The following is a 69,946-nucleotide window of genomic DNA, read 5'->3' on the forward strand; positions in this document are numbered from 1 at the left end:
AATCAGGTCTGTGTTGCAGAATCACAGAATTGATTAGGTTGGAAAAGACTTTAGAGATTATCAAGTCCAACCTATGACCAAATATCGCCTTGTCTACTCAACCATGGCACTGAGTGCCGTGTCCAGTCTTTTCTTAAATACCTCCAGGGAAAGTGACTCCACCACTTCCCTGCACAGCACACTCCAATGCCCAGTCAGCCTTTCTATGAAGAAATTCCTCCTAATGTCCAACCTAAATGTCCCCTGGCACAGCTAAAGACTGTCATCTTGTCTTTCCTGAACTGAGGACTCCACAGCTGGATGCAGAAATCCAGGTGGGGTCTCACAAGCATGGAGTAGAAAAGGGCAGTCATGCCCCTTGACCAGCTGGACACACTGCTCTTTATGCTTAAGACCAGTTTTTCACAGAGTAGTATCCCAAATTTTATCTCCACTTAATTCATTTACCACCCAAACTGTACAGATGCTGCGGATTTCCCAGCCCCAGGTGCTAAGGCAAAAAATCAAACCCAGAAAAATGATGCATCTAAATCAAAAGACCACATCTGTGGAAACAAAGCCTAAGATTTTTTTTTAAAGGAAGCATGTTGAGAATTTTGTGGAAAATGTGGATCAAAATATGACAGCGGTTTAACAGCATTAGTTCACACATGCGATGCCCAAGATTTCTGAGATATGAGCAAAAATATCTAGAATATTCACAGTTCATGTGCAGATGAACCCCTCTGTCTTTTTAGAAAAGGTGAGTTTTGTCATGGACAGTTTTGTGGAATCAAAGAATTGTAGCTTTCTATGTGTAAGAAATTAGGTGCCAGTTGCACCTCTGATCTAGAATATAACAGAAAAGAGGGTGGGACTTGAGCAGTTGAAATTCTTTTCTGTTATGCACTGAGCAAAACTAAGAGAAAACTGAGTGTAAGGAAGGTAAAGAACATATGTATCTTCTCAGAGCTAATAAATCTATGTCCAAACTTCACAAAAATTCTTACAACTTTCTTGATAACTCAGTGGTTTGTTTTCCTGCTTACAAACAAATTCAGGCAAGTCTCTGCATAATTCCTTTGGATTTCAGAGTTTGGAGGTTATTTTGGAATTCCAGAGAAAACAGTGTTAAACTTCATGATCAATGGAGAAGAAGTCTAGCACTTACTGTTTCCTATTTTCAGGGAACAATTTTGTCTTCTTTAACTTCCTTCATTCACAAGCCTTTTAGACATAACTGCAGGGTAGTAGTTAAATAACAGTTTGCTGTGAGGCTGTGGATATGGGATGTGATAGAGGATGACTACTCCCACTGAAATCGAGGGTGTCTTCTTCTGTGAAGACAGCTGTGAAAAAGGCTTTCAGGTACTGCTGCTGGAACTATATTTTTCACTGCATTGTCTGAACTCTGTATCTTTCTTGCATTGAAAATGTCTAGTCAGCTGCATCTACTTTGAATGAAATCTCTGCTGTGGTTCATTTCTCTTCCTTTGTGTACTCCCCTGCTCTCCCACACATGTATTTTTAGTTCTGTCCATCCTGTCCTTCTTCCGTGACTTCCAATTATTTGCTATCATCTGTTAACAATTTGCAAGTATCTGCTTTATGTCAATGCATGGGAAAACAAAATTAGGAAAACAAAACTGGGAGAACAGTCTTCCCCAAAAATTATTCCACTGGCAGCCAGAATTTTCTCATGTTATTGAAATAAGATACTTCCGTAAAAAATCATTGGCAGACAGACTGAAGAACACTACTCTGCTGGTATAATCTAAGTATCCCTGTAATGAAAGCTCCATAAAAATACCCAGTGACAAAAAAGAGGGATTTTGTTTCCCTGGGAATGCTGGTAGCTTGTTATGCTAGAAGTTCAAGGATGTCTGGAGTCTAAAAAATTATTTTTACTAACTGCCTACAGGTGGCACAGAGAGACTGAGTGGCACCTCAGAGATATATACATGTCATGATCTGGGCAGCTGTTACAATTTAACCTCAAAATGTTAAGCTATTACTGGTTTACCTTTAATACTCAGGGAAATGTTAATTTCCAATTAATCAGTGGTTGGAGAACATGACAGTCTACTGATATTTTAATCACTGGAGATAAGTAATACAGAAAAGATCACTACAGAAATTTCCAAAAGAGATCTGCCTTTTGCTAATGTCTGAGGGCTCCAAGTATGCAAAAAGATAACACCCTTTTCTGAATTTCTTTTAGTTTCCGTATCTCCCAAGAGTTTTCACACAGTCTCAGAAACACAGCTATGCAACTTCTCTTCTACTGGAACTTAATCTCTTTTCCTATTTATGTGTATCTTGAGGGATGTTTACAAAATCTGTGATGAGTGCTTTTTATACTATTAAAATTACAAACTCCAAATGAAACATTACAAAGCTCAAACGAACCACTGGGACAACAGAAATATTTTTCAAATAGTTAAAGTTCTATATTTGAATATTATCAACTTGTGACTGCAACAAAGTATTGCCGTTGCTCGTAACAGGACATTAGCCTTTTACTGAGTTTCCAAGGCATCAGAACAGAAGCTTGTCAGATTTGCACTGTCTGAATGTTATTTCATTTGCTTGCAGCTTTGGTTTGTTTCTTTTAATTGTGAGAGCAGTTTTGACAGGCTTTCTATGGCTAATTTATTTTTCTTACATTAACTGTTTCTTTTCTTGGATACAGACCTGGAGGTGGACGCAACTGATTTAGCAGAAAATACAAAGAAACTATCTAATATATATGGAAGGTACTATATATAGTAAAGTCAGATGTAATATAGAGCTGCAGACTACTGAAGAAAAAGCAAGGTGTAAAATTGTGTTAGCAAGCATACAAAAATAACTCCTCGTGAACCCTAGAGGGATGTAGAAGAAGCTGTCAATAGAAGCATGGCATTCTTCCTGGTGAGAGACTCCAGATGCTGATGACTCACCATAACCCCACCCCCCTCACCTGAGTGAGACCATGACCTTGGGGCCTAGGCAAGGAGGGGAGAGGGGTAAACACAGCACTAGGAGAATGCGAAAAACTAAGAAGTGTGTGTGCAGCAATTAATTATTTAAATAATAAATAATAAAACTTAATAATGGTAATTTAGCATAACCTTTCTGTAACAATTACATTTGAATTAATAATTCTTGAATGAGACTGTTAGGATTTCAGCTATGTTAATAGATTTTTCTCTTTATAAATAAGGTGTGTTTCATCTTTGTCGTAAATAAGGTTTTGAGTGTAACAAGCTTGGTGTACAGGCAATAAATTTCTGTCTGAAGAATACACATTTCCTAGGAAACTTAGAGTTTTGGAGCAACCCATGCCATGTGGAAGTGTTAATTTGCTATACTCAGCCATCTGGGAGGAATAATTCATTAGGCTTTCTAATAAAGCCCAATGAGTGACACCACAAAAATGATAGTGTTATAGCCTTCTTTGCAATAAAACACTATTTAAATCTAAATAAAGAATCACAGCTCTATCTTTTTGGTTTGTAAAAAGTTTTGTCTTTGGTACTTTAAAGGAAATGAAACATTAATTTTGAAGAATTAAAGACTTTAGTTAAACTAGATATTGCTGAGGTAAGACAGACTTCCCTTTTGATAAGCAGAAGCTGGATTTAAGGAACTGATAGATCATGAGGCCTGTCAACTTATGTTTGTGTATTCTGACTAATCAATAGGCTTCAAGAAGTACAATGAATTCATAAATCAAATACTCCTGGGAAAACAGGATTCAGTTGTCACGCAACACTAAAAGGTTAAAAGGTCAAAGTGAAGAAGTCTCACTTACTTCATCATTTTGAGACCCCGCCCCATAAAAAGGACCACCGACCCATTTCAAAGAACAAACCACGCATGCTTAATAGCTTTTGGCTAATTACCATGCGAAGTGGAGAATGGGATGTACCAGAGTTATGAATATACATTTGTGTTTTGGGTATTCAATACTCCTGTACATAAAAAGACCCTGTGATCCTCTGTGGGCACGTGTGTGTGTTTGGGAGCTATCCCGCACGCTGCCCGGCGTCGTAATTAAACATACACTTTCTAACTTTAAACTGTTAGAGAGTCTTTGTCCGTCATAGTTGGATATTGGCATTAGATAGATATTCATATTTTTTTAATAATTCAGAAACAGTTCAACAGCAACATTTCATTCTACATACTTCAGCCTATATCTAATAAAAAAATAAAGATCTGCTCCTCAAGTGTTCTTGATGGTATATATATTTTTAATAGAGAATTTTCTGCTGTGTTGTGTATATATGTTAGTCTTTATTTGATAAGTATTTCATGCATTTTTTAAAAAACATGGTTAATGGGGTATCTTGTTTGACAAATACAGCATCACAGCCTTATCCAGGCTGGAATCCAGATCTGTAGCCCAATCTGTGGACCAAAGCAAGGTCAGACTGGGTTGCTCAGGGCTTTATCCAGTTGGGTCTTAAAAACCTCAGGGAGCTGAGTCTATTAATATTTAGATTCCACTGCCTTACTTACTGAGCCCTGCAACTCATCTTAGAAAGCAGCCTGTCCCTGCCTTCTCATTGGTGGTAGAAGGCTGCTGTTAGGTACTCCTGAACCCCTCTTCTCTCCAGCCTGAACAAGCATGGTTCCATCTATCTGTGGCAGTGTCTCTTCTCCATCCCCTGATCATCTTAGTCACTCCCTGCTAAACCTGCCCCATGTGATCAACTGAAGGACCCACTACTGGCCACAGTACACAGATGTGGCCTAAGAAGCGCCTAATACAAAGGGATGACTGTTTTCCCTGAGGTAGTGGCTACGTTCCTGTTAATATGGCTCAGGACGTTATTGGCCACATGCTAGATAGTGCTTAGCTAGCTGTAGACCAGTTCTTCCCAGTCTTCTTCAGCAGAGCTTTTGCCTTGCTGCTTAGTCCCTAGCTGGCACTGTTGGAAGCAGTTAGTGTGTCCTGGGTGCAGGACTTTGTACCTGCCTTTGCTAAATTTTGTACCTGCCTTTGCTGAATTTTGTCAGGGTCCTTCTTGGCCTCTCTCCCCATCTGTTCTTGCAGAACTCCACCTGCTGCCGCTAAGCCCCTGTGCTCGGGACACATGGTTTGGTGTTACTCACAAAATTGATGAGGGTGCACTCTCTCTTCTTCCAGGGTTATTCACAGACACTAGACAAACAAGGCACCAGGAAAAAACACACTCGTTAACAGCTTTTAGTCGGGCACAAGGCACTAAGCACTACACTTCGATTCCAGCCAGATTTTCACTCATCTAATTGTCCACGCCTCCACCAAATGAGGTACAAAAATTATGTGAGAGACTATGTCAGACAGTATACTATGACATAGTATACCTGCCAGTCACTATACTATGAGTTCTTCCTCATGTAAGTAAACACTTCATTTTTATACCAAGTTTTTTGATTCTCACTCTTTTCACAGTTTAAGGTTTAAAGAGCCTCTTCAAAGCATTTATGTTTGAAAAAATGCTGAGTAATATGAAAGATTATTTATTGGTATGAACATTTGGTTTTGTTTGAAACAAGATTTTGGTTACTGTTCAGTCACCATGAGGGTTACTTCTATAGTCACTAAGCAAGAGTTAAGTTTTTAATTTATAACTGTAGGCTACATATGTGGAAAAGATTAATCAGAATACAGTGCAAGTTGTGTTACATAAACATTGGCTACTTTGTTAAGATGTGAATAATTAAATCTGAATGAAGATGATAAAATGTCATTTTCTAAACATCATAATGAGGGCCGCCAAAAAAAACCACTTGCATGTCTTTAAATACAGAATAGCTATGTAAAGATTTGTGTACAAACTAGTGATCCATTGACTGATTTCTCCCATTATTTCTTTTTGCACTTCTGAGTATGTCACAACTAATCACAAAACTACTAGAGTGAGATTTGGACTTCAGGAAACATAGTGAAGGAAAGGGGAACAATAAATTCTTTTACTACCTATTTTCTGTAATCTAAGTTTGCATCTCTGTTCTGCAAAGGCCATAGGTTAGTAAGAACCTGTGCATGTAAGAGAACTGCCTTTCTATCCTTTTCCACCCCCTCCTCATGAATCTGTCATGAAGTTCAGAGAGGTTTCTAAATAGTCTTTAACAAAGGGATTGTCTTAGCATTCCCGTTTGGAGTTTGGAGCTGCTTAATAGGCCTGTAGAGGGGCTGAACCTCACGCTTCTTGTTTAACAGGCAGATAAATTATTGCTGCTTTTTATACATGGTGGCATTGGAGATTAGAGTTAATAACTTCTCTGACAAGTCTAGTTATTTTCTGGATATGTATTTCATGCAATACCTTCCATTTTCCCATACATTTGCTTTAGGAAGATTTATTAACACATTTTGTGGACTTCTGCCATTCAGAAGTCTCTGAAGTGTGAAGCTTAAAACAAACAGTGTAGCTTACAACATTTAAATGGCTTTTGTTGCCAAATTTTGTTTAAGACTGTGGTGCTTTGGCAGACTGAGGTGTTGCCCTGGGAATGCTGCTAAAGCCCTGAGTTTCACTCTTTCTGTCCTAGTACAATCTGGAATAGAGGTATTACTAATTTAGGAAGGTTCACATTTCTCAATGTGATGAGATTAATGCTTAAAGTAAGCTCTGAGCTAAGTCAGTGCCTTCCTCTTAATTGTTAAGGCAATTAATTTTGTTGATTGGAGAGCTTTGGGGCTACACTCCCATTTCCTTACTGTTCCAAAGTATCAAACATCCATTTGAATTTTTTTCTTGTGGCTTTATTTGTTTCAGTGTAAAACTATTGAAATGAAACAATGCTTTAAAACAGGAACCGAGTTTCATTAATGTTTTGACTCTAGCTCTGCTTTCTGCTCACTTTTTCACTGTGACCTTTCTGGTACAGTGGTTGAGATCCATCAGCACCTCCAGAACCTTCAGCAGGAAGACTGACTTCTCCTGCAGTGAACATGACTGTGAACACTCAGGAAATGGGACAATCTAATGTTTTGGCCAAAAACATTGTGTTCTGCTGTAGCTGAGAATCACCAAATCATATTTGTGGGAAAGGACATCTTGATGTTTGGAAGAACACTACTCAGAACACGGACAACCTGCAGCTGTTCACATTCCAGTATCATAAACAAAACTCAGGCATGGCTCATTAAAAACGTAGCTGCCTGCTGCTAGACAGTGCGAGCTTATTTGTGAGAGACCAGCAAGAGCAGGGCTGCTTCATGGGGGTGAATGAGCACAGGAAAGTCACCCACAGCCTCAGGGCACCTGGGCAGGGCAGTGACAGCAGTGGGATGTGTCAGCATCCAAGCAGTCATCAGGTGACAGCCAGGTAAAGGAGCCATGTCCCAGCTCAGTTTGGGAAATCCTCATGATAGTTCAGTGTTATAAATGCATATTATATAGCTGGCTTCTCGCATAACTATTATAATTGTACTGTATTATGTTTTAATTAACAAGAAATTAGAAGGGTAATGAATGTGTATTTTTTGATCATACCAGAGGGGTAAGACTGGGGGTTTTTTTGTTTGTTTGTTTGGGGTTTTTTGTTGGGGTTTTTTTGGGGTTTTTTTGGGGTTTTTTTGTAAAGCTTAAGCCACCAACCCCGAAGTTATGGGAAGGGGGTCACCTTGTGACCCTTTTAAGAAAAAAACCTGTTAACTTTCCGTTTTCTTATCCAACTGAAAAGAACCAGAAAAGCTCAAAAGAAAATTTATACCCATGTTACCAGACTACGTGGAGACACCCACAAAATAAATCCACTAGATAAGATTGTTATAAGTGTATATTATGTAGTTGGCTTTTCGCATAACTATTATAATTGTACTGTATTATGTTTTTATTAATAAGAATTTAGAAAGGTAATGAATGTGTATTTTTTTTTGATTATACCAAAGGGGTAAGAATTTTTTGTAACGCTTAAGCCACCAAGCCTGAAGCTATGGGAAGGGGGTCACCTTGTGACCCTTTTAAGAAAAAACCTGTTAACTTTCTGTTTTCTTATCCAACTGAAAAGAACCAGAAAACCTCAAAAGAAGATTTATAATCATGTTACCAAACTATGTGGAGTCACCCACAAAATAAATCTACTAGATAAGATTATTGGGGATACTTAAAACAGATCAAAAAGGAATGTTTGATTACCATCTATTGAATATTCAATACGGTGCTCCTTAAAAATACCAATCCTAAAAGGTGAGGGGGGCGACAGGCAGACCGGGTGTCAAGTCCCCCCTCGGCCGAGAAGCTTGGTTTATTCTGTCTCCTACTTTGTCTATTTTTTTTAATTTATTTATTTTAAACTTATAAAATTTTAAAAGAGAGTGGAACTTGTTTTTCACATTCAGGGAAGGGGTGGAGTCACCATTTCTGGGGATATTTAAAAGGTGGACTTGTGTCAGTTTGGGGCATGGCTTAGCGATGTACTGGCAAAGCTGGCTTACTTGTTGGGCTCCGTGACCCTTAAGGTCCTTTCCAAACCAAACGACTCTTCGATTCTATGACTGAGAGGGGGCAGGGGCTGACGGCTTAAGGAGCAGCCAGAATGGGCCTCCTGAGCAGAGGGGTGCGGGGAAGCTGCTCAAGGGCAAGTTTGAACAGTGATGCCTAAATACGGTCTGATGCGACGTTCTGAGATGCAATTTGCTTTAGTTATCTTTTTATTATGGTTATCCATTTATCCCTCCCTTCCCCCCATGCACTTACGTAAAGGATCTTTCCTTCCTGCCCCTGATTGACAGCCGGAGAAGCTGCCGCTGCCTTTCCCTGGGAGGACCGGCCCGGGCTGCCCGGGGAGGCGGCGCTCCCGCCGCGCCCCTGCGCGCCCGCGGAAGGCGGGGCAGGAGCGGCGGAGCGCCGGGAGCAGCATGGTGGTGCCGCCGCTGCTGCGCGCCGTCATCATGGGTCCGCCGGGCTCCGGGAAGGGCACTGTCTCCGCTCGGATTATCAAGCACTTCGGCGTGAAGCACCTCTCCAGCGGCGACCTGCTGAGGGACAACATGCAGAAGAAGACAGGTGAGAATGGGAGGGGGGTGGGAGTGTGTGCGCGGCGGCGACGATCCGTCTTCTTGTCTCCGTCCGGCGAGAACGGTCCCCACGCAACCCTGCGGGAGGTCCCGAGTGACACAGCTCCGCTCCGGGGAAGGGAGACACGCTGAGAACACACATTCCTGCCCCCAGCCCCGCTCCTTCCCTCCCTTTCTCTCCCAGCACGGAGGACGCTTCTTTAAGGGGGTTTTGCTGTTCCCCAGTCCCACCTCTGTGTGCCCCCACCCAGGCAGAGGTTGTGTGATTGATTCACTGAGCTCATCTGGAGGCTAGAGGCCACTGAAGTGGGCCTCGTATCTGCAGCCATGGCTCCTCCACACCCTGTCACTTGCCAGCCTCTTCATGAACCTGAACAGGGTTTTCTGGGGTTATCCCGTTTTCCTTCTTTTGTTACACCTCATTGTTTCTTTGTCTTGGGTGCTTTTTGTACGTGTTTCTAATAGCTCTGATAGTTTCTCATGGTTTCTCCAGCTGGAAGCATCTTAAAAGAGAAAAATATTCACATCTTTTAACAGGCAGGGTAAGAGGAGGGGTTTTGGGAAATCAGACTTTTTTGGAGGTTCATTTGATGGCTAGTAGAGGTAACTAGAATTGTTACACAGCTGTTCCAAAATTAGGCCTAGTTCTGAGCTGGCACACATAACATAGTGGTGCTTAAAAAAAAAAAGGCAAAAATTTCAAACTGCATAGCTTTTAAAATTATTATTGTCTTATGAGTTCATATCATGCTTAGGTTTCAGCATGGTCTGTGTTTACATACAATGGTGCTTATACTAAGATACTAAAGATACTAATTATTCTTGCTGTATAGTCCTAGCTTGACTTCTGCCTCAGTTGAGATACATCAGTCCCTGCCTCTGGTGGATTTTTGCAATGATGGAAGATTCCCTCCTGACTTCCACATCTGCTTTTCTGTATGATGGGGGGGGAAAACCTTGTAAGAACCATCTCAGACTGCATGTGATAAAGTGAGAATATTATTATTTCTAGCAAATTCAAGGTGTAGAGTATTGCATTCACTTGTGAGTGTTGCTGTATTATTATGCCTAGGTAATTGGCAGTCTGAGTTTTGGAATACTTAAAGCATGTTTGAAGATGAAGCAGTTGTGATGTGATTTCCATATCTTCACACAAATCTTGTTTACTCAGTAAGGATAATGACTTCAGTACAGTAACTGACTTTACTATAGTTGAAATTGTAGATATTCTAAGTTAAGAATTTGCTAGGAGCACACCTATGTAGACATACCTGATCATACTAATGCTATTTCTGTTTGGTTGCACAATCATAAGCTTATATTTAGAGGGTCACAAAACTGTTCTATTATGAATTTTCAGTGTAAGACCTGGTGGGTAGCCACTCCAAGAATACAAAGGAAATGCTATTTTACCGAGTGTTTTGAGGCTTACAATGTTTACTAAATACTTTAGGTTTTGTTTGAGACCATAGAGCACCAGAATCATGCTGAAGGTTGTGTGAGAAGAGGAAATTGCAAGTGGAAATATTATATTGAGGTGGGAGCCTGAAGTGATGCAGAGAGAAGTGATTACACAAATAATTCTAGGTGGGTTGGACAGATGAAAGACTGTGAAGGAGAGCAATCATGTGAAATGGAAGTTTAGCAGACACATTACAATCTAAAACATGAGTAAAGAAGTCAGTGGACAGGTTAAGAGGTGAAGTTTGCTCTAAATTAGCTACAGCAGAATATATCAGAATCTGCTACGGAGTTTCTCATTGACTAGTAAACACAAAGGAAACTCCATTGCAATTTCGTTGAAAGTCAGTCGCTAGTTGCAGAAATGGTTCCCAGATGGGTTTAGATGAAGTATGAGGTAGCAGGACTAGGTAGTACACTGAAAATAGGAGAACAACTGAGAGGCAACTCAGAGAGCCTTGACAAGTTTAGTCAAGGGCAAAGACCAATGAGTTTTGATTCTAATAGAAGACTCCTGCAATTTCCAGTTCTTCGGTAAATGAGTTACACTGAGATGGACAGTTAAAGCCCTTGAAAAATTAGCTATAGTTAACAGTAGTTATATGGTGCAGATTTTGCATTTGCTGTCTTGTGAAAATGGACGCTGTTGAAAAGTCTTGTTGAAGATGAGTGTCTTTATCATTCTGCAGTTATTATCCAGTTCTTCTGGTCAGTGGAGAGTCTGTGACCACCCCTCTAATGCTAAGGTAGTTATTGTCTGATTATGGCTAGAGCCTGATTGCTGTAATGTGGTTAGAACAAGCCATTCCTTTGTAAAACCATGGAACATGGATACCTGTCATCACCTACAAAGGAGAGAAACCTGTGTTACCTGTTATTCTGAAGATTGCCATGCCTGTAGTGGTTTCAGACCCAATCTGAAAAAAGACAGAACTAAACTCCACGACAGTGGGTGGGGGGAAGCTGTGAGCTAGTGCACTGACTTTTTGTCCTAATATAAGACTATTTGGGTATGGTTGTGCCTATTTTTTTCCTTCTGTAATAGTGACTTTCTAAATGACCTGAGCTCTGTAGGGAGGGGCAAAAGGCAACGTTTTTCAGACTCTATGGGTCTAATAATAGCTTGCCATATTCTAAATCTTTCTGGGCTCAAAATCTCACGAATCTTTCCAAAGTAAGTTAGAATTGTTCCCTGTGAACCTTGCCTTGTGCATATTTTTAGGTCATTGTGGTAAGAGCAATGCTGCAACACAAATCAGTAGCAGAGCCAAGCATCAAGTACACATTAAACTACCTAGACATGATTTATTCCTTCTTCCAACCTTTTTTTTGCAGGGTACATGGTTCAAAGCACACTAGAATAATAAAAGTGGTATGAAGAAGGGAGGTAGGGAAAAGAAGAGACACTTTGTACCGAGGCAGACAGTCACATTCTTTCTAGACTGTGATGTACTGGAGGACTCAGGCACCACAGTCTGACTCTTTTCCATATAGTGAGCATGTTTTGAAGTCTGGCCAAGGTGCACAGTGCCTATTTCTAAATGGTCTTTGTACTTTTCAAAGCCTGATTAAAGATGTGAGCAGGCAGTAAGGGGAAATGGTTCCTTTATTTTTTTTTTTTCCCTCATCACCAAAGCTACTATTTGCATTATTTTGGGGCATGTGCTGCTTTTCAGTTGCCTCATCTGAAGAAGGGCCTCTGTCCTGTTGCACATTCTATGCACTGAGTGATGGGACTGGTGTTTTTCATTGCTTTCTGCTGGAAGTGGTCATATCTTGTGTGGGTATGTCAGTCCATCCCATTTTCTCTTCTTTAGTTTTCTGTAACTAGATCTTAACTGGCTGCAAGTAAAGGCTTCTGCAGATCCACAATAAAACCAGTATATAGCTGCTATTCTGGGTTACTTAACATAATTGGGTAATTGTTTTATAAATGAAAGATGCAGAGGCTGTGCCTAGGACACAACCCAGGTGACTGAATTTCTTCCTGGCTATACCCATGATTTGGGTGAACTACAGCATGCTACTGCCTGCCATGTAGGAGCATGGTGTGATAGCTGTAACTCTGATGCATGGATGGAGTTTTAGTGAGCCTGTGGGATAAATGGTACTAAAGGTTAGTCAGTTCCATGGGAAAATACTAATGTCTGTGTACTCCCATAAATAGTGTACAATATCTATAAACATCCTCTTGCAACTCTAGTAATCAAAAAATAACATATCTGGCAAGCCTATCCCACTGCAGACTGCTTTCTGAAATGCCAGAGGCATTTATGTTTGTAATGAAGCCTAAGTGTAAGTTAGTAACTAACCACTAAGCTGAGAAAATAACTTTCTTTTCAGGAAGTCTGAGGGCTGTTACCTTAATAAACTTGTATCCTTTCTATTTCTTTTTTTTTTTTTTTTTTTTTTTTTGAAGACTCTTGGCAAATGGCCTCTCCTCATTTTAGTTTTTGGAACTTCGTATTTCAAATACATACTAGTAAATTTATTCAGAGGATGTGAGGATAGAGGTATGTTTTGCCCTACGGCTGTATCTAATTAATCTGATACATATTTGCATGGTCAGATCCTAGTTGATCATCTGGATGTTTTTTAATTTTGGCAAGCATGCTGTCTGTCTTGTTTACAATTTTCCTGTGTCATCCCGATCAAAACAATTTTTGGCAGGCCTGTGGGCTTTTTCTTTCACTTGCTGGAGGCCAGAGCTAGTGTAATGCAACTTTTGCTTTTGCAGAGGTGGGAATCCTTGCCAAGTCCTACATTGATCAAGGGCAGCTTATTCCAGATGATATAATGACACAACTAATGCTGAATGAGATAAAAGGTCTAGACCGGTACAACTGGCTATTGGATGGTAAGTTCTCATGTTGGATATCACTGTAAATGGAGAGAAAATCTGCTCTGGAAAACTTGGGACTGCTTTGGTTGCTGTTTGCCAGCTTGTTGTGAAACTTTCAGCAGATAGTCTGCCCCAGTTTCTTTGTCTGACAAATGCTTTGGGTGTATCCTGCCATCAGAACATTACAGGGATATTTAACTCATGTTGAAAAGCATAGTTCAGTATTGCAGCAAAATTGTGAAACTGGCAATTCTAGTATTTTTTAATGATAATTTATATGATATTTCCCTGTTAAAATAGGTATTGAGAAGTTTCTTTTTTAAAGTCTTTTTAAAATAAAATCCTTGGGGAATGGAAAACTTTTGAAGGATGGGGCCTTGGAATTATTTAAATAGGAAGGTAGGGATGTGATGCAGTAACAAGGTAAGTATGGAAAAGTACTGCAGCAGTGTGGAGTGTAATAAAAACCATTGCTCAATTGCCCTAAAAGGTCTCCTTCATTTGCTGTGTGGTTCTGTTCTCCAGAGTGAACTATTTTGCAGTTCTGCAGAGTAAGCTCATTGCTTCAGCATTCGCACTAGAGAGAAAATATTTTTGCTGCTCTCTTAATGAACTGGATGGCTCTTGTTATTCCAGCCCATGGGAGTACAGCTGGATGCCCAGCAGAAAAATAGCATCTAGCCTGGATGTGTGTTTTTTCAGACTGTAGTCACAACCCGTCTCAGTAGATAAAACAAAAAAGTAATTGGTGTAGCTTTCTATTTAGCGGAAGTGAAAAATCCACTGATCTCTGTCCCTGGGTGCTTTATTATAGTTTTTTATATATGTGTGTATATATCTATATATAGTTATATATTTACATATATAGTAGCTCCTACGTACAGTAGGATATGTTCTGGTGGCTTTAGTCACAGTTGGGTTCCTCCCTGAGATAAAGTCTTCATTCCCACAGTGAACAGTACAATGAAACCTAAACAATAAAGCAAAGAACAGATATTGGGTTTTTTCCTTTAGTTCCAGATCCCATGTACACGCAGTTCTAGTCTTGTGGATCTGGATGTGTACCAGTATAGCTGTGCCCACTGGCAGCTCTCAGCAGGAGGATTGTGTTGAGATCATAAGCCTTTAAACTTTCGGAGCAGAAATTTTGTCTGCATCAGCATTTGTAATGAGACTCAGTGAATTACACTAGGAATAGCTCTGCCATAATGGGCTTTGCAGGAACAACACTGTTCTGTTGAAATAAGTTAATCCAAAATCTCTAGTTTGGTAACTGCAATGCAGAACAAACAGACAGGGTCAGTTAGCTCAAACCAGAGTTGCTGAACTGCTTGTTACACTCACTTAGCCAAACACCCACTTGCTACCTTACAATAGGTTGGTGGCTTCTAGAGTCATAGCAGATGTAGCAGTCTGAGTTGTATGTGTCTGTGGGTATAATCAATTTAGATTTATGTGCTGTATAATCTGGAGCATTTTTCTCTGTGTTCCTGGAATCTTCCTAATTCATCACATGTTGCAGATCTTGTTCTGTATAGAGAAAACACTATGTAGAAAATGCCAGTTCAGTTTCAATTAAATGCTTTTGTAGAGGCACTTCAATTTGTTGAGGAATTTTCTCATTACTCAGTCCCAAGAAAACTCATTTTCCAGTTGCATAACTTAGAAGCATGGTGGCTGCTAATAGTAAGAAAGAACAGCAGTTTTTGAACAGTGTTCAACAGCAGTGTTGAAGACCTGGCTCTTCCTCTGCTCTTAACATTTAGAAGCACTTCCATGAGATAATGTGAGTGTGAAGAAATAGGATGAGGGCAGCTCATGACTGTGATACAAACTCGGTGCAGAGACTTAATGCACAAGCAAGCACTTGATCTGAGTTAATCTGCTCTGTCTATTTGTAATGTTTTTCCCTACTCGTGCAATGGACAGATCAACGTTATGCAAGAGTTTCTTAAGTTTGTACCTATCAGTACTTTATGGAGAAGTTTACTTGTACAGTATGATGCAAATTACAAGCTACTCAAGAACATGAGACTATGCTAGAGCTTTTTGAGGACAGGAATTTTTCCAGTGAATATAGGATGCAATAGCATGTTCTGCAGTAGCTTTGACCACTGAAGGTCTTGTGCTCAATTTTTCATTTCAAATTCTTTGTGGAGACCTTAGCTTTCTTGTTCTTCGTTCCCACTGCACCCCTCTTAAGTTCCACTTGATTTATCTAATAGTTTCAGGCATAGAGTAGGGAGCCACAGAGTTCATGGGGCAAAATGCAGCATCTTTGAAGTGAAGAGAGGTTCCTTCCTGATCAGTCTGAGTGTTCTCACAGTCATCACTAAAACTTTTAGGACCCTTCTAAATCTTGGACTGCCTCTGGTAAATATTTTTGGCTTACTGCAACTGATTAAAACAGGTTTGTAATGGCCACCACCTTAAGTCAGACTTACACAGCTGTGAAAGTAAGAGATGTCACAAATGTTTCTAGGTTGTCCTGACTTCTGAGAGAAACTTTTCACTGGAACTTTTATTATTCCAAATGTGTATACAGTGCTTTTATGGAGTGTAGTGGTATATATGAATATGGGGTCTTTTTGCACTTGTTTGTTGCACTTTTGGGAAGATGATTAGCTAAAATGAAGAAATTAAAGCTGGGAGGCATTTAAAAAGTTAAAATTATAGATATTGGAAAATCTGATGCCTCTTCCATCTTTATGGAATATGACAATGCTTTTTGGTTTTATTGCTATGTAACAATTATTTTCTCTAATGACTCAATCCATGTAATTTTTTGCTATAACTCTGCTTTTGGAATTTTATGAGGTTGTTTCCTTTAAAAAGGTTTCCCCAGAACAGTTGCTCAGGCAGAAGCCCTTGATAAAGAATGTGACATAGACACCGTGATTGACCTAGATGTGCCATTTGAGACCATAAAGTGTCGACTTACAGCACGCTGGATCCACCCTGCCAGTGGCAGAGTCTACAATCTTGAATTCAATCCTCCCAAAGTACAGGTAAGCAATATACATTGGTGTTGGCACTAAATAAGTGCTGCATTGTGTTTGCTAGCTGCAGTAAAATATTGTTTGCACGTTGTTTCAAAACACAGCAGCTCAGAAGAAAAAGGCTCATTTCATTTCTTAGGAGCATAGAATCTTTCCAGTAACACTGTGCTGGTATGAGGGTACGTTAGTGACCTGGTAGAACCTCAAGCTGGTGGACAACGTCCCTGCAGAGCAGAACACTATGGTGTTTTATAAGCTCTTGTTAAAACTGTTCACTGATCTGGGATACTCTCTGCCTTGCACAACGGCACAGGATCTGGGCATGGTCTTAGCCTGTTTGCAGCCTGTACAGTCCAAAATGTAGCCTTCTTTTCCTTCCTCCAGAGCAGGAAACACCAATAGGAATGTTCCTGTATTTATATATAAGAAACACCAAACCACCAGTCAGAGGAATCCACTTAATGCTTTCCCTGTGTTTATATTTAACCAGGATGGGTATTTTCAAGGGAAGAGCTGCTGTACTGCAAAACTAGATGTAGAAACTTTCAAAGTAAGGGAAGCTTTTCAACAGATGTAAGAACTTTTGAGTTGAGATATCCTAAAGAGAAGCTTGAAGATAAAGACTGTACATTGTTACCTTAAATTTTTTAAGAACAAGGATTTGCTTTAGTGCAACTCAGCTAAAACTGTATTTCATCCTTAACTCTAAATAACTTACCTGTTGTGGCATCACATTTCATGTGGAAGTTCTATTAATTTACATCAGAAGCACAGCAGGCCCTGTAGTTTTTGGATTTCAGTGTTGCAGGAAAAGAGGCCAGCTTGAAACACCAGGTAAGCATTGAAGTGAGCAACTGAAAATATTGCCTTTGTTTTGTTTAAAACAAGGTGTTTAAAATCATGGTTATTTTCAGTTGCAGAAGAGCACAGGCAAGATGGAACAGAGAATTATCAGACTTACCAGAGTAGGCTTCAACTGCCAGAGCTTTGCTATTAGGAACTAGTTTACCTTTCACTAAATAGCAGACTTATCACAACACAGTGGACTGCAATACTTAAAGCGAAAACATGAAATAGAGCTAAAAAGGTGAAATACAGTTGTCTCTATTATCTTAATAGACCTGCAAAATGCTTACTTATTTAGTAGGAACAGAAGTTCACACATTATGTCCCTGCCTCTGTAGCGAAAGCTTCAGCTGACTCTTATGCCATTTTTTTGTACAGCTGTTGCTAAATGGCTACTTTTCCATGTTGCAACTTAAAATCAAAGGGTCATTAACTCCTTTGCCCATTTTAGTATGTCAAATGCAAGTCCACTTGGTGTCTTGATTCATGTTATACAGGAATGTATTACCAACAATATTGTTTTCACTTGTTCATGAAGGTTTTGACTTCATACTCCCCATATTCTACAAATGCTCCAGAGGACAAATTAATCAAGTTACTATGAACTAATATTCATTGACAATACTGAGAAAATATTTTTAACAAGCAGACTGTTTTACTGGAAAGTCAACAACTTACATTCCAGATAAGAACACATGCAGCAGACTCTCTCTTTATAAGCAGAAATCTACACCCTGATAAAATAGAAACTAATCATAATTAAAATAGAAAGTCACACAAACCATGCTTAAACAGAAGTAAGAAGTATACTCCGGTGTTTGCTTTTAACCATGATTAGGGCATTGATGACATCACTGGCGAGCCACTTGTTCAGCGCGATGATGACAAGCCAGAGACTGTCAGCAAGAGGCTGCAGGCTTATGATGCACAAACAAAACCTGTTCTAGAATATTATCGGTAAGTAGTAAAATCTGTTCTTTCATATTCCAAAATCTTATTGTGCGTCAGCATAAGGACAGATCTCTCCAGTTACAGAATATATTATACCACAACAGCGAGTGCAGTGTGAATAGCTGTGTAACTTTCAGGAACTCAGTAAGAAATCAACCCTGTAGAATGAGTATGGTTTTCCAATGTTGTATGACACCTGGAACCTGTGTGGTAAAAGAGCCTGTCACAGCAGCCAGGCACATTTAGCTTTATAAAGAATGCTATGCATTATTCAATACATCATAGTACTGTTCTGAGCAACAACAGCTCTGGTGGGTGAGGTAACAGAGACAGTTCCTTTTTTTCCCAAGAATTTACAGTATTTTGTTTTCTGGATGTATAAGTAGAAGCTCTTCAACAAGTGCAAGGGGTTAAGAAGTGATACACAAATAGAGAAACTGTAATGAGGATTTAAATGTGGTTGTTCTAAGAACAGGACCATGATTGGACCCAGCTAGCAAGACTCTCTGGGAATAAATAGCTAATTCAGAATTGTCATTTGCATTGCAGAGTAGAAACAAATTACCAGTTCTTTTAAGAGTAAAACTTGTACACAATGTTTCTCTTAATGGAAAGCTGCAAGTATTATACTGCTAATATATAGATATATAGTAGGTCACCATGTAGAGTTCACCACCCTTCATTGTATTCTTCCAGGACTGTTGAGCAGAAAACTAGAAGCTCCATCTTTGGTCTGGTTAGGTTTTGAAGTTGTTTTTCTAGATTGGCAATGATATTCCCAATTTTGTTAGATTTCTGAAGTGTAAATGCCTCAGAGCACCAGAGTAAGACATGCCTAAACTGTTATTACTGGTAATAGCATACTTGACAGATAAAAACTAGCTCCTACAACTAATTCAGAATAACTTACTTGTGCCTGGCTATTTTCCTTGTCCTAATGCACATTCTTTGATCCATGAGGTGCAGCCTTATAATACTTCAGTTAGTTAGAGTCATCTGGACAACAGCAGTACAGCACGTGCTTTGGGACAACATTGCTACCTTACCCTGCTTGTGATTAAGTGCTCTGCTGACAGCCATCAGTTTTATGAACTGACATGGTCAATAGCTAACTGTTTGAGGAACAGAGTAATGAATGTCACGCCTGCATTTCCAATGCTACAGCTCTTCTGATGAGTCACATCACATGCATATTTTCACACTCCTGCCAGGGTAATCTTCAAGTGAGGTGAAGATTTTTGAACAATTAAACAATTTGACATCTGTAATGATTTCTTCTTTTTCTTTAGGAAAAAAGGGTTATTGAAATCCTTTTCTGGAACAGAAACCAATAAGATCTGGCCACATATCTATGCTTTCCTTCAAACCAAGTTGCCAGATGGGAGCCAGAAAGATGCTGCCAACCCCAGGTGAAAATAGGTCAAACTTCTGCTCATCTGTCATAGCTCACTCCTGACAACATGAGAATCTGCAATCAAGGATTTGTCCAAGTAATCTACCAGACTCATCAATAATAAAGTCCAATGCTGTCCTTAACTTACATTATGGTAAAATTTTGTTGCCTGTGGTTATCACTTTATTGCTCTATTTTTTTATACTAAATATAAATAATTTAATAAATACAGTAAGTGTCTTTAACAAAAGCAGGTACTCCTGTGTCTTTTATTTGGAAAATATGTTTGCAGTACTGATTGGTGAAGGAAACACATTTCAGAATACAGCTTAATTAGAAAGCACATTGACTGATTTACTCACTCAGTAAATGAAGCAATGACAAGGACATGAAAGCACATTTCTTGAACATGTGCGTAGCTGGAGCTAGCCAGAAGCTGTGAAGAACAATGTCTACTGGTCTGCAAAAAGCCATTTCAGACCAGAGCTGGTGTGTATGGAAATTGATCTTACGGAAAGGTTAGCTTCTTTGCTTGCAGAGATGTTGATTTTGCTCATCATACATTACACTTAGTACCAGGGGAAATTATCTAAGCAAGTATTATGTTTGTATTTTGGCCCTCAGAACAACAATTTTGCAGGCATGGGAAATGGAGTTCCAATTTGGTAAAGCCTCTGTCTTTGCGTGACCCTGTAAGACTTTATCAGTAAAAAGACAGCAGATACTGAACAGATTAAGTCTAACCTGGTAAACTTGTAGCTAGATGATCTTGACCAGTGAATATGTCTTTTCTATCTTTGAAAACCAGTGCTCACTGATGCCAGTGACATGATTTCCAGTGGTCAAAATATTAACTTTGACATTACTGTAGCAACTGGACTGGTTTTCATGAGATTCTGGTCTCTGACCAGCTCTTGTGTTTATTCACTAGATAACTGGAAATACAAACCTCCAGTCCACACTTTTTAACAGCCCAGGGAATGCAGCCTTTGCTATTTTTCAGTGAATGCTCCCAGCACTTTTTTGATGCTTATCAGAGTTGGAGTTACAAGAGTCAGCAAAAGCTGAGGAACAAACAACTCTAAGTAATGTCTGAAGTAGCAGTGTTTTAGTAATGCAGGTTTCAATCTCCTTTAGCAGTGACTGTAAACAGCTACAGAGTTGGGGTGTTGACACACCTTGGACTGCATCTGCACATCCAGTTTTAGTATTATGAATATTGAGACACATTTGAGTCTAAAAAGAGATGGTCATTGTAGAATTTGTGAAGTTTTCCCCTTACTATAAATGAACAATATAAGCAGCAGTTATGACTACAATCAGTTTTCCTTTCAATTGAAGAAAGCTTGCCAAGAAGGTTGAGCACTTGTACTGTTGTCTTGAGGAAATGTCTACATCTAGAAGTGAGAAACCCTGATCAGCTGCTTGTATTTTTACATTTTGATTTCAGTTTTAAAAAATTATTTTTTTTGCCAGCATACATAAATTTCAGTGAGCCAGAAGGAGCAGGGGGAGACAATCTCCTTATTGACACATTTCTGCACCATCCAGTTTAATCCCCTTAGAAACTTAAAAAATAACTTCTACTGTGTAACAAGTTGCTAGGTTAACAGGTCTACTCCTAAGGGTGGCAGTTGCAAGTCACTGTGCTATATTGCCCTTACTACCCTTGCATACAACATTCAGTTAAAAAATAACCTGAAGTTACTTGTTTTCCTTTAAGTTTTCCTTAATAATTAACTAATTATTAAGGAAGAGGCAGTGTTTACTTATCCTTTCCTGGAGTATCTGTCAAACAACCAGATACAAATTTCTATTGCATTTTTTCTCTCCAATTTACATGTAAGACAGAACTGCTTCTTGCTCTTTTATCTTCAGTCTGTTTGCAAAAGAAGACTAGAGAGCAGAAGTCATATGGAAAGCTACTTCTATGAGTGGATCTGCTATTGCATCAGTACTAATATTCTGGTATATTCTGCAGACTTAGACTTCTCTGTATCTTGGCTGTAGGTGAAACTGAAAATTACTGGATTCTATTTCACAGAATCATAGAATCATTACGGTTGGAAAAGACTTCCAAAATCATTGAGTTCAACCTCTGACTGTCACCACCCTGCCAAATAACTTACAGCACTAGGTGCCATGTCCAGTCATTTCTTTAACACTTCCAGGGGTGGTGACTCCAACACTTCGGTGGGCAGTCCATCCCAATGCTTGACAAACCTTTCAGTGAAGAAAGTCCTCCTGATGTCCAACCTGAACCTCCCCTGAAACAGCTTGAGGCCATTTCCTCCTCCTGTCACTTCCTAGCTGGGAGGCCAAACCCCACCTGGCTACACTCTCCTTTCAGGCAGTTGTAGAGAGCGATAATGTGCCACAGAGCCTCCTCTTCTCCAGCCCTCTCAGCTCTTCTCACAGGACTTGTGCTCCAGACCTTCATGAGCTCCACTACCCTTCTCTGGTCATGCTCCAGCAGCTCCATGTCCTTCTTGGAGTGAGGGGCCCAGAACAGAACACAGGATTTGAGGTGTGGCCTTACCAGTGATGAGTACAGGAGAACAATCCCTGCTCTGGTCCTGCTGGCCACACTATTGCTGCTACAGGCCAGGATGCCATTGCCCATCTTGGCCACCTGGGCACACCCTGGCTCATGTTCAGTCACTGTCACAGCACCCCCAGGTGCTTTTCCTGTGGGCAGCTTTCCAGCCACTCTGCCACAGCCTGTGGAGCTGCCTGGGGTTGTTGTGCCTGAACTAAAAACTGGAGGTAGGCTATGATCACTAAACATGAAATCAACATGCCTTCCAGACCTTACATACAATCAGAACAATTCAGCAATGAATGCAGAGTGTGTGCTGATACCATTATCCGAGGAATAAGCTGTCTTTGCTAGTCTTCCAACTGCAGTATACATTTTTACAGACAGACCTGCTGTAACAGCAGCAAGTAAGAAAAGCACAGCAGAGTTTTGGAGTGCAAGATTCTGTGGAACGCCTGGTCTAGAAAATGTATTTGGATTTCCAGCTTCTTAAAAAAGAAGCTTTTGATGGTTTTCCACCTAATGTTTGAGTTGACAATGTCAGAAACCCACTTTGGTTGAGTAGCATATGAAGTATCTTTCAAACACTGCATGACACCTCACCCTATATGACCTGTAACAAAGCTTATTGTTTAAACTGAGGTCTTCACCTAATCCTTGCACAACTTCCCTTCACCAACTACTTCTACCATAGCAAGACTTGGTTTTAAAAAAATATTCTGAAGTTAGCCTGATGAACAAGAAGAGAATCAGACTCCCAGAAATCATACAACCCAGCACTCATTTGTAGACAAGTGTTGCTTATGTCTTAGGATTAAACCAAGTTATGTTTAATGAAAGTACAATATAACATTTATATCCCCTTAGTAGAGGTAGAAAGCCAGTGTTTTAATCCAATCCATTCAGATCAGAAATACTGATACCAGATACTGATTTATTGCTATTAGTGATAACCAAATTTGAGAGCTTGTACTGTCAGCAAGTAGCATGAATACAGTTGCAATCTCCAATATTCAGAGTAAAACATATCCACATCTGTAGTAAGACAATAGCAGATTCTACCAAGAATCTGCTGCTTCTTGTAAACATTGTATTTGTGCAGATGTTTAATTCCTAAAGTCATGAAAGGCAAGGTTAGTAGCAGAAAACACATCCAGTTTCACATTCGGCAATAAAAGAACCCTGCTCTTCAAGGACAACTAAAAACCTAGCAGCACATTTCAAACAATATTACAAGTCTTTTTCTTAATTATCCACCCTGCAAAGTCCCTCCCCCTGCAATCAAACAAAAACAACAAAAACCTGACATGAAAAATAAAGTGCAGTACCCAGAAAAATAAGTGTCAAGAAAATAGCCATGTTTGTTTCTTTGGGGAAAAAAAAAAACAACAAAGGGGAAAATAAAAGAGTACTTGGCCTCAGTCTTAAAAGTACTATAATGTGTCCATCATTTTGGATTCTTCTTCATCTCTTTGTATCACAGAGTTGAAACTGCAGACATCTGTGTTTATGGAACCTTGTAGATCTCCTGTGTTCTGGAACAGATGAAAAATTGACAGCTTAATGCTCCATAATTGTATACATGGAGGGAGAAACAGAGAGAGAGGAACAAAGAAGACTGTTCGTGTTGTCTATCTTATGACAAGACAAATTTACAATAGAAAGGAAATAAGGCCTAAAAACACCTTCAACCAGTATTATGTCACTGTGTCAAGGAGTTTTAAAATTTGCTAGCATAGCTTGTATTTGGTCTTCGTATTTCTAGCACCTAACTGCACATTTACATAAAATTCAGCTGTTTGATCTACCTCTGAGTTATTTTAATCAAATTATTTCAAATAAGTACTTTCAATTGTGACTCCTTTCCTAATACATAGTTTTTTACAATCTTCTAAGTTGTTTCTTCATTCCAGAATGTGGCCATAACTGAAAAGCAAGACACCTAAGTGTCCTCAATTTCCTTTAATCACAAAGGGAGAGTTTCCTTAGGTTTGACTTCTTTTGCCCAGAGAAGCTGTGGGGTCCCTAGCAGTGTTGATGGCCAGGCTGCATGGGGCTGTGAGCAGTCTGGTCTGTGAAAGGTGTCCCTGCCATGGCAGGGAGTTTGTAACTAGATGATCTTTAAGGTCCACTCGAAATCAAATCATTCTATGGTTCTGTGACTTACTTGACTGATCCCATGATTTTACACTGCTCATGCTGATGACTGGGAATACAGTTCTAGGATCTGATCAGTTTTATCATGCAGTGTTTATTTTAGGCATGAAAATGTAAAGGCACTGAACAAACGTATACTTTTGACCATATGCTGATGCTGTGTGAATCCCAGCAAGTAAAAAGAAAGCCCATATATGCTTTGTGTATTAATAACACTGCATGATATATCCCAAGCACTAGCAATTCAAGAAATAATCCTCTTTATATCTCAGAAAGGTATAGCTTCTCTAGGCAGGACATAATCCTGCTTTACTTAAATTAAATTTTAGAAATAATAAACTTACCTGTAAAAAAGACGTCCACTCTCCCACACAACCTGGACTGACATTGAGATCACGGAGTAACATAGTTTGAAAGCCATGTGATTGTGACCAGATTCTCACTCTTGTCTTGAATGCCTCAAGTTCATTTTTAAAGGCCTCAAAGTAGCCTTCTCCTGACTGCAAAGAGAAAAATGAAATATTTGTTCTTCAGACAGATTTACTTTTGAATTGTGAGGATACACAGTGCTGAAAAAAATCCATGCAGTAATGGCATGTTTTACCTTTTGTGGAATAACAACTGTGAACAACTCAGGTATAACATTAGTCAATTTAAAATTACATTTCAGGTAGATTTCTTTTTAAGACAATCTGTCGCGCCCTAACTTTGCCTGCTTTTCAGTGTTTGCATTTTGTTCTCACACAGCTTCAAGAAAACAATGTATATTTTTAGAATTATCTATTTTGTTTACATATTTCTCCTCTGGGAGGAGAAATGTGATTGATGGTGGTTTTAACCAATGAGGTCAAAGAGGTGGCAACCTATGTAGCTAATCTTTTGTCTTCTGAAAGAACTGTATAGAAGATGGAGTCAGAAAATTAAAGTTAGAACTTTCCTGCTGACCTTCTTGCTGCCTGCCTCATTCTTTCGTGTCCCAAAGTGTGACATTTATATGCACTAGTAAAGTAACTGGTTTATCTGAGAACATTTAATTTAATTTTAGCCTTTCATTTATTCCAACTCAGAAGGTATCCTTACAACTGGTTCTTGTTGAAGTCCTTTGCTCAAAAGTAAAGCACAAACTAACTCACATTTTAACTCCACTCATTTAGGCAATATTAAGATCCATTAGAGTCTTGAACAACTGAACACAGTCTAGAGTAAATCACAGTTTGTTTTCCCACCTTTTTCCTGAGCAGCTCTGGATTGCCCTATTTCAGTTATGAGAAAGGGACACTATTTATATATCCGCTCCACTGTAAAGGGCAGATGGAATGGAAAAGTTGTGACAATATATAACTACACTTTGAAAATGTGTAATTAGTCAAAAGTCAGACCAGTTTAAGACTAGTCCGTGTTTGCTGTTGTTACTTAGTTATTACTTGTCTGTAACACACCTGCTGTCACCTTGCTGCACCTTGCTTTTCCACCTGCAACGAGCAAAATCTACTAAGCTTTTATTTTCAGAACTGGAATTATAATGAAGTATTCTGTCTAGAAAATAATTGCTAACAAAACACTTTCCCATAAACCTAAATCAATCAACAAATTATTTAGCTTCACACTGTTAAGAAGAAACCCTCTCTAAAACACTGTTCTCTTGTCAAGAAACTATATCAAGAGTTTCTTACAATACTACCCAAGCTTACTTTGGCTTTTTGGAAAAAGAGACGAAAACATCCTCTTGGATCCACATTGCAGCTTCTGGCAATTTCTATAATAAACTGCATTACAACTGCTTGGTGTGCTACTTGCTCCATTAGAGCTCTTTTCTGAAAAAAAGAAAAAAAAAGGTTGAAATTCTGATTTAAAGAAATTTCCTTTGATTGTATTTCTAAAATTCAGCAGAATTTCCTTTTGCCTCAGTTCCTAAGCAGATGTGAGCTGATGCTGACAAAAGCAAGAGGACTCATAATTAGCTATAACTAGACATAAATATGACAATGTACTATCAATGAAGTAGAGACGGTCAGAAGAACAGTTAAAGAGATAATGAAGTTGATCAACTTTCTACTGTGCAAATGGGAAAATGTGTGCATTCAAAGATTTAAACATCTTCATACCTGTTCAGCTTCTAGATGAAAACACCATAACATGAGATATCTAGATGTTTCTTCACATACAAGGTATGGGTGATCAGACAAAAACCTTTGACTATCATCCCATCTGCTCAGCATACCTAATAAGAAAACCACAGTTAAGATATTCTAAACAGATAAATGATTTAATGCAGCAAGGAAGTTACTTGCATTGATACCCAGTATACATAACAACTTGGCAATTTACTAACCTCAGAATGACACTCTGCAGCTAAATTTGGGGGTTTTATTTATACATCTAACCAATGCTGAAAGAGCGTTACCGGAAGGCATAATTAGACTTTGAAGATACTAAAAGTAAATTATAGCAGTCATGCATTTTACTAATGCTGATAATTTACTTTTAATCAGTTCTCATATGCTAACAAAATGGTGCAGACAATACATTAGTTAAAGCACCAAATAGCTTATAAAGTTTATGGACAGTAATTTACAGTAAGTGATTCTAACAAACACAAATCCTCTAAATGTTTGCAAATAAAAACACAAAGAACAGAACCTGTAATCCGTCAAAAATTAAAGTGCTTCTAAAACATAGTTTGCTAGATTTTTAGAAAAAATCAAATTAATTATACAGACAACTTGATCTCAAAAAACAAAGCCACACCTGTAGTGGAAAGTTAAACAGAATGCTGAATTGTGGTATCATGTCACTACCTTCAGGTAACAAGGTGAATTTAAAAATCCAAACGCAATACTCAGAGCACTTCTTAAAACTGTCCTTCAAGTATCTCTGACAGTCATTACTGGTAACAGGTACCAGATGCACAGCTTCACCCGTCGATCAGCATGTAATTATGACCGGGCTAAAGATAATTCAATGGTAATGACCTAAGTTAATTCTAGCAAACAAATGCTGACACAGAAAGCAACAGCTTACATTTCTTTTCACTGTTTCCAAGTTATTCTGTGTAAGTTCTTTATTGCTTTGAAGCCAGAGCAGGATCCAGAAGCAGGACTCATGCAATATAGCAAAGTCCACACTGCCCCTTGGCAGCAGCTAGCACGGAACAAGTGACTTTAGAAAGCATTAATGTACTGCGGCTTTCTACAATGGACTTACATATCACAAATTAAAATAATAACATGGCTTTGAACTCAGGATGTATTAAAAAAATTACCTTCTGTAATAAGGTTGCTTCTGTAACAGTCAAACAAATTTAGACAAAGAGTAATTCTGCCCAACTCTCAGCTAGGAAGCCTACAAGATAGCCTCTTCTTTTTCTAGCTGCTGAAATGCACAGCAGGGGAGATGTTTTCTAATTCCAATATCATTACACTGAACAGTTAAGGTACTTGAGAGAACCTGTGCCTATTACTGCTATTTGCATACTCTGACAGTGTTGTGCATTAACTTGATACTTGAAAGCTTGCTAAGGCTAACAGGGCTCAAAGCCCTTTCTTTAAAACAGCTTTAAGCTCTTCAGAAGCTAAAAAACTTAGTAAAAACATGTTTGTAAGAACAACTGAATTTTGCCAATCTAGTCTTATTATTGATTGTTCCAGAATTCCAAATATGGCTATACTATAATGTGAAACCAGACTGAATGGCAAGCACTTCAGAGAACCACAAAAATTTCAGATTATGTTACAAGATCAGCTCTGTGCTCAGTCAGGTTTAACAATTTCGACTGAGCTAAACTGACACCTAGTGGATAATTAAATATAGTTTTAAACACACAATTCTGAGCACACATACTCTCAATGTAGGTGTTAACAAACATGTCCATTTAATCAGCCATTACCCTTAAAGATTAACAGATGACAGAAAAACATTTAATAAAGCATTTAATTTAATCTCCTTTGAAAAAGGAGAGAGCCATGGACAACCCATGCGTTTTTATATACACGACTTGTATTTCCAGGAATGCCTCTGCCTTATCCCACTGGTGTGGAATATCCCTTTAGTCCTGATACAACAAAATTGAACAGTCTGTCATTTAGGTCTTTCATTTATTAGCATTCATTCTGTATAAGAAGGAGCAAACCAACACAAATTCTGAGGAACCACAAGATATTGGAAAAACAGACTCACCGAAGTGTCTAATCTTTTGTTCATGTTTTTGCATAAGTGGTTCAGACACAGCTTCATCTTCAATTTCTTTTCTTTTTTGATTAATAAAACTCTGAGGAAGAGAAAAATTGTACTATCACATGAACTCCACACATACTGTTTAGCGATATAAAGTTAATATATTTTAATATGTTACTGTTTAGTTTAAATGGCTATGTTCTAATTTTATTTATATCATATTTGAGAAGGTATTTTTTTAAGAAAGTGCATTACCTAGTAATAGAATTTTAAAGTCTCCTTATAGTCTCTGAAAAATTTCTGTATTCAGATAGGAACTTACTGATCTGTCATGAGAATCATGTACATTGCAGGCTGGATCAGACAAATCAATGAAACTAGGAGATGTGATAGTGATGCCAAACTGATTTTTGCTTTTATATATTCTTCATGTGTATTTGTAGCTCTGTAGCCTATTATTGTATAACTATACAGATTCATAGCTAGAATTTTACCTACTCAGTTAGCAAGAAAGACAAAACACATTCCTAAAGGCCCAGTCCTCATCTTGGTTCTTCTAAGACCAAGGACATCACTCTCATAAAGAACTAGAGAGGAAGGGGGGCTTCAGAAGAAAGTCAAACCAAGAGGTGGAATTACCTCCGCATCTGTGTTTCTAACTGGGCATTCTTGTCAATTATGCTAATTTGCCACATTTACAAAACTGTAGTTGCTCTGTCACATGTGCACCAGACGGGACTCTTCATAAAAATTTAACTGCATTTATCACCTGACTCTGTCTGGCTTGTGACTTTAGGGCTCAGAAAAAGGCAAAGACAGCTGTTGAAAATAAATAGTGAAATCAAAACTGAGATTCTACTATTAAAAAAAATCATGCTAAATAACTGGTATTACAGTAGACAGTATTAGAGGCAAACTAAGTTTCATATTCAGGGTCTAATGGGACATTTAAAGATGACAGAGTTTCAACCCTCCCTGCCCAGGAAAGAACATCTTCCACTGGATTAGGTTGTTCCAAGACCAGTCCAATCTGACCTCTGTTGCTTCTAGGGATGGGGGAACTACAGCTTCCCTGAGCAACCTGTTCCAGTGTCTTGACACCCAAATAATAAAAAAAGTCTTCCTTATGTCCAATCTAAACCCACCAACCCTCATTTTAAAGCCATTCCTTCTTGTCCTGTCACTACAGGCTGTGATAAAAAATGTTACTCTCCATCTTTCTTATAAGGCTCCTTTAAGTATTAAAAGATCACATGAAGATAAATAAGGGCTCCCTGGAGCATTTTCTTCTTCAAGCTCAACAACCTCAGCTCTCCCAGCCTCTCCTCATAGGAAAGATGCTCCAGCCCTCTTACCACCTTTGTGGTGCTCCTCTGGAGCTGCTCCAACAGTCGTCCTTGTGGTGGGGACACCAGAACAGGGTGCATTACTTTGGGAGCGGGTCTCAGGAGAGAAGAGGGGCAGAATCCCCTCCCTGGCCCTGCTGCTCACACTGCTTTGGATGCAGCCCAGGACACGCTTGGCCTTCTGGGCTGTGAGTGCCCATGGCTGGGTCATGTCTACCGTGTAAGCCACCAGCATCCCCAAGTTCTTCTCAGCAGGGCTGCTCTGGTCTATTCATCCCCAGCCTGTGTTTATAGCATGAATTACCCCATTGAAGTGCAGCACCCTGCACTTGACCTTGTTTAAACACATGAGATCCCCACGGACCCACTTCTCCATCTTGTCCAGGTTCCTCTGGAAGGCTTCCTTCAGGTCTGATAACTGCACCACTCAGCTTCGTCTCATCTGCAAACTTGCTGAGAGTGCACTCGATCCCTCTGTTTAATTTTAATGAAGATATTAAATAACACTGGTCCCAGTACAGAGCCCTGAAGGACACCATTGGCCCCTGATGTCCATTGGGACTCTGAGCCATTGACCACTACCCTTTGCATGCCACGAACAAACCACTTTCTTACTCATCTAACAGTCCACTCATCAAATCCATCTCTTGCCAGCTTAGGAGAGAGGATGTTGTAGGAGACCACATCAAAGGCCTTGCAGAAGGCATAATGACATCTGTAACCCTTCCCCTGTCCACTGATGCTGTCACCTCGCCATAGGTCACTGATGAGGCCACTGAATTGGTCTGGCAGGGCCTGGCCTTGCTGCAGCTGTCCCGAACCACCTTCCTGTCCTCCATGTGCCTTAGCACAGCTTCTATAAGGGTCTATTCCATGATCTTCCCAGGCACAGAGGTGAGGGACATGTTGTGTTTTTGTGGTGTACAAGACATAGAAGACACTGAGAGACTAGTAACAACTGGAATGAACAACAGAGGCCAGCAATTGTTTCTATGTGCAATGATGTGGGTCATACCTTGTTAAAAACTTCTTTACTAACAGGATCTGTGTTCCATAGATTCTGTCGTTCCCTCTGGTTTAATGCTTCTTCTTTTCTTCTCCACTCTTCCTCTCTCCATCTCAACTCAGCAGCTTCTGTCCTTGCTTGAGCAGATTCCTGATCACAGGATTCTGAATTATGCAGTGCTAAACTACCAAATTTTTGCTGGGCTTCTGCTAGGTTCCATGTGCATTCTACAGAGTGCTTCACAAACTCTCTTTCTTTTTGGCAGGCTAATTCAATCCCTTGGCTGTATGTCTGTAAGGAAAATTAAGACATGCTACTTATGAAGAGAAAATTGTTGGTTTACAGTTTCTATAGAAGCAGACTGGCCTAAATCCCAAAAGTAGTAATAATGCACCTGGAAGGCACCTTAGATATGCAGCGTTATAACAGCAGAAGTGATGAAACATGGCAGTGTACAGTTATGTCTTCTAGAAAGAGATTTCCAATTCAAGCCACCTTAATACACTTTATTAAGTGTATTTGCAAAATCATGGATCATGTGCTGCTATCAGTAATAGTCTCCAGATCATGAGAATACTTTTGAGACTGCTGAAATCCCTCTGGCTATCTTAGGACTGGAATATTAGCAGTAGCCAAGTGTGAGAGGACTCTGAATACACTTCTAATAAGGAAGTACTGGGTTTATTATGTTAGATCACAACAGTAAAGTAACTGCTGCCGCCTGCATTCCAGTATTAGTACCTACAGATAGCAAACATCTCCTCTTGAACTGACGCTAGAACTGGTACTTAAGTTATAAAGTGGCCAAGGCTCAGCACAAACACGTGCTCCTTTTGGTCAAATCTGTTGAGGATGTCACCGCTCATAGCTGAGAGAGAAAGGGGACATCTTCAGCAGCTGTTTATATTACTTCCAGGTGTGCTCACAATTCACACGCAGTAATTCATGAAATTATCCTCTACAGCATATGCCATGCCTTTCCCACCAAGAGGGAAGAAAAAAAATGCATCCGTATGCATTAGTTCCTCAGCCTTCCACTGCCACGTTATGAAATCTGCAGTGCTGATAACCTCTGGCAGGGGCACACGAAGGACAATTTGTGAAAGATTATCTGAAGGAAACTTTAACGCAAGTAAATCAAACTTATTGTCCCAACTTTGGGAATTACAGCATTTTTATTTCTGCAGTAACAAGAAGAAAATTCCACCGTTGGAAAAGTAACGTAATGGCAGCTACTTGCGAGAACATACAATTCCTTAACAACGCGTTTATAAATCGCCGCCTCGCCCTGGCCAACAGAGAAACACACCGCCTACCTATCCGCTCCTTAGGCACGGGGACGCCGGGATAACTCCAACCCAGATCCTTCCGCAACCTGCCCACGGAGGACCTGTTACCCAGGGCGGGCGGCGCCAGACCCCACCTGTACCCGCCGGCCCTCAGAGCCCCGGCGGGCGCTCCCGCACGGCCCCGTCCCGACACGGTGACCCCTGTCCCGCCGCCGCCCCTCGGCGGGCCGCGCCGCCGGGCACCGACCCGCACCGCGCCCCCGGGCGCCAGACGAGGTGCGAGGAGCCGGGGCAGCGGGGCCGGAGCACGGGGGTACCTGCACCTCCGGCAACCGCTGGCGGAAGGCGGCAGCCTGTGCCCGCTCCTCGTCCTCCTCCTCCGGGGCGCCGCCGTCCCGGGAGCGCGGCAGCCACAGCGCCATGCCCGGTGCCGTCCCGGCGGCGCGAGCCGTTCGCCGGAACTGGGGCAGCGGCACTTCCGCCGATCGGAGCGCGGCCCGGAGCGCCCGCCTTCGGCGCGCCGGGAGGAGCGAGTGGTGGGCGCGCCTCTGGGCGGTAATGAAGGCAGCGGGGCGGGCGGGGGCGGTGGCACTGCCGCGGCTCTGCCTCCGCCCCGACTCCTCCCCTGCCGCTGCCCCTGCCGCTGTCCTTGTCCTGTGCCGTTAGCTGTCCCAGTGTCTTTCCCTGCCCCTCGCTCTTCCGTGCCTCTGGGAGGGCGGTCGGCTTCCTGCAGGCTGCCGAGCGGCGCCGGCAAACTAACGCCCGTGTGTGTGTGTACGTGTGTATACGATCCTACTGTCCTAAGAGCTCCTGGAGTGCTGTCTAGGGTGTTTTAATAGCTTGTCTCTCATCTGGGAATGGAAGTTCGTGTGACAGGAGGCCATACCTTTGTGATTACACCCCTGAAAAGATTAAAATGTGCCCTTGTTGTAGTCCTACTTTTTTACCCATGGATTGACTATTTAGGTGTTCCTCCGAACAGGAGGCGCTGACTGATTCTTTGCGGGGGTCACAGGTGTAAAGTCTGTTAGAAAAACATGCCAGGAAAACTTCAGGTTAAATTGGGAAGATTGGGGACCTGTTGCTGTGTGTTGTTTATTTAATGCAGAGATTACAGCTGTGGCCAAAGGCATAATACTAGTATGTTGCTCACAAGAGCTCTCACCGGATAGAAGGAAAAAAAAAAATAGTTTTCACTCATTTTCTTGTAATCATATGTTTCTGTGTAATGTTAACGCCTATGAAATTTAGTCTCTGTTACACAGGATGATAAAAGCCAAAAATACAAAGTGAGAAAACTCCAATGATAGCTATTAACCTGGCACAATTTTGAGGTTATCAGCAATAAAGCCAAGGGCCATTGAGTCCCTTTTGAGATAGGGTCCAGCAGACTTGGACTGATGCACATGCCTAAGACTGGACCAAGGAGTTTCATGTGAAAGTATCCTTTTCTTTCATAAGATTATGTCTCCTGGTGTGTTTCTGGTTGAGAAACCAACATATTTCTCACTTGGTGCATCTTGGATCAACACAAAAAGGCAGAATGAATGCCTTCCTCCTGTTTCTCCTCTCATGTTTCATGAGTTGTGCTTTGAAAAGGTGACTTTGTTTTGTTGCATGCCTTGGGCTAGAAACTGATGTCTCAAGTCTTATACAAGATAAAATTCAGGTGTAATCTTATTTTTCTTTACAAGTGGTAAGTTATTCCTGTTTCACATGTATCTCAACATAATAAGATGAATTATTAGGCCCACTCCTCAAACAGAACTTCACGTCTTTAAGATTTTATGATCTGGAACTTTGATGTAAGTGGTAATGAGAAGTCATCTCCCACATGGATAGTTCTTACCTTATCTCAGTAATAGCAAGAGTCTATGTGAGGGTAATTGAAGTTATTTTGATTCAGATATGATTGATCTGGGATCAGTATGACACCCTAATTATAATATGGTATCATCTGTTAAGATTTCTGTCTGTATAGGAGACATAAGATGTAAATGAAGATCTAAATAAATGATAGACAAGTGGTTTTGGTGCCATTTTACATGTCCCTTAAACACCTGGAACTGATGATAAGAGGAGCCTTTAGTGTTTTTCCTCTACCTTACTGTATTTTGATGTATGTTGTGTTTGAAGATTGTTTTTTAAAAAATTATGTAAGACAGGATGGCTTTGTCTACTGACAAGCAAGCCCATGCTGAAGCCATTGCAAAACAGGAATGCAAGAAGTTTACAGGAACAGTATATTTCTTATCTATTTGATCCACAGGCTTCTTGATTGTTTTTCAAATTACTCTCACTACTTGTGTGTTTCTCTAAAGTTGACATCTGGCTCACAAGGGGCCTTTCTTTGAGTAGCATGGTGGCTTTTCCTTTCCCCTGTGGTTGTCCTTGACACAAGTGGAAAACTACACATGGGAGCTAAGTATAATTCTCATTAAGGCCTTTTCTCTGTCTCAAGGCAAAGGCAACTCTGAACACAATGACTCTTCAATCTCTATGCAATAAAACCCCACAGCCATGTTATGACCAGAAGTGGGAAATATAACCCCCTTCCACAGGAGAGTAGTTTCTCATATTTCTCATCACTCTTTACTTATGCTAAAAGTAAAGTAATTCGCATGAAGTAGATGTTGTTATATAAGTTCATCTTTTGTCTTACCACATATTAGGGTTTTTTGTTCCTGTGACCTTCATTAGTAGGTGTTGACGAACCGTGAAGCAGTGCATTTTCTTGGAGAAAACATGGCTTAGATCAGCCCTCTTTAAAAAAGACAGTTGCTGAAATACTGTCTGCAAACACTGCTGTCATTTGAAGAAGGATGTGGATGCATTCTAAAACAAAAAAAGGAAAAAGAAAAAAAGAAGTAGCAAATATTAATAAAACAAGAGGAATGCAGCTGAATGCAGCTTCTTTAAATAGGTAGAATGTCCAACATTAATGCCCAAATAAAATCAGTGCTAAAGTTCCCATTTACTTAAAGGGGTCAGAATTTCACTCCAAGGTGTTCAAAGAGTATTTAAATAAGACATAATTCATTGCAGTAAAATAGACAAGAGCTAAAGGCAGACAAATGCATTTGAATTTGTTTCTTTAAAGGCATCTCACAGGTGATAACTGATTTTATTTTTATAAGATACTCAGACAAGCTTTACATAATACACCGAAACATAAAGGAAAACTTCCTTACATTTTCTCATTTGCCCATAATCTCTGTGGAAAATTACTGTTTTTTAAGAGTTACAGCCTTTAATCTTTTGAGATGTGTCCTATAGTATTGGCCAAGAATTCAAGTGTTTTTCAAACGTATGTTTCCTAATTGTACTTGTGGTTCTGATGGTTTAGGGTTCAAAGAATTGCACTTAGGATACTGTAGACTTGATATTTTTTCCCTACAAAGTACAGGGTGTTCTGAAGTTGATGCTGATATGAATGAATATGAAATTTCAGCTGTGGTTTTTTTCCAAAACATTGCATAACTTTAAAAATGTAAATCTCATCCTAAAGTACACAATAATATATGATATTTGCTAAGATATTTGCTCAGTGGCAGCTTGGCAAAAAATATGGGAATTGTTTGGAATAGGTATCGAAGTGTTCCTGTGAATGCTGGTTTGTTTAATTAGTGTTATAATGAACTTCTGTACTTCTTACTGTTTTCCCAAAGGTGTTTAAAAGTGCCTTAGATCCTGCTGCAGAAAGCAAAATACAGAAAATAAGTATGATTTTTAAAACACTTGAATAGGTGATAATTAAAATTGAAAAAGTAGATCCATGTATTCACATAGTGAGTCTGTTTCTCTGACTGTCTTTCCAGAGTACATGACCTGGTACATGTTGGTCCCCGTTTATGTTGCTCTTATTTGAGCCGTTTGAATGTCAGCCTTTATAAGCAAGCTGCCCTCAAATCAATTACATGATTTTTCCATTCTTAAGGCAGGCTGTGGTCTGACACCTAGTGTGATATACTAGGCTAACCTGACCCTGTGCTTTTTATTTTTCTATCAGCAATTTTGCATTTTGAAATCTGTGACAAGTCATGTCACATTTAATGGTTAGACAGTCTTTTAAAAGCCAAAATCTATTGCTTGTAGGGGAACAGGGGAGAGAAAATAAATATTTATAACAGTGGCCTGTCTACATTCTGTTTTGCCATTGCTAGTAAACTTTCAACACTCAGTCATACCTACAGAAGCACAAATTTTATTAAAATATTTTCATCCCTAAGCTTTAATTCATTTGGAATTTCTTTGTTAGCTGAGTTTCAGATTTTTGTCCTTCTGGAGCAAGCCATTCCTGTAAAATCAGGACATGTCCCATTGTCCTGATGGATTGTAAATCCATCAGGTGTCAATCACAGAGACTGACTGTCCTGATATTACTTTTATGTCTGTTTCTATTCTAAAAATAGTGAAAATAATAGAACAAAGACTCAAGAAACCAAAGCAGAAAGTAGCTCTGCATCTATCTCCTTTCTCATCTATTATTTGTCCGCTCTTCTGATTCCTTTGCTGTCCTTCCTCCATTCCTTTCTGTAAGGGTAGTTTTTGATTACTGTCCCAGGTGTAAACAGTAAATTTATTCTATTATTCAGCCACTCAATTATAGTTAATTTTTCATTCCCCACTTAATGTAATAAAATTTGGATTAACTCAACTTGTGTCTTCAGGTAATAAGCAAGTAAATATTTTTCCATATGCTAATTGATTTGATACTGTAAAGAATATTAATATGTGTTACTTTTATGTCACAACCCCTGGCTTTCTCTCCCTCATAAATTTGAGGACCTCCTCTTTCTATTCCATCATTTCTTGCATATTGTGGGTACACACTTGAGTAGAAAATTTTTTTTTCTGATTCTACTCATTGAATAATTTGTTAGGATCAGTCGTGATGCTTTAGTTTCTTCACCCTAATTTTCTTCTTTCTGACAGCGGTCTAGTTTGCTGATTACATTCAACCAGAATACAATAATGTAGAGTTCATCTTGTTAGATAGTAATCTTCAGTCTTCATATTGTGTGTTCTTCTAAGACGGGAAAAAAGCAAATGGACACTGGGTGGCAGATGAGTGCTATTGTTGAGGTCACTGATTATGAAGCATTCATGTATGTTCTAAATCTCCAGGCAATTTGCTAAAATTGGTTATTATTCTGTTACAGCAAATTAAGAATATACTCTATGTTCCCCATGTAACAAATATTTCTTGTACATTTGTTATTTATTTTTCAATATATTTTGCTTCAGATAGTCATCTTTCCCTTTCTTTTTTGCTTTATGCTTTTAAGAGTTACTGATATATTAAAAGGTAATTTGTCATATTATTCCTGGTTCAAAAACATCAGTGATACTGGAAAAGGAGGATGCAAAGAATAAATTGAGAGAGACTATTATTATCTCTATATAAAAGCCTAAAAAAGGCAACAAAAAAGGTGATCTGGCTTAGTACAGAGAGTGCTTATTTTCTTGTATGATTACTTTCATGCATGCTTTGTGGGTATCACACTGTCAGGTAACTAGGTGTAGTGTTTAAAGCTTGTTTGTCCCCTGGGCACTGCAGATTTTTTTTCTGTGTGTCAGGACGGAAAATACTGGTCAGTAGTAACTTGAAATGGGATGAGACTCTTTTAAGTAATGCCAAAGGATTTAATAATCTCATCAGCATATTCTGGCCCTATAGAATATCCATTCTGTATTCTGCATGGTACTGACATATCCTTCGTCCCTCAAATTTCATCTGTTTTTGTTCTTGTTGTTGTTTGGCTCTGCAAAAATATGCAGGTTTGAGATTTGGCTTACTTATTGTACTGTGGGGTGTATAATCTTCTTTCAACTTTTTAAATTTAAACGATATTGATAAAATCAAAGTATATTCCTCACAAGAGGACCTAGTGCCTACCTATGTCCTTGGTACACCAGAAGTCAGACCTCAAATGGCAAAACTGAGTATTGCCTTCTTTTCAGTGTCAAAAGCTCACAGAAGTTTTTCTTGGTTGTTTTAAATCTGGGATCCATTAGAAAGGCACAAAAGCAGTATGACTAAAAAAGATGAAACTTTGAATACAATCAAACTTGGCAGTCTCAATATTAACTTCTTCTGAAAATTGTCAATCTTGTAGCATGGTTTGTAGGGTTTGTTTTTCCTCTGATTAGAGGTGAACATGTCCCTGCTTCTGTAAAGACACAGAGCCTGTCCAAGTGAAGGCAGCAGCAGCTTTTATAGTGGAATATTCATTGTGGCCATCTTAGTGTCACACCTCAGGAAGGCAAAACCCCTGCTATAGTTTCTAAGCCAGATACTTGACAGTGTTCCGGCCTCCTGTGCTGGGAGCTTATGAAGGTAGTTTCTCTCCCTGGCTGTGCCGCCTGTATGGAGCAGGACTGACCTCCTTCACTCAGAACACAGTTAATAGGTTTCTGAAGAAAAGAACTGAAGACAAGTGTGGTGTAGGGCTTGACAAGACTTTGCTATGTAACCCAGGATAGTTCATCTCCCTCATCTAAGTATGTATAGTCCCAAGCACATAATATCTGGTCATGGTAGCCTGGGGTACCTTACTTCTTTCCCATCTGCATATGCAGAGTCCCAAGTGTGTTTTATCTTGTGCAAGTGACCAGGATAGCTTGCTTCCTCCATCATCTGCACTCAACTTTGCACAGGTACCAGTGTGATGGCCAGTTGCCAGTCTTGGAATTCAGAAAAAGGCAGTGAGATCCCTAGGAACAAAACAGAACTTTGCGCATAGATGTACAGCAAGCCAGTTAAGCAGTGCAACTTTTATTATCCACCCCTGCAGTACTATCCTTTGATCTGTACTCTCATGCAGTTCTACTGGTCTCCCCATTTGATTAGAGTTGGTGAACTGGTCATGCCATGCTTTCATCAAAGCCCAAGTTATTGAGTGTTGTGCCTTGTCTCTGAGAAACTGGCATCACCTTTTTGCTTGTAATACATGGATAGTTTCAAACACCCTCAGTTTGTAGGACACTGCTTGTATGCTGTATGGTTTGTTGGCCAAATTACACAACCTTCATTTATTACATGCTGGCTCTATGGAGGAAATACATTTTGAAAATTATGGTGATTGTCTTTCAACACTATTTTATGATGACACATCTGCTGAATAAACATTGGAATGTTGTAATTTCATATCCAAATTTTTTATTTCTGCAGGAGGCTGATTAGAATATTTAATTCTTTTCACTGTGTGAGGCAACTCCTAATTGTACTGAAAACACCGAGAAATCTACTTGATCAAAATTTAGTAATCTGTGTCAAACACATGCCTTATACTATAACGCTATACTATGTATCCTCTATCACAGCTCTGGACATTCTCTACAACCTAAATAAGTAGTCTGCCTTCAAGACTTGTCGTTGTGTCCATCCCCAACATACTTTGACTCCTCTGTGATGCTTGGAAGGTTAATGACATCAAACTCCAAGACTGGTCTGCTAAACCAAATCTTCCAAAATGGTGCAAACATAAGTAGTTTCCCAACCTTTTACCGTCATCATTTCCTGTTCAGAAAACAAAGTAATCAGCTGCAGCAAAGGAAGAGCTCTGGGAATATAGTGAATATGCAATTTTCTGAAGAAGTAGTTGTTCTTTTAGTCAAACAGGCAAAAAGCTCCCTGATGTTGTTGTGTTCTTTCATCTATACAAACGCAGGACCAAATGGTTTGGGCTTGCTGTATTTCTGTGGTTTTGTTTGCTGTGGCTCTCAGGAATGCAAACTGAAATGTTCCCTGAGAGCAGAGGAGGACAATATACTAAAAAGTAGCTGCTGTCTTAAAATTTCCAACATCAAATAATTCTAAATCCTGCTGAACATGTGCCATTCCTCTATCATGCTTCCTAGACCTACTACTGTTCCAACTACCACCTGCTTCTGAAAGCATCATTATGCATGAGACGAGCAGCATTCTGTCAAGAACATTCACTCATTCATTCACATTTGTAAATTATGAAGTTTTCATTGCACAGCAATGACAATTCCATATAACAACCCTGACAGCTATTTTAATGGGTGTCTCTTTCTTCTTTCAGTAGGGGATGACTGTGCATTTTATGAAGGAAGTGCAGGAGACTTTCTGTTCCCAGAACGCAAGCTGACTCCTGCCTGTTGTGGTATGGATAGAGAATTAATGATGACAATTTCTTCTCAATTTCCAGTACGTTGCCTGAAACTAGTGCTTATCATCCCTGTCTAAAGAAGGAAGGAATTCAACCACTTAGTGGCAATTTTATGTGGACTGGCATTCGACTATCTCTTTGATCCTCATGAGCAGAGGAGAATACTCCTGTGCACTTTTGAATATAGAAGTGCTGAGAGAATGTACCAAGTACAGGCTAGCCTAACAATTAAATTTGCTTGTCACAGGCTGTAGGCCAGTAGAAGATCTAATAACAAAACCTTATGTTTAGCTATATACCTTCATCCACAGATTGTGTGAAAGGTCCAATCACTTCAAAGATTTTCAAGATTCTTTGTACCAGTGGCCTTTGGGGATTGACCTTTGGCCAGATTTCTGTCCATTTTCTTTATCTCGTGTACGCACCTTGTTTTTTTCACTTTGCCTGTTCTCACTCTTCTCTTGAGGATCTTTTATTTTTGTATTTTTATAAAGCCTCCCACTGCCTGTTCTTTCTAGGGTTCATTGTTTCCAGAAGGAGCAACAGCAGCCTAGAATGATTATATTTTCATTCCTCTCACTGCATTATGGATTAGATTATGCAAAAGAAGCAATGAAACTGACTTTAGGTTTATTAATATGAGTCTATTTCAGCATACAATAGGTTTGAACAGGGAGGGTCATCTTTCCTGTGGACTCAGTTTTGCACTGATTCATTCAGAAGGTTCTTGTGCTTACTCTACAAACTAGTAATGGTATTATTTCACATGTCAAAATCAGCTATTATGTATAAATTGCAATTATAGAAATAATAGATTTAAAAATTCCAACTGTTGAAGTTCTGCCTAATAAGGAATACTTTCCATACATTTGGAATAGAAATTTAGAAATACACACTCAGGTTAACTAAACATTGCATTATATAATGCTTTAACTCGGTCCTTAAGAGCCTGATGAAGACAAAAAAGGTGATGACATATTGGTAAAGGAACAGGTGATTTGGGGGTACCCTCAGACTAGCTCAGATCCAGAGGGAAAAATGGCAGCATCACCTCATTTCTGTGCCTGGATCTGGACCAGCCAGATCTTGCACTCAAATTGCCAATATGTCATCATCATATTTCCTTCCACTTGTACCTCATTTCTTTCCTTCTTTATCACTATTTATGTTTTATCCTCTTTCAATAAGGGGAGGGGCAAATGTAGTTTGAAAGTACTGTACCATGATTTCTCTGTCATTCTTGTAGAAGAAAGAGAGGAACTGCTAGAAATGCACAATTCAAAATCTAAGATAACTGTTGTTGTTGTTGTTGTTGTTGTTGTTGTTGTTGTTGTTTTGTCAGGAATCATTAGTGTCTTTACAGTATTTTTCATGACATTACCTGCCTTGAAAGGCAAATTTGAATTCCTTTTTCACGTTACTTTAGAAAGTGTCCTTTGGGTTAGCATGATGCTTCACTGTACAAAAGGAGCTGCTAATTACACAGTATATTGAATTGTATATCTTTTTTGTTAAGGGTTTCTTCTCACCTTTCTTCACAATAATGGCTTTATGAGGAACTGTCAAAGTCAGTACCAAGTGTCTGGGTCAGTGCCTCAAGCATACATTATGAACATGCTGGCCTTGTGCATCATGTTCCCCTTCTGGCACAGTTTATACCAATTAAGAGAGCAGACTGAAATCAGAGTGCTGCTTTTCATAGGAAAACTCCTTTGCCACTGTTATTTGCTGGTGAATTTCCTGCAAGGCTTCTTTAACTAAAGTGCCTCCTTTAGTCACTTCTGATTCTGCAGTTTCAATGGAGGACTTGAAGTGTTCTGATTATAAGACTGATACACATGCAGTGATTAACTGTTATTATCAAGGGTTTAGCACCAACAACAGACTTCTGCACAAAGACAACTATTAGAAAGCTTCCAGCGCAGCACAGAAGGAAAAATTAGGTAAGCGTTTATGGTAAGGATGATGATCTGGTTACAGTTTTTACAACCTTTTACTGAGTCTATTTGAGTCTACTTTTGCTATTGCATTTGTATCTAAATATCTTAGACAAATTTCTGGTGGAAATCAGGTTAGTGAGTTAGGAATATTCAGGAAAGGAAAAGATATTCCTGAATATCAAATTCAAAAGACACTTTCAGATACAACAAAAAGATTTTTCTTTTTAACATTCTCCTTTTATTTTGGACATAAATCAATCTGTACATTTCAATATTTAGTAAGGATTTAATGGACAGGGTTTTTTCATATTGTTGAGCTGGGCCTTCTGCTTCCTTCTGAAATCTCTGGGGCTGTTTGTACTTACTGACAGGCCAAGTAGGCTGAGGCACCTGGCAGAATTTGTCAGTCCCCCTGGTTCTACTAGGATCAATCAAATTCTTTTTTTAGTCACTGAAGTTAGTGGAAAGTGTTTCTGGGGCTTCATCTGTAAGCCTTTGAGTTAAGCCAGAGGGGTGTTCCATCTGAATGTTTCAAAGCACTAAAAATTACTAGGACAGTGTTCTTCTGGCTATTTACCTGATATATATATAGAGGGAGGGGAACATCTCTCAGGTGATCATTATTTCCAATATCTATCTAGAGTAACTTGGCTTTGCCTAGTTCCTGGTCTTGTATTTCATGGTATGCATGTTTTACTAACCCTATATTTAAGAGTTATGTGTTTTAAGTGCTACCACAAATATGTTAAGCTGCTATAAGTTACATTCTTTAAATCCAGCCATGGAGAATCATGAAGTTATTCAACTTGAGATGGACCTGTGGAGGCCACCTAGTCCAAAGCCCCCTTTAAAGCAGGTCCAGTTAGATTAAGCTGCTTGAGGCCTTTTGTGGTTGAATTTTGAATATTTCCAAGGACAGAGAATTCATAGCCACTCTGGGCTGACCACCACCATGGTAAAAAAAGTTTTCCCTCCATCTAATTAAAAGTTACACCATTTATTCTTGCTCTTCCTCTAAATATCTCTGAAAAAAAAGCGTGGCTTAATCTTCCCTATATCCTCACATTAGATAGTCATAGTCAACCACCCAATCTCCAAATAACAGAATTGTTTCTGTTGGAAAACATTTAATGAAAACATCCTAATCCAACCCCCTTCCTCAGACAGGGTCAGCTAGAACTTGTTGCTCAGGATCATGCCCAGTTGGTCATTGAATGTCTTAACCTTTCTGGGCAACAAGTTTGACCAGCCTCACAGCAGAACAGTATTTTCTTGTGTTCCGATGGAATTTCACTGTTTTCAATTTGTGCTCATTGCCTCTTGTCTCTCAGCACCACTGAAAAGAGCCTGGCATTGTACCCTTCATTCCAACCCATCAGGTATTTAAACATCTGGGTGCCTGCAGTAAAATCTGCAAGGAGCATGTGTGGAGCATGAAAAGCCATGTTATTGCGTGGGCCTGGTGGGAGTTGTGACATTACTGTGCTCCAGTACAGGTCCCCAACCTTTGGTTTACAGAGCTTTGCTGGGGGGAATACGAGACTCTTGCGTAAACTGCAACATCTTGGAGAGATGGGTCAGGGCATGAACTAGGTCTGAAACGGAGCAAAGCTGCTGTTTACAGCAACAGACTGTGGATACACTCACATTTTGGGGTTGGAAGGTGTGTTGTCCACCCATCTCTACACCTTCTGATGTGACCTTAATCCAATCCATACTGGTGGTAGGCTTTTGCCTGTAACACTCTTGATGTGCTCCTGGAAAATAGAACTTACCAGTTGCTCCCAAAATCTGTCTGTGGAGGGCTTCATGGCAATCAAATTGTGGCCTATACTTTGAATGCTTCCCCAAAACCCTGCTCTTGCAAGTCAGTTTTTTCTTCCCTGCCCATCTAAAAATCAGGACTTTCATATCCTTTTAAAGCCTTTTTTTCCCTATTTACCTTTTCTTTCTTGTCCTGGAGCACCATCAGCTGGGAGTTCTGATTTTCACAACTTTTCATGCCTTGAGTCCAGTTTCCCAATTCTTCAGAAATCCAGTAGCATCGTTCCCCATGGAGCTGCCAGTCCTGGGGACACAGCTTGCAGCCAGCATAGGCTGAGGAGGAGAAAAAGCCATGAGACACTCCAAAGGGTTTTTTAGGTTATTCCCCAGCCACCAGTTGACAGTATTGAGGGATTCCCCATCCCACACCCTGGTTCTTTCCCCATTGCTGAGTTTTTCACATAAATGTGTTTTGTTCCAGCCATTGGGGAGTAGGGGGGTTACTGAGGCTGCGTGACCACAAGGACATTGGTGGCTGGTGGAGGTGAAGGAAGAGTGCCAAGGAACCTCCTCCCTGGGGCTGATGATGCTCGTCCATGGAGGAGGGATCTGCAAAAATTGCATGGAAAAGAGGATTCTTCCTTGCAACACTCCTCTTTGCCAAATAATCCATGTGGCCTCACAACCCCAAGTGTCTAAAAGTCTCTCTCCTTGCAGTAGAAGACCCCCACAAATGTCTCACCTGAGCATGTCCCAGCAGAGTCAGATGGGAAGGGGGATTACCTGTGGTGCTGTCCCCTTGGGGCTTGCAGAAATACTGCACCAGGCATGAAAACTTGCACTGCTCCACCTGGTTCCTTCCCTGGATCCCACTGCATAGCTGTGGAATGCTTGTCACCACTGGCTGTGGGCAGCCCTGAAAAACTTGGAGCAGTAATCTGGGGTGAGAAGCTGAAGCCATTTAGGGATAAAAAACACAAAGCCCACAAAATGGGGTTTTATTTTCTCCTATAGTTGCTTAAGCAAGCCTGAAAAACATGGTTTGTATTATCCACCATTGTTTGATAGCTATGGGAATAACCTGGGTTTACTCAAAACGGGTTTATTCTTGATGGGATGGTACTGCATCTTTAAAGAACAACCCTGCCTCCTCCAAAGATTGAAATGCTGAAATAAACCACAATTTCCCCTCCCTGGCTGCTCACTGGAATGTAAGATGTAGATAAGAGCTTGTTACTCACCCCGCACACTCAGCACCGCCACCAGGACCAGCAGAATGAGTTGCCCCAGCCCCCCGGCTATGGAAAGGACACTGTGCCACCATGGACAAAAGGCAGGTGCTGAAAGAGGCCACATTTGCTTTAGAAAATGAAAGATGAAAAAGCTGGGGGTTTAGAGGGAGGGAAAAAAGTGCCCCTCTGTCAAGCTGGTGAGTTTGAGTAGAAGTTTACTTTTTTTGAAGCAGAAGCTTCTTTGCTTCCTCCAAAAAAGTAAATCACCATAGATGAGGTCTAGGGTGAGGGGATTTCTCAGGTGGAGGAGGGTCTGCAGGAGCCTCAGGAAGGCCCTTGGGCACCCTATAATGGAGCATGGGGGATCAGAAACCTTTTGAAATTGGCTTAATTTAGAGCTCCTGGTAGAGCTGGGAGTTGGTAAGAAAAAGGTCACTCCAGCTCTCATCTCCACCAGGATTCCAGGCAGGATCACAGCAGCTTTCCTTCCCATTCAGGTGTGTTGGTTCATTTGGGGTTTCTTGGCACCTATTTTTCCCCCATGGATGATGAGTCTTGGAAGCAAAACGACTTCCAGATATTTGTCACCCTCTCCTATCACTTCCTTTCTCTTTTTCCTCCTCTTTTCAAGCCAGGATCCCACCTTAGAAGACATTTAACTCACAACAATGTTCTCCATGATCTTGGAAACCTCAACATGGAGATGAAGAAGCAAGCAAACCTAAAAGTAAACAAATACAAAAGTCTTCCTAAAATTTGAAACAAGCATTTTCCCCAAAAATAGGACTTACAACGATGCTTCTCACCAGGAGAACCATCCCCAAGATGCCTTAAATCAGCATAACTTATTTCCTCAGTAATGGGTGCTCAGGAGGTCCCAGGAGCAGCCCAAAAATGACACTGTCCTTGGACAACCCCTTGTCTTGTGAACTATGTGTTCATGTCTGCATCTGGCTCCAGGAAATGGTATTAGCTGGGGCTTTTATCTGCTTTTTGTTTATATATATATATATATAAACAACTATAAAATGGGCTGAAGGGAACTGTACTTCATCCTTGTAGAATCCCTGAGGGCTGTTCTGGGGTGCCCTGACATCCTGGAACAGAGTGATGTCCATCAGTGTTTCCTCCAACTGCACAATGAAAAAAGCATTTTTGGACAATCCATCTCCCTAGCTGAGAAAAAAATCTGGAAATGCTGTAGAAGAGGGTGAAGTGATGCCAGGTGGAGCTGGAGGGGAACCCCTGGTTCAGTGCATGGGCAGGTGGCCTTGGGCAGGCAGCCCCTTCTTCGCTGCCCTTGAGGAGGCACAGGAAAATCCCTCAGAAAACGGTAAAATAAACCAAACCAACAGTTTTTTAAAAATACTTTGTTTCTCTTCACAGGAGCAGTTTGTGCCTCAGCTCCCCAAGGGCTTGTTACCACAGAGGAGACACAGGTGACAGGGTTTGGGATGGGCCTGGGGGCTGAGGGGAGGTGGTCTTAAATTTTGATTGGAGGAGACAATTTCAGTTGCAGGGAGAAGGTTTTAATTGCAGGAGAAAATTTTAATTGAGAGGCTTTTAATAGGGGGAAATTATTTTAAGTGGGGGGAGAAACCTTTAATTTTGGAGAGAAAGAATTGAAAAGAAAATATTAATTGAGGGGAGAAGATATTAATTGGAGGGAAAACTTTAATGGGGAGAAAGTTTGCAGAGAGGAAACTTTAATTATAGCAGAAATTTTTAATTGCAGGGAGAAAATGTTACCTGAAGAGACTTTAATAGGGGAAGATGTTAATTGGTGGAGAAAACTAATTTGGGGTAGAAGTTTGATTGTGGGGAGAAAACTTGACTTACAGGGAGAAAATTTTAACTGGGGGGAGAAAAGTATAATTAGAGGGATAAAACTGATTGGGGAGAGAGGAAATTTTAATTGCAGGGAGAAGATTTTAATTGTGTGAGAAAACTTCAGCTGGGCAGAAAAGTATAAATATGGTGCAGGCAGAAAATTTTAAATGGTGAGAATATTTTAATTGAGGACTGAGAATCTTCATGACACCTCTGATAGATGGAACTTTGCTTGGCAGGTGAGGCAAGTTTTGGTGGAACCTCCAAAATGGAGGAAGTGAGAGTTTATTCCGGATTGTTGGGCATGGGAAGGAGCAAGCCGGCAGGTAACTGTAGGGCAGTGAACTGTAGAATCAGTGGGTTTGGGTTTTATTTTCATACTTCTGTAATTTGAGAACAAAACCCAGCTGAAGTGAGGTTGTAGAGGGGAAAAAGCTTTTTCTGGCATTTCCCTTGAGGGAAAATTTTTGTCACTCAGCAGATAGAATTTTTGCTCTAAACAGACCAATTTCAGACACGATGAATTATTATAATTTAGTATTAACCCTTCCGGAGGCTCTTGAGTAACTGATTATTTTAAACATATTTTTCCCCCCACAAATATTCCAATTTTTTTGACTTATTCTGGATTAGAATAAAGAGTTGAACTGTAGAAGATCCCAAAAAGAAATTTGGTGTTTAAATCCAGTTTGGACACATCAGAAAGTATTTATTATTGTCTTATTTCTGTGGAGAAATCAGCTTTCCCTTTTGCCCTGTTTCAGCTCTCCTGATTTTGCTCCCATCTCTGTCATGCCCTTGGCACTCAATAAGGTAAAAAAGGGGATTTTTCCATCATCTTTTTCTACCCAATAGGGGACTAAGATTTTTGAAGAATGTGGTTTTTTGTTTTTATTTTTATTTACCACATTTGTGACTTCTTCAAAATCGAAATTTTTTAAAAATTTTAAATTTATTTGTTGATTTTTCATTTGTTGATTTCAAGTTTGCTTGGTTTTTTTGTTTGTGGGTTTTTTTTTAATAGAACTTAAAAAAAAAGAATTGGCATATTTGGCTTCTGACTTACTTTTCCAGGAAGAAGAGAGGAGAGGAGGGTTTTTCCCATGAAATTTGGTTAGTATGATGGGGAGAAAAAGGGGAAGTCTTAAACAAAAAATGGAGGAAGTCCTACTGGATGAAAACACTAAGACTTTTGGATAAAACCCCTAGGAAACAGAATTTTCTTTGCTCATGGTGAAGGGAAAGGGCATATTCTGGATCACAAGATACAGAAATGGAGGCACCATGACCCAAAGTGTCCTAGTTTAGGCGGAGGAAAAAAACTCCACTGAACTTTAATAATGAGGTGAACCCCATAAATTAAAGCAAAATTTTAATTATGGTACATTTCAGGAGTTTGCATCTGGAGCTGGAGAGGAAGCTGTGCCCCAAAGAGCTCCCATAAATAAAAACCAAAATAATTTTGTTCCACCTGAAGAAGATTTTTTGGTATTTCTCACCCAAAATGACACCAAGTCCACTGGCATTGGCATGAGACCAACCTTTCCTCATCTTGGCATGACGTGTAGTGTGTTGCTGCCCTGGGAGCCCTTGCAGAGGCACTGAAGGTCTGTTCTCCTGCAGGTCCCAGCATGGATGTGAAGCCAGAGGCACGTGTCGCCTGCCAGGTGATGCTGGCAGTGCTTTTCACAGCTCTGCTCATCACAGCCATTACTTTTGCAGGTGAATGTTGAAGTTTTAGTCTCATGGGTAATGTCTCTGAGATGCTTTGGGTTGTTGCATTTGTGACAGATCTACTTCCATGTTCCTGAGGAAGACAAAGCCCAGCCAAGCTGCTGTTCCTCTGGGAGAAGGATGTTTCAGAGAGGACTTCCTACAGAAGTCCAAACCCGTCCCCTTGGTGTGGGAGCTGATGTCATCTAGAAACCCTTAGAAAATCAACAGGAAGAGCCATTTCAGGAGTACAGTCATACAAAAGTATTGTTTTCGGAGAAGGGGAATGGAGATGTTGGCATGAGTTCCACCAAGTCAAGATGTCTGTGGGAATAAGAGGAGTTTTTCCCTGTCATTTTCTCTACTTTTGCATTAATGATAGAGAGCAACACCCAAGGGCATGTTTAGGGATAGGGTTACTCTGAAATTCCTCTTTAAAATGTGTTTTTTTAAAGTCTACCACCCTGTTGCCTTCTTCAAAGCAGCTGCACCTGTGTTTCTTGTCCAGCATCACAAGCTTGGTCATGATTTGAGCTTATTTTCTCACAGGATTTCTCCTGGTATCTTAATTTTTCTCTTTGCCCACAGTTGAGGTAGATGCAAGACTTTTGGAAGCCATGGGGTAGAGGATGACCTCTCCACCCCAGAGAGGAAAGGGGAAGGTGCTGCTCGTTAATGCTGTTCTATTTTTAATGACAGTGCAGGCTTTTCAGCCTCATGCCCAGCCCTGCTCTCAGTGTCCCTTCAACTGGATCTGGTACAGAGGAAAATGCTACTATTTTTCTGAGGTTGAGGGGAACTGGACATCCAGCCAGAACAACTGCTCGGCACTTGGTGCTTCCTTGGCCATGCTGGACAGCTTGGAGGACTTGGTAAGGAGACATGAGGACCTGCTCAGCACAGGGAAAAAAACCCAAAGTAATGTATTTGAAACCTTTTGGTTTCTTTGACTACTCTTCCAAGATCTTTTTTGAAGATCTGGGGTGAGAAGTTGGGGAAAAGGCCTTGAGGGTATGACATCATGTGTGTCTTCAAATTCCTCACCAAAGCCAACTGGAGCAAGAACTGTAGGAATAAATCCCTGTTTCTAGATGACGCTTTTTGGTAGCAGATTGAAAAGTTCAATCCTCAAAGAAGCCCTAAGGCAGCACGAGCAACTCATAAAATTGAGATTTTTGGTTGAAAGAAGGTAAAAACCTTTCCTTTTCCTCTGTTTCAGAGTTTTGTGATGAGATACAAAGGCATCTCGGAGCATTGGATTGGCCTTTTGCGGGAGGATGAGGAGCAGCCATGGCAGTGGGTAAACCGCTCACCTCTGTCTCACCTGTGCGTCCATGTTTTTCATTATTACATTGCTGCTTGGTGTTTCCTCAGCCATAAAATGTGCATTTCTTCTTGGACCTGAGGTACATCTGGGGGATAGCAATGGGACAATGTTTGGGAAGGGCAACATTCCATATGGAACTGGTCTTTGTTTTCCCCTTTGACCTAAAAGATGGGAGTAGTGCAATTGGTGAGAAAATCCTAAGTTTAGATTTTTTATTTTAAGTTTGTTCTTTTTCTTACAAAGCTTTGGGGTTTATATTAGAAATAGATCAGTGTCAGTGTTGGCATATTGATATTGAATTAGTTCTATTCCTATAAAAGAAATATGTATAGATGTTTTGGCATGTTGGTGCCCATGAGGATGCCTGAGAACTGAAGCTGGGGGAAGCCTATGTGTGACTTTTCTCCTTTTTCCTGCCACCCCATCTGAAATAGGTTATGTCCTCTGTACTTCCAGGTTTCAGATCCGTGGTGGTGGGCTCTGTGCTTACCTGGATGACAATGGGCTCAGCTCTTCTCACTGCAGCACTGAGAGGAGCTGGATTTGTAATAAACATGAGGTGCAAAGCTCAAGCAAGGGCAACAGGATGAGATGGCCTCCAAACCTCTGTGTCAGCTCCTTGGGTGCTGCAGAGAGGCCTTCTCACTCCCAGGTATCTGGTGCACCGTAGCGACATGAAAGAAAATCTCAAAAAAATGTTTTGAACTCCCTGTGCAAGGGTTTATTGGGCATTCCAGGGGACCAACAAAGTGTTTATGGGACAAAGCAGCCTTTGGGGATCCACATGAGATTGTTTTTGAGAACCCAGGGGGGCGGGGGTTGGGGGGGGAGGTGGGGGCAGGGCAGCCCTGGGGGCTTCTTTTGGGTTTGGGGCAACTTGGTGATGGCACAAATGCAGATACCTTCCATGTCTTAGAAAAAAAGAAATTTATTCCATTCTGAGCATATTTACATGATAAGTACTTGGAAATACATCTCGAGTGTGGGGAACAGCACAGGAAAAGAGTGAGGGCAGTGGGTGTGAGCACATCCTTGTGATAAAAAAAATCAGTTTTAATATGAGGTGTAGGGGCTGGTATTAATGCAAAGCCTGCAAAATTTAAGATTTTTAATTTGTGCTGGAAGCCCAGCCAATCATAGGCAGGGAAGTCAGCAAAAGGAACCTTCAGAGGAAGCTGAATTTGGGAGAAAAAAGTGAAGTTTTTTTAGCTCAAAACAAGCTCAGGGAAGCCCAGCTCCTATTAACAAGCTTTGGAAGAATTTAACAGCTTGAGATGAGCTGTGCTGAGTTCACACCCAAAATCCCCTGGACATAACCCAAAAGAGAAACATCTAAGATGGAGGCAGAACCATGAACTGAATTAGATATTACTCCAAGACTTGGAAAATAAAAGTTGAGGAGCATCAACAAGCATTTCCAACAACCATGATGCAACCAGCTTTTGAGAGGATCCTTCCAGGGCATCATCCCTTGGGGGACAGTTTAATGGTTGAGAGGAGCACGCAAAAGTAGGGGAAGACCCTCTCTCCGCTGAAGGAGGCCACAGGAAAAGTGAAGATGCGTTCGTGGCTGCTGACAGCGTAGAAAGAGACGTGTCCTACCTCGTAGTCCAGGTAGACCCCAATCTCCCCATTGAGGAGTGGGACAGAGGTGTTGGATGGAGTTGTGAGTGCAACGCAGAGCTCATCATACTTCTGCAAGCCCCAGATTTCAGTGTTGGGCTTGAAGAGGACCCGGCCTTTCCTCTGAACTGATTCACGGGCCACTCCCACGGCCCAGAAGCGCCCATTGGCCTCCACCTCCCAGTAGTGACGGCCCGAGGTGAAGCCCTTGCTGCCCAGCATGCATGGATCTGTGTCAAACCGGCCTGGACCCTCAGGCCACTGGCATCGAGGTCTGCCCCAGGTGGCTTCTTTGAGGTCCTCAGAGAGGATCACCTCTGGACCCACTGTGGCTGGATCCAGGGTTATGTCCACTGAAAAGCAAAACAGAGAATGAATCACAAGCCAGATTTACACCTAGAGAACACGCACCCCCGAAACACTTTCACTGGTGACTTTCCAAAGAGAAAAGCTGAAGAAAGGTGAGGCTGGAGAAGGTGTGAAGAGGTGAAAGTTGGAGATGGAGGATATATATCCAGCTGAGGTAGGAAATGGAAGAGCAAAAGAGATAGAGGTTGGAGATGGAGGCCCTAGGGAGACAGTAGGTGGAGACTCTCCAATGCCATTGAACATCTCAGCCCAGAGAACACAAGGAACAGGTACTTTGCTCCTCTCTAGCCACCTCTGATTACCTTCAAACTCTTTGGCGGTGTGGTAGTCCAGGGCAAGGTCCCATGTGCATGGCCGTGGTTTGAGGAAAAAAGCCATTGCAACCTCAGTGTCCTCTCTTCCTGACTGGAGGCACAGAAAAGGAAAGAAAGGATAAAATCTAATTATTATCCCTCAAGCAGTCACATCTCAGTCTCTGCCCCTTTCTATGTCAAAGAAAGTGTTTAACCACCTCATTTAATCAAAGTACTTCAAGAAAATAACATTCTTTTTCTTCAACAGTTGCAACAGAGCTTGGTTCATTTATGGGAAGACTCTTGGAGATGGGTTAAAAAAATTAATTCCCTGATAACTATGAAGGGAACAGGAGGAGCACATTGGAAAGAACCCATCTCCATTGCAGATATTATTATACCCCCAATTCTCCATTCCTTGTGCTAGCTGAAGGCTGAATCTATCCATCTTAAATCCGTCTCTGCCTCTCCACCATTCATCAATTAAATCTGACAAAGTTTATTTGAGTGAGGAAAGTCCCTAAAATTGAGATAAGCCCCATTCACCTCTCACGTCCAGAGAAATCTCGTGAGAGGGGAAGAAATTTTCTCTTGACCTTGGAGAAAAGGTGTATGAGGGAGATAAGAGCTGGTACCAAATGGCCTCAAATTCATCCTCTGGAAGTCAGTAGGGGGTTTTGCATGAAAATAAGGGATTACCAATGCTAAAGGGCTCTGGGAATGGGAGTAATAAAGCCCCAAAATTATTGAATAAACCATGCTGTGACAGTTGAAAACAAACAGGTTGCTTCTTTTCCATGTGTTTTCCTCAGCAAATCTGCAGATAAGGGGACTAAAGCAGCAGGGCAATGAGTAGAAGTGGGAAAAAGATGAGAAAATCACCCAAATGGAGATAAAAGAAGGAGCCATGCAGTTTCTCACCCAAATTCCCTGGCTGGATTGTTACAGGTAGATAAGAAGCAAATAATCACCATGACCCTCCATTGCAAAACAGCTTTAAATCCAAAACAAAGATCCTGACACCAAGGCAAGGGTAAATCTCTTCTCGAGTTCATGGCATGGGAAGGGGGCTCAAAATCCCCTTTTCTCCCCCTTACAGACATCAGGGTGATGTAACCCCCCATCAGCACTGGGATTTTCCCCCTCATTCAAACCTTCTTGGTGTTTTCCTTGCTGTTGCTGGTGCTGTTTTGCAGTTCCTCCAGATGGTTTTCTTCCACTGGCTGCCTCTCCACTGGGTTTTTTTCCTCTTGGGATTTTTTTTCTTCTGCTCTCTGGCACAGGCTCAGGGAAGGCTCAGTCCTGACTCAGCCTCTGCCAACTTTTATCAGCCAAGAAGGGAGGAGCCCTCTAATCTCTCGCCTGCAGATGGGGCCATGACGTGCTTGGACACCTTCTGCACCATCTGATTGTCTGATTGCCCCCTTTCCCCCATTTCACGGCCATTTATTTTCTCAGCACAGCCACTGTGGAGGGAAGGCAGGAAAATTAAGGCACTGGAAAACAAAACAAAACAAATCACACAAACAAACTGTAGTGGTTTGAAAGCAAAACAAATGAGAGGCTCCAAGTCAGAGATACAATTTAATAGGAAAAAAAGGAAAGAAAGTAAAATAAAATAGATGCAATAATACAAAAGACCACTGACAGAGTCAGAATACAACCTGAGCAGAGTGATGGAAGCAGTCCAGATGAGGTGGTCTTCCTGCAGCAGTGATCCTGTAGAAAGGTCTGGTAGCTCGGATCCTCTGGGAATCCAGTGGGTAAATGCCCCTCTGGTGTTCAGAGTCTCAGCTTATATCCAGGCTGGAATGCTTGGTTCCTCCCTCTGGGCAGAGCATCTCACAATGGGATGGTGAGTCATGTGATAAGGCCTGATGGGCCCATTAACAGGAGATAGTCCAGGAGGGGGTTATCTGTGAGTCATGTGGCAAAGGTGCTGATGGGCCCGTTAACAGAAGATAAGCCAGAGTGGAGGAGGCAGGGAGCACTGCCTCACCTGGTTTCAACAGTTCATGAAGATGGTGATAGAATATACTTCAACCCAGGACACAAACAAACAAACAAAAAAACCCCACCATTATTGCTTGGTACCACAAGGGAGAAATTGGTTACATTTCCCCCCCTAGTTCCCCAAATCTGATTCTGGCCCCTTACACATGATGGAGGTGAACAAGGCAAAGCTGGGAGCAGCTTCCAGGTGGGGGCTGTGACAGCAATGCCTGGAAATAAGACAACTTTGTGGATATAATATATGTTTAAAGACTACTTGTGGGTGATGACATTTGCCTTTCCAGCTGGGGCAGCTTCTGCAACTGAGCACAGGAACACCCAGGGGCGGTTCAAGGGCAGGCAGCTTCATCCTGTGCCACGGCCAACCCCCAGCACTCCTTTCTCCTCGCCAGGAGGGCAGCATGGCCACAGCAGCTGCACAAAACCCCTGTGCTGACACTGGCCAGAGCTTCATCTCTTGGTGTTGAAGAGACAAAAAACCCTAAGGAGGCGATGGGTGAGCCACCACAGGCTGTGGTCATGAAGACTTTTAGAGAACTGGATGAGACCTGCGAGGTGAGATCACCTTCCTCTGACCCATCAGGCCTTCCTCTTCTCCCTCCCCCTGAAAAAAAAAGCTACAAAGTGAAAATATTTTAATTTCTTCATGGGAAAGCAAACCAGTGCCTGCTTGTAGTTGTGGGAAAAACATAAAGTGAGTTGATCTCTGCTTTCCAGGGAAGGCAGTGAGGGAGCTTTTTTAGGGGGATTATTTGCTTTCCTCCCACAAATAATGTAAGATTTTGAAGGCAGGATTACACAATCAATCTTGGCTGATTAATTTTTTTTTCTGTGTCTGTGTATGTATTCAGGAGAAAATCTCACCTGCAATCCCTAATGAAGGTGTTGGCAGAGTTTCTGGACTGGAGAGTGAGTGAAGTGAAGAGACAAAGGACTACCTGGTACAGGGGGTTCCTGTTCTTCAACAGTCTGAATGGGTCTTTGGGTATTGATTTTTCCCCAAGCCCCTCTTGAAAAAACATGTGGGATCATATCCAATAGGCATCCTGGCGCCCTGCAAAGCCCTGCACCCAGTTGGAGTGGTTGGTGCAGATCCTGGGCAGGTTTGGCAAGCTACATGTGCAGCTGCTTATTATCCACACTTTAAATCAATGTCATGGCACTGCTCATTTTCATCCCTGTCTGAGTCATAAAGGGACATTTGTTAACATGGAATTAACACTTCCCCTGGCTTCTCAGGGCCTGGATTGGTTTTTGACAGAATATAGAGAGAAGTGGTAACTGGGGAAGGGAAAGGAGAACCCCGGGGTGAAGTACTTAATTACCTTGCAGTCGCTAATTAGCTGCATCCCCAGCCCTGCCCCAGTGTAACAGCCCCCCTGGCTACAGCGTAAATACTTTTGTCCTTTAATTCAAAGGAGAAAATTCAGGTCTGGGGGTTGTATATGGATTTTGTGTCTCCTGTAGAAGATGAGTGAAGCCGAGTGGCGCCGCATTCAGGCTGAACTCGAGCGGCTGTGCTGGCTGCTGGCAGAGCAGGAGCGCACGGTGCTGGGGCGGTTGGCTGAGCTGGACCACACCTTCGCAGCCACCCACGCCGAAAAATCATTGCGGGTGGCCGAGGGGGTTGCACAGCTTCACAGACTCATCGGGCAGCTGGAGGCCAGGTGCTTGCCCCAGGTGAGTGCCCGCCTTACCCGAAAGCTCTCCCAAAGTGCTGCCTATGGGATCTTGAACTGCTTTTTTCTCCCCTTTTCCTTTTAGGATGTTGGGAGCATCCTCAGTAGGTATGTGGCAACTGGTTGCTTCACGTCCCTGTCACTCCAGCTGCGGAGAGGGGCTTGGCTGATACATCCGTCGCATAACACCTGTCCCTGTCCTTTCTTTTCCCCGCTGAAGTGAAATGAGGATCCATCTCCCCTCGGGGCTCCCCAAGGAGCTGGAAAAGAGCCTGAGCTCCTGCTGCCGCCAAAGCGATGCTCTGTGGGAGGCCCTGGAGAAGTTCAGAGGTATTTGGGTAGAAATGGGATATTTTAGGATCATTTGGCAGTATTTTATGAAAATTTGGAGGCTTTGGGGAGGAATGCAGAAGTATTTGGGATAATTCAAATATTTGGCGGAGGAATTCAGTTGCATTTTGGGATAATTCCGTTATCTGGGGAGAAGTCAGAGGCATTTCAGGAGGAAGAGGAGTTTGTCCAAGGGAAAGGCAGCAGCAGGCTCTGCACCTGCTCATTCCCCACTTTCTTCCCTCCTCCCAGACACGGATTCCCCCATAGGTCTCCCCACTGCAAAGATGATGCTGGAGACTGGCACAACTCCTCTCCCACAGCTTTTGGCAGAGAGAAAACCTGTGCGGTGGGATGAGGAGGAGGAGCAGGACGAGGCCAGAGAGCCCCGTTAAGGCCAGGAGCTGGCTGGTAGATGTCATGGAGGTCATTGCCAGGAGATGCAGGACATGGACATAATAGCTGGACTCTGCAAGATGCTGCCTGTGCATCCTTATCCTAGGTTCTGCCCATATTCCTAGGGACAGAAATGGTTTTATGACAAGCTTCCCTCCAAGCTGCTTTAGTTAGTAACCAATCTCGTACTGCTGCTCACCATGTAGGTCATGAATTAAAGAAGAAAAAATTAGAAACCACCCCCGATTTTCCTTTTGTGTGCGTGTGTGTGTGTGTGTGTATGCATAGGCTAGATTTTAAGGCATTAGTTCCGCCGGGCAAGGGAGGAGGGAGCAGGCGAGCGAGGGCCAACAAGATACACGGGTTCCGGTTCTCGGGTGCAGAGTAGCGGACCTGTCCCGGGGACTAAACTACGCGGCCTTGATTGAGAACAGCACGTCCCGTTCCTCCCCGCCGCTGGAAGCGGCTGCCTCGGCTCTGGCTGCCGTCCCTTCGCTGCTCCCTAGCCCCCACACGATAAGCAGCGCGATAAGCGGCGACTCCCCGCGGGACCGCGCCTGTCCCGTCCCGCGGGGCAGCTCTCAGCAGCCATCCCCCGCTGCAGCTCTTTAATTCGATTTATTTTATTCCGCTCCATACATTCTATTCACATCTCGCCCCCCTTTCGGTGCAGCCCTTATGGCGACATCTGTTAGAGGCGACAGGCACGCCCGGCGCGGCTTCTAGCGACTGGCGACGGGGGCCACCCCTCGGTGCCGCCCGTCTGTGCCTCCCGTCCGTCCCGCTTGCCCGCACCGCGGGGCAGCTTCTAGAGCCTGGGCAGCGACCAGGGCGGCTCGCACCGCACCAGCCACTCGGTGCGGCTCTTCCAGCGCCGTCTCGCCCTCGGGGCAGCTTTTCTGGTGACTCCGGCACCAGGCACGGTTCAGTTTGGCTCTTGTATCGCTGCCTCGGCCGTCCCGCGGCGCAGCTCTTTGAGACGTGGGCAGCGGCCACCCCGCGGGGCGGCTGAGGCCACACAGCACCGCCACGGACACCCAAGGCTAAGGCCACCCCGAGGGGCAGCTTTTTTTCGCCGCCTCGCCTACCCTCGCCCGCCCCCTTCGTGTAGACTCTTCACCGCCACCTCACCCCGGGGAGAAAATTTCTGGGAAAATATTAATACCCAGTATACCCCCGACTTCCCTTGCTGCTGCAGAATCCTTATGTGGGCTGAGATTCTTCTTCGGAAAGAATAAGTGCCTGAAATAATTAAGAATTAATTAAGCATGAAGTTGGTCTGCTGTTAACTGAAGCAATCTTCCTTTCTTAGAAGAAAGTATAATTTTTTTAAAAAAGGATCTTAGTTTGTTTTTTATGTCTTGTTTTGTGGGGCTTTTGTTTGTTTGGGGTTTTCCCTGTATTTTTTTTTTCCTCCCTTCCTTTTTTTTTGCCCCGAGACATCAAACTTTGGGTTTGTTTGTGCTCAGTTTCGCGGTCCCGCCCTGTCTCGCTCCACACCTCGAGGAGTCGAGGAGTCAGGGCGGGACCGCAGAGCGCCACGGTGAGAAGGGCATTATCCATGCGCACCCGCCCCCATCACCCTGGGCAGAGGCAAATCTGGGGCTATAAACGGCGCTTTTGTTTTGGGAATTACGGATGCCCAGTGCGGTTTTTTACCCAAAATTTCTCCCCGAGTTTTTTTTTTTTTTTCGAAAAAGCCAAGCCTGATCAATTTTGCGGCACAGCGGATATTATACCTGTTTGTGAACATCGAACTTTTTACTCTTTTATCTACCTTATTCATAACTATAATACCTGAATAGTATTTTAAACATAATTTAAGTGGCTTTTATTATTTTTATAGCTCTATAATAAAATTTGCAATTATACTTAAACATATGTATGTCTTAGATTAAATGAGATATATACTGAGACTCCGTTAACGTTATTGTAGTTAAAAAACACACAACGCTGTGCTTTTATTTCACTTTAACCCTCCCGCTCCAAGCTGGAATCCACGTGAGCTCCAGGGAACTTTGCTCACTTGCCACATTCTTGCTGTGATCCTTGTCTCCTGGAGCTCCCTTCTGGTCGCACTCTGCCTTCCCCGGGGCAGCCGGAGGGATGAGAACTCGCCTGGCAAATAGCTCCTCCCTCCTGGGCCCCAGCTGCCACTGCCCGCCTTCCCGCTGTCCGTAAATCCCCGCCGGCGCTGGCCCGGAGGGCTGTTCCATGACTGGGGCGGTGGGAATGTGACACCCGCCTGGGATAGCCTTTGCTCGGCAGGTCCCGGATCCCGACACCAGCATCCCGCCCCGCCGCCGCTTCCAGGCATTCGCCGGCCAGACCCCTTCCGGTGCGCGCCTCCCCGAGTGCGTACTGTAAACAACCATGGCCGCGGGGAGACGCCGTTACGTACCTCCAACAGGAAACCACCTGCTCTGTCTGCTTGGATTCCTTCCAGGATCCTGTCATGATCCTGCGCTGCGGCAACAGTTACTGCCGGCGCCGCCCGTGACGGTGCGCGGCGGCCGGCGCTCCGTGCCCGCAGTGCCGGGAGCCGTGCCCGCAGTGCCGGGAGCCGTGCCCGCAGTGCCGGGAGCCGTTCCCGCACGGGCGGTCCGCCCAGCCGGCCGCTGGCCGACGTGGTGGCGGCGGTGCAGGAGCCGCCATTCAGCACCTCTCACCCTGGTCTGTCACCATGATGAAGCTCCCGTCTGCGCCGCCTGCGCCGAGCACCGTGCCGGCCCCGCCTTGCCGCTCGAAGAGGCCGCTCGCTGGTGCAGGGCAAGCGGATCCCCGTTTCAGACACTCTCCTCCTGCCTGAGCGACGCTAATTTCCCTTAAAACCCAGCCCCCAGAACATGTATTTTCAGAAGGGGCAAAGCTTTTCCCCGTCTTTCTCGGCGCAAAAAAAGCAAGGCAAGCATCTAGAAGCTAAACTGAACTGAAATGCTGCAATTTCGTGAGGGTTAAGTATGAAACACATAGCGGGTGGTAGTTTTGGGACCAAAACTATTGGGGATTTCAAAGTCAGGTTCTCGCCCAGCGCTTGTGCTGTGGACAGTTTCTATTGTAATAAATGCAGTGTATAAATCCGCGTATTAAAATTGTACGTGGTAAAATTATACATTGTAACTAAAACCTGGATTCTCGGAAGCAATCCGAGGGCGTCTCCAAAATTCCAAAGTCCATTGTCCAGCTGTGAAACCACAAAATTTGCAACAGAAACAGTGAAGCTAAGCTGGAGATGGCCCATTAATCAAGGGTGGACCACACTTTCACAGCTACACAAGAATCTGATACCGATCTTGGTGGAAGATCTAGGAGATGAGTTCATCAAGTGCCCCAAAAGAAGATGTGGGAGATCTTTTGGGAGGTCTTTTCAATTTACCAGGAAATCCTTTCAAAACCTCACTGGAGAGAAGAGAATACATGAATATTGGGACTTTTCAATGGACGTTGCCTCCGGGCAGAAAAACTGTATAAGAACCTTGCACTGAGATCCAGCATTTGTGGGCAAGATTGGAAGGCACCCTTGCTGCCGTCCCACTGCCCATCCAACATTCAGTCCATGTTGTCCTGGTTTATTGTGGCATTTCAAAATTGATCTCGGAAATCGCTAATTAAATTATTTGATTTTTGGATTGGCTCTTAATCATTTATAACACTATTCCGCTTCCGGGTGCAGGGGGTCCCTAAAGGGGGTTTGGACCTGGCTGGGGGTGCAAGGAGTGGGGCAAAGGAGACAGAAACTGAAGGGTGGTGGGAACTTTTTAAGGTCTGGTGGCAACTTTTCTACAGGAGACCTTGGAGAGATGGGCTATCCCAGCCTGTCTGGGGGACCTGTAGTGCCCACTTTTCACTGTGTGATTACATAACTGTACGGATACGGGGAGGGTATGCATGCAGCAAAACTATGAAGTTAATTATAGCATGGATATGCATGTACATACCTGTTTCGGTGCAGCTGCGGTGGAGGGTGAAGATGGGGCCATCTGTGCAGGCCATATCCCTGGTTCTTTAGGGATCCCAGCCCCTTCTCCTCCTTTTCTTCCCTTCTGCAGGAGTATAAACCACTTTTTCCTGCAGAAGCAGTTTGAAGCTTCCCTAAGAACCCTGCAAGAGGAGGATGAGCGATGTGCTGGGCTGACTGAGCCAGCACAGGAGACGAGACAGGAGGTGCTGGTGGGTGGTGCTGCCATCTGGGTGCACCATGGGGGCCAGACTGCTCCATTCCCCCTCCAGCATCCTCCTCCTTCTTCATCCCCCAGACTCGAGTCAGTGCTGAGAAGCAGAAGCTGTGGGTGATGCTGAAAGGACTTTGTTGGTGCTGAGTGACCAGGAATCATAGTTTCTTTCCCGGTTCCATCACCTGTGCTGGAGGTTGGAGGAACAGCAACATGGTGAAGCTGCCGAAATGTCATGGATCCAGCAATGCGGCGCAGAGCTCCAGGCCAAGTGCCAGCACCAGATGGTGACCTGCTATGGGTGAGTCAAAACTTTGCCCCAGAATCTGTTTTCCTCCTTTTGGCTTTTATTCACAGGAAGGCAGCCCTAAGCATCTTTCTCCCTTCCTCTCCAGGATGCTTAAACCATCTTGAGCAGGTATTGGAGCCAATAAGCGTCACTGGGAACACCGCTTTTGGCCCCCAGTCCTCCGTTTTTTGGATCTTCTTCTAATCCAGTTTTTCTTTCCTCTGGGATTTTTGCTTTAGAGCTGGAGGGGTTGATGGTTAATCCAAAACTTGGTGATGATGAGAGAATCTTCCATCATATCTTGCAGGAGTGAAAGCCTTGCCCAGGGAAGTAAAGATGTCCCAGTGGTTTTCTAGGAATGGGGAAAGGAAATTTGGGAATTTCTTGACATTAAACACCCCAATTTGCATCCCTTGAGGTGCACAGAGAGGAAGCTGCTGTTGATGTCAGAGCTGGAAACAGAGCTTGAGGATTTTACGTGAAAAACCAACACGCTGGCAGAGGCAGTGACACAGGGGTGCTTGGAGGGTAGAAATCGGCAAAACCAGGGAATTTATTAAGCAGGAATGGGAAATTGGGGTGGTTCTGGGAGGGCACAGAACCTCAGGGTTGGCAGATTTGGCTGGAAAGTGAAAGCATCACAAATGCTCATCTAATTAAAAGAAGATCAGGGATTTATTCCTGATTAGCCTTAAGGGATAGAAAACTGAAGGTGGGAAGTGCAGAATGCTGTGAAGGTTCATCCCAGTCCCAGCTGGGCACTGGGAGTGGCTCAGGAATTTGTGTCGTGTCTCTTAAGGGCTGCTTCAGTCTCAGCCCCAAGTGTAGGGTTCGGGCTGTGGGGCAGTGGCTGGGGCAGCTGCAGTCTCTCACCTGGCCCAGCCCCACGTCTCTGCCCCACAACCACCCTCTCTGACACATTGAGGTGGCTCTGGATTACACTGGTGGGCGAGTGGCTTTCCATGATGCTGATAGCCAGACTGAAATCTGCCTTTCCCCAGCTGCTTTCACAGGTGAATGGCTCTGGCTACTGGTCTGGCTGGGCAAGGGATCAACTCTGCTCACCCTCTGTCCCTGAGTCCCCCAAAAATCCCACTATGAACCTCCCAAGTGCAGACACTTTCATCACCCCAACAAACACTCCACTCAAAAACAAACAGCCCCATTCCCCCCACCAGCCCCATGTCATTTTCCTTATAACATCTAATTTAACAATCACATTTCACTCTTTTGCTCCTCAGTGTGAGAACAGAAGTATTTTTAATTCCTGAGCTGTTTGTCAGTGGAAGCATGGACCAGAAAAACAGGGAGAACGTCCCTAAAAGATTTTTAAAAATTCATCTTGAGGAAAAAAATGGACTTTGCTGCTGCTGCTAGATGTCTCCTAAGGTTTTGCAAGTGGAAACTTTTCTTAGGATTTGTAGAGAATTTAGGGGAAGTGGGCTAAAACCATGTTTGATGTGTCCCAGGACCACTCAGGCTGGGGCCTTTTCAGGGTTTTGTATTCACTGCCAGGATGTAAGCAGGGAGAGAGGCCACAGACAGGATTTCATCCCCCATTTCACTGCCTACAAGTGAATACAATGGGGAAAAAATGAAATGAACCAATATCTTGAAGAAGAAGAAAGTTTTTATTAGGGTTCAGCCATGTAATAAAGTGCTGTTATCAGCAAGCACAGGCAGGACTGGGCACGTCTCTGCCTCTTGCAGTCCCAGTCACTCCTTTGCTGCCAGACTTGCCCCCTCTTCCCCAAGCAGTTCTCACACTGGTCTGAGGAAGAAGAGGAGCTACCAGGAAAGGCAGCAACTTTTATCTTCAGGACTTTAATTTTAGACAAGGGCCCTGACAAAACACAGGTCACAGCTAAACCCACATTACAGCCCTGCTCATTTGTGTAATTAGTTGTTTCCCGGTTTGGCTCATGTTGAGGTTGGTCTTTCCTTAAAAGACAAGGTCCAATGATGTGTAAAGCAAAGGACTTTGCAGCATCCTGCTCCAACACGTGAGTTTCCAACACTCCATCCACTTTCCATCTGAAAAGCTTTATGGATATTTAATTTGCAAGTCCATGCAAAAAATAAACAACATAAACCCCTGCCTTTGTAACTCAATAGCCCCACAGCTGGCTCTCCAGCATTGGGATGAGGGGGAAATCAGTCTCTTTTTGGTCAAGTGCAGCTCAACAGCATCCTATCAGCAGCTGTGAGGGCAGATGTTTGGGCGTGGAGGGTGCACAGCCCCCACTTCTTGAGCAGAGCCAGCAGATGCTCCTTGCAGCCCTCCCACAGGGACCTGTGGGCCTTGAAACCCTCCTGAGTGACAGGCACACCTCATACCAACACATGAAAGAGGTGTGGGGGAGTAGGTTGAAGGGGTTTTTTCCCACAAGAGCTGAGCTTTTTTCCACAAAGCTGGAGCCTAGGGTGCATTTTGTGGGGGGTTTGCAGCTTGAGGATGAGTATTCCCAGGGGGGCATTTTAGCCATTGCCTCCTGCTTCTCCCCATGCTGCCCCTCTTCCACTAACACCTCAGGATCAGACTGAGTGGGAATTGTGCATCCAAGGGAAGTGCAGCAGGCATGGAGGGGCAAACCTGAGTGAGGACTGCAGGCCCTCCACAATGGTGGGTTTGTTAGACCTGTCCTGCTCCTCATTGAGGTCCACTGTAAGTGAAAAGAGGTGGATTTTGGGGATGAGTTTACAGCTGTTCAGGTTAATGATTTGTTGGTCTTGGTAGGTGCTTATAAAAATGGAGCTCAAAAGTCACTTTTTAAAATCAGCAGCTTGTTACATCCAGAAGACAGAAAATACAGCACCAGTGCAAACCAGGGCAGTGTCTGTGTTTTAGTCCTCTGGTTTGGGGTATGCTCACTCCATTTTGGGCCTTCTCTCCAAGGGAACAGCTAGCACAGTGGAAAACGGGGGTTTTCCACTTATAAACAGTGCCCACAGGGAAGAAATCCCCAAATTAGGGAAAAACGTCTTAAATAAATGGTGACCTCTGCACTGCTGCCTTGAGGAGAAAGTGCTGATAAGCCCCCCAACTCCTTTGTTTTTAAGAAGACTGTCACCTTTTAAGTGAAAATAAGATTTGTTGTTTTCAGCACTAGCAGCGGATATGGGGAAGAAGCAGCTCCAAAAATGTCCCTAAACCCTCCCAGAATTAACCCATATCCTGCTTGAGGGGCGAGAGGGAGGCTTAAGTTCTTCAGGTGTCACCAGTCTGCCCAGTTCCCCCCTCCAAGGGCCTTTTCCTCTCTTCTTACCCAGTTTATTGGGATAAAATTTCATCATTTCATTTTTTTTCAATTTTATAATTTCTTCTGTTCTGAGAAGAGGCCTTTTCTCCCCAAAATTAAGCCAAGCAGGACATTTCTCCCTCCACGCCCCTTCATTATCGATCCCCCCCCCCCCCCCCCCCCCCCAAGCCACATCTGAGGGTTTCTTTAAGCTAAAAGGGGCCTTTTTAAACATAGGATGAAACACTATAGTGCATTACCGGGCCTTAGTGGCATGAATTGAGCTGATAACTGGGTTGAGCAAAAGAGATGTGAATTTTGGGTAATTTTTACTTTTTGCCTTTTATTCTGTAAAATAGTTACTCATGCTTTAGACCTGAATTTCCCACATGGAGGAATTTCCCCCTGGAGCTACGGTGAACCAGCTGTACTTTGCTGCTCACCCAAATCCTCCACACAGAAACTCACCAAACTCCAGAAAAATGATGAACTGAACTTTGTCTTTAAATAAATTGGTTGAGCTCAGCAAATTATTGTGTCACTCATACCCTGGGACTGGTGTCTTAAACAAGGTGTTTTTGAGCCACACTGCAGTGCTGCCCCAGGGGGGACTCTCCAGAGGATGGGGACAGCCAGAGGTGAGGATATTCAGGGAGAAATTGATATGTGAGAACAAAGACACCTAGGGTTGAGGACTTTAGGGGGAAAGGGATCTCTGGGGCTGGTTGGGGACCCAGGGAGGTTAGGGACCTCTAGGGCACGCAGATGACATGCAGTGTTGCAGGTCAGGGGTGGGTGACATAGCCATATTGAGGTGGGCATGACCCTCTGCTCCCCCTGCACATGTTTGCTGGATGAGGGCCAGAGTTCACCACTCTGGTGTGTCTGTCCTCAACAGCCAGCCACGGGGAAGAAGGAACTTCTTTATGCTGGCACTTTTGTTTGACCAGCAGTGATTGATGCGACTGGCCATTAAATAATGGTGCCAAGAAGCAGGAGGACACTGACAGTTTAAAGCAGGTCCAAGCCCACTGTAAAGACCAGGTAAATGCTGTAAATGCAGTGTCCTGGGAGGTCAGGAAGGACCCTCTGGTTCACAGGCCACAGGGAGGTGCTCCAGCTCACTCCTCACCCAGAGTGTAAATCATGGACCCCATGGGGGCCACAGGACCATGTCTTACCCTGTTCCCACATCTCTCCAGCTCCTGCTGTGGCCCCCACCTCTGTAGCTCTCTGCCCACAGGTTTCCAGCCAGCCTCACATCCACCAGTGCAACCCTCCCAAGGGATCTACGATTCTGCCAGGGGCCCAGCAAAGGCCATGTTGCCATGCTTACAGATGCTGCAGTAGCCTTCACACAGGACAGAACTAGTGCATGAGTTCTGGCAAGTCTGTCCTCCCTCCTGGAGTTGCCCCATAGCCAGCACTACATGGGGAGGAAATGTCATCCCATCCAGAGCCCCTGGCTCCTCAGGGCTCATCCACGGAAAGGAGAACTGTTAAGTGTGAAAGCGAAGAGGTTTTGATGACTAATATTTTGGCTGATGAAAATTTGGTAAATGATGTTAATGAAGTTTTCAGAGTTCTGGAGGCAATAGGTTTAAATGAAATTGGGGAAAAAGAACATTGCTGCAAAACTGGCTGCATCTGATACAGGAGGAGCCAGACAGAGAAAGAACCAGAATGGTGCTAGAAATGCTGCTGCCCCACAAATGTCCCTCCAGTGACAAGGTGAAGTTCTGGAATAAAAGCAGGTGTGGACCTGCCAGATTGTCTTGGACCCAGCCCCAGCAGCTGGCACCAGGTATCCAGCCGTGGGCTCTCAGGTGCCTCAAATGCCAAGCTATCTTCACCCCTCCACATTCTGACCCCCTGCAGCCAGGGTGAGATGTCCCCAACCTTCTCCAGCACTTTCAGCTCCCCAGCACCCCTCGTCCTGCCCCTCTTCACCATGGCCTCCCAGCATGCTGTCCTGATGGTGTTGGGGTGTATGGTGCCTGCAGTAGTCACGGCCTGGATCAAAGTCCAGGGATACCTGACCAGCACCACATGGAAAAAGACGCCCTGCAGGGCATCTTTTGGTTCTTGAAGACCCGTCACGTATCCATCAGCACCTGGTGCTCACCAGGCTGGGTGGTCACCAGCATGCAGGGCTGTGAGAAGACAGGCATGGTCCCTTCCCCTGTGGGTACCCACAACTGAACCTGGTGGGTGCTGAGCACCACAGGCTTGGTGGGACAGTCAGGATCCTGTGCACCCAAACGCCCACCCCTGACCTGCATCCCTGCATGTACCCTTGATGCCCTCATGTTTCTCAGACTCTTAAACTAGCCCCAGAGGTCCCTGTCCCCATAAGTTGTCTCCAAAACCCTATGGTTGTCCCCAGCCTTCTAAAATCCCCAATGCCCCTGACATCCTTGTCCCTAAAGATCAGTCACCCTTAATGTCCCTACCTCTGGCAGTCCCTGTCCCCCTAGAGGGTCCCACCTGGGAGCAGCACCCCAGGGTGAGATTGGGGCCTCCACATAGGGCTGGGGAATGTGAAGCAGGAGAGGGTGATGTCACTGGACACCTTGAGGGCCTCGCCCTTGGGAGAGACAGGTGGTGTAGGAACTGCACCTGCTGCATGGTCACTGTCACTTATGGGACACCAGGGACCTATAGGACACCACTGTCACCTAACAGACACCAGGGACAGTGGTGGATGGCATGGATGGTGAACACAGCAGTGACAGTGGCATCACTGCTGCACATTCCACAGGGAGCTGAGCATCCCGTGCAAGACTCCCACAGGTTTGCAACGCTTCCAGGGCCTGATGATGATGATGATATTAAACCCTGCCCTGAGCCTGATGTGGGAGAGGTAGCAGTGCTGTTCTGGCTCACCTCAAGTTCCTCCAAGATGCATGGTGCTGCTGCAGCCTTCCCAAAGAGCAGTTCAGTTCAGGGGCACCAGCAGTATGGGTGGGGACAACCCAGGGACTACACCTCTTGCACCTCCACAACCCATGGGTTGGGGGGCAACCCCGGCCCCTCCACCTGGCTCAGGGACCCCCCTGCATACCCACATGACTCAGTCTGGGGGCTCACCCCGACCTCTCCTGTACCTGTTCCCACCAAAACTTTGCCCTTCCCTGTGGCACCTGTCCAGCTCTAGGGTGGCAGCTCTGAAGCAAGGGGTTAGTTTTGAAATCAGTCTTGCTTAGAATATCTCAAACACAGCATGTTATAATTATTTTATTAACTTGAAAAGAAATCCCTTTGGGCACCTGTCCCAGTCTTTTCTTCCTGCAGGGCTCCGAGCATCCAGTCCCAGCCAGCTGCCTGCTTGCTGGTTCCATCCAGGGGGACTGGATTTGCAGCAAATGCTGCAGTTTCCAGAATCAGTGGTTGAGGTCTGAGGCTGGCTGGTGCCCTTCTAAGGTGGTGGGGCCTGGGAGTGAAGGACAGAGCTAAGTGCCCTGAAGCCCAGGGGCATCTGCATGGCCAGAGACCCTCAGCGACAGGGTATTGGTCTCTGCCCTCCAACATATGGGCTGTTTTCCCACCCTGGTCAGGACCATCTCCACACTGCACTCCATGTTGAACATATTCAAGGACCAGTTGTCCCATCTCCCAGTCACCCCCCTTCATCCTGCTTCCACCCCTCCTCAGCCTGCCCCAGACCCCAGACCCTCCCTGCACCTGCCCAGGTGTGCAGAGCCCTGCTCCCCCACCACCAGCAAACAGCTGGTGCTCTCTCCCCCCACCACTGGTGTCCTGACAGGCCATACCCAGCTTATCCTGTGCTCCCTTTGCCACCTCAGGCCTGTGCTCCTGACCCCAGTCCATGTGGTCATCCGTGCTCAGCAACTCTGTCACGTCAGGCTGGGAAGGAGAGAATGGCTGACTGAATGTGGGGCCAAATTCAGCATCCCCAAGCAACCCTCCCCACCCATCTCTCCTTGAGAAAACTGAGGCAGGATTCCCTCCAGGTGCTCAGCATCTCTCTCCCAGCCTTGTTCCTCCCTCATGTTCTTTCCTTCACCATCCCTACCTTTTTGGAGAGGTGTAGGATATCCTTGAGCAGCGCACTGGATGTGTCCTGACCCCTGCAGCTCTGTGACTTTCTTTTGACCAGCTTCCTGAGGGATGGGGCACAGAGATGCTCATTGTCCAGCACTGTGGTACCCTGGGCTTCATCCCACTGTGCCAGGGAGGAGGGCAGAGGCTCCTCCCTACCGACACATATCCCTGCTGACTCCCTTACAACTGCTGCAGGAAACCCATGCCTGTCCCACTGGTGAATCCCCACCAAGCCTGAGGTCAGGCTGAGACCAGATACAACTGACAACACATGGCTTCAGTGCTGCTGAGATCAGGGCTTGATGGAGCAGTGCCATAGGGGTTTTAAAAGCCCAGAGACCTGGGGCAACTACAGCTGACCCTCTGCTCCCCCTGCCCTGCCCAGGTTGCCTAGCCCTCTCTGTCCCAATTCAGGGAAGAGATCTCCGTTTTCCAAGGCAGAACTATCCAGCATCCCAGAGGTCAGTGATGGGTCCCCTTGTCCCCTACCTGTGACCGTGCTGTTGTGCTTGCTCCTCTGTGGTGATGGCACAGGAGTGTGCAGCATGGCAGCTGGGCAGTGGTGGGAAAAATGGCAGTATGTCAATGTGCCTGGGGAGAGCAGGAGCTGTGGGTGGGTGACAAGGGCCAAACGAGCCACCCCAGCTTGGGACAGAGCACCAAAACCCATAGGCTTGTACCCCACAGCATCCCTCCTCCTGCTGCCCTCAGGGAGGTGTTCCCGGCGGGGCTCCCACTCCACATCTGAAAGACATGACTTCAGAGGGGGCTCAACAGAGTCAGACCCTCTAGTCAAACACGCTAACCCCTGTGCCTGAGCTAGCAGGACATCACCAGTACCCATCTCCCCGCCCCACTCACGCAGCCCCCAATACACCAGTGCTGAGTGCTACTCACGCGCCAGGAACCTGCATGTTGAGGTGCCGGTCACAGGACAGGCACTTGTAAGGGACCAGCAGCTGCCTAAGGGAGAAATGGCTGGGTGAGCTCCTGACAGGGCTGCAGTGCACACAGCCAGCAGCTCACAGGCAGCAACAGGTGCCAGGCATGTCACTGCAGAGAGCCTCAATGTTTGCAAAGGGAACTGTGGCATGTTGAGCCTGGTTTTCCTTCCACCCAAGGGGACTAGGAGACAAGCTTGCCTTGGCAGCACTGGCACCACTGAACTGTGGCTGTGGCCCAAGGCTGCCCAGAGCAGGCAGGCATTTGAGGGGAATGGAGCAGGCACCCACACATCCAGCCCTTCCCCCGGTGTCATCGCCTTGTCCATGCCCACAACTCCCCTGTGCTTTGCCAAGAAGGGCAGGTTCTGAGGCCTGTGGCACCATGTGTTGCACCCCTGCCCAGGGGAATGACCCTCTGCCCTCAACCCTTGAAACTGTGCACCCACAGCCCAGTTCTGGTTTGGACAGCTCTGTTCTGCAGATCCCCATTCTTGTGCCACTTTTGATATGGGGAACCTGATAGTGATGGATGAAGAAGGTGTAGCTGCTTTGTAAGCAACCCTGCAGTTTGTTGTGCTATATTGTTCTGATGGCAGGGTACCATCCAG

The 69,946-nt window shown here is 43.2% G+C and overlaps 5 protein-coding genes across 5 annotated transcripts; 2 read left to right on the forward strand and 3 right to left on the reverse strand.

Moving 5' to 3' along the window:
- Positions 1-8,691: 8,691 nt before the first annotated feature.
- AK3 (adenylate kinase 3) lies at positions 8,692-19,586 on the forward strand. The gene is made up of 5 exons (XM_066180857.1): positions 8,692-8,969; positions 13,179-13,298; positions 16,119-16,291; positions 17,967-18,085; positions 19,369-19,586. Exons 1-5 carry the CDS (start codon positions 8,822-8,824, stop codon positions 19,490-19,492), a joined length of 684 nt encoding a protein of 227 aa, XP_066036954.1. The 5' UTR covers positions 8,692-8,821; the 3' UTR covers positions 19,493-19,586.
- Positions 19,587-22,812: 3,226 nt separating this feature from the next.
- On the reverse strand, positions 22,813-32,494 carry CDC37L1 (cell division cycle 37 like 1, HSP90 cochaperone). The gene is made up of 7 exons (XM_066180858.1): positions 32,300-32,494; positions 30,703-30,984; positions 28,345-28,435; positions 26,274-26,389; positions 25,860-25,982; positions 24,513-24,668; positions 22,813-23,546 (listed from the first exon to the last, which is right to left on the reverse strand). Exons 1-7 carry the CDS (start codon positions 32,402-32,404, stop codon positions 23,445-23,447), a joined length of 975 nt encoding a protein of 324 aa, XP_066036955.1. The 5' UTR covers positions 32,405-32,494; the 3' UTR covers positions 22,813-23,444.
- An 11,100-nt stretch (positions 32,495-43,594) lies between these two features.
- On the reverse strand, positions 43,595-49,215 carry LOC136288095 (killer cell lectin-like receptor subfamily B member 1B allele A). Its single transcript, XM_066180860.1, has 5 exons — positions 48,428-49,215; positions 45,066-45,164; positions 44,608-44,748; positions 44,003-44,157; positions 43,595-43,817 (listed from the first exon to the last, which is right to left on the reverse strand). The coding sequence occupies exons 1-5, from the start codon at positions 48,435-48,437 to the stop codon at positions 43,743-43,745; spliced, it is 480 nt and encodes a 159-aa protein (XP_066036957.1). The 5' UTR covers positions 48,438-49,215; the 3' UTR covers positions 43,595-43,742.
- On the forward strand, positions 46,565-50,784 carry LOC136288096 (C-type lectin domain family 2 member B-like). The gene is made up of 5 exons (XM_066180861.1): positions 46,565-47,212; positions 48,510-48,608; positions 49,299-49,471; positions 49,819-49,925; positions 50,383-50,784. The coding sequence occupies exons 1-5, from the start codon at positions 47,107-47,109 to the stop codon at positions 50,594-50,596; spliced, it is 699 nt and encodes a 232-aa protein (XP_066036958.1). The 5' UTR covers positions 46,565-47,106; the 3' UTR covers positions 50,597-50,784.
- A 54-nt stretch (positions 50,785-50,838) lies between these two features.
- Positions 50,839-54,062, reverse strand: LOC136288094 (butyrophilin subfamily 1 member A1-like). Its single transcript, XM_066180859.1, has 4 exons — positions 53,876-54,062; positions 53,366-53,677; positions 52,221-52,323; positions 50,839-51,902 (listed from the first exon to the last, which is right to left on the reverse strand). The coding sequence occupies exons 3-4, from the start codon at positions 52,294-52,296 to the stop codon at positions 51,391-51,393; spliced, it is 588 nt and encodes a 195-aa protein (XP_066036956.1). The 5' UTR covers positions 52,297-52,323; positions 53,366-53,677; positions 53,876-54,062; the 3' UTR covers positions 50,839-51,390.
- Positions 54,063-69,946: the final 15,884 nt, after the last annotated feature.

This window comes from Chamaea fasciata, unplaced genomic scaffold, assembly GCF_029207755.1.
Source record: "Chamaea fasciata isolate MVZ Bird 193981 ecotype frontalis unplaced genomic scaffold, bChaFas1.0.hap1 SCAF_4, whole genome shotgun sequence".
NCBI lineage: Eukaryota > Metazoa > Chordata > Aves > Passeriformes > Sylviidae > Chamaea > Chamaea fasciata.

Coding starts and splice junctions, on each gene's coding strand:
- LOC136288094 (XM_066180859.1), bottom strand. CDS start 52,296: ATGGCTTTTTTCCTCAAACCACGGCCATGCACATGGGACCTTGCCCTG. Junction 51,903..52,220: donor CACCGCCAAAGAGTTTGAAG/GTAATCAGAGGT, acceptor TTTGCTTTTCAG/TGGACATAACCCTGGATCCA.
- LOC136288095 (XM_066180860.1), bottom strand. Junction 44,749..45,065: donor GGCGGTGCTGAGTGTGCGGG/GTGAGTAACAAG, acceptor TACTGCTCCAAG/TTTTTCAGGGCTGCCCACAG. Junction 43,818..44,002: donor TCCAGGACAAGAAAGAAAAG/GTAAATAGGGAA, acceptor TCTATTTTCCAG/GAGCACATCAAGAGTGTTAC.
- CDC37L1 (XM_066180858.1), bottom strand. CDS start 32,404: ATGGCGCTGTGGCTGCCGCGCTCCCGGGACGGCGGCGCCCCGGAGGAG. Junction 26,390..28,344: donor ACAAAAGATTAGACACTTCG/GTGAGTCTGTTT, acceptor TTTTCTTATTAG/GTATGCTGAGCAGATGGGAT. Junction 23,547..24,512: donor AGTGGACGTCTTTTTTACAG/GTAAGTTTATTA, acceptor CATCTGTTCCAG/AACACAGGAGATCTACAAGG.
- AK3 (XM_066180857.1), top strand. CDS start 8,822: ATGGTGGTGCCGCCGCTGCTGCGCGCCGTCATCATGGGTCCGCCGGGC. Junction 13,299..16,118: donor GTACAACTGGCTATTGGATG/GTAAGTTCTCAT, acceptor TCCTTTAAAAAG/GTTTCCCCAGAACAGTTGCT. Junction 18,086..19,368: donor CCTGTTCTAGAATATTATCG/GTAAGTAGTAAA, acceptor CTTTTTCTTTAG/GAAAAAAGGGTTATTGAAAT.
- LOC136288096 (XM_066180861.1), top strand. CDS start 47,107: ATGGAACTTTGCTTGGCAGGTGAGGCAAGTTTTGGTGGAACCTCCAAA. Junction 47,213..48,509: donor GGGAAGGAGCAAGCCGGCAG/GTAACTGTAGGG, acceptor GTTCTCCTGCAG/GTCCCAGCATGGATGTGAAG. Junction 49,472..49,818: donor TGGACAGCTTGGAGGACTTG/GTAAGGAGACAT, acceptor CCTCTGTTTCAG/AGTTTTGTGATGAGATACAA.